This window comes from Neopelma chrysocephalum, unplaced genomic scaffold (genome assembly GCF_003984885.1).
Source record: "Neopelma chrysocephalum unplaced genomic scaffold, ASM398488v2 Primary Assembly neopelma1_96598, whole genome shotgun sequence".
Taxonomy (NCBI): domain Eukaryota; kingdom Metazoa; phylum Chordata; class Aves; order Passeriformes; family Pipridae; genus Neopelma; species Neopelma chrysocephalum.
In genome coordinates, this window is record NW_020925243.1 from 70,581 (window position 1) to 142,669 (window position 72,089).

The following is a 72,089-nucleotide window of genomic DNA, read 5'->3' on the forward strand; positions in this document are numbered from 1 at the left end:
GGCAGGATGTTCCCGCCGCATTTCTGAACTTAATCACTTCACATGCTTCCCATGGACTCTTTCTCAAAGCAGTCCAGTAAATTCTCTGCTATCAATAAATTGTTCACCAACTATACAACACCACATGCTAAACACATGTCAAGTACGTTCACCCCGCCCCCAGGGCCTGAGACATGGCTCAGGCCTGGTCAATTCACCTGTGGGAAACCCCGCCCCCAGGGCCTGAGACACGGCTCAGGTCCGGTCAATAGTTTGCAGTACTCAGGACACTGATGTCTCTCTTGGTTGCTAAGGCACTGTGGACTCTTCCTTTACTTGTCGTAGACCAGGACCTCCAGGGCTCCCCCTGCAAACGCTCTCCAGTTTCTCGCTGCTTAGTCTATACACACAGACAGGGCTGTTCTTGTCAAACTTCTTACGCTTGTTGATTGCTTAGCTTTTACATTTGTCAAAGTTTTTCTGCGGGGTTTTCTGCCCCCAGAGCCAAACTACAATTCCGGCACCGCCTCCAGGCACCACCCCTTGGCACCGCCCCCGCGGCACCCACCTGCGCTGCAGCCAGCAGGGCCGGCTCCTCGCCGGGACACGCCACCGCCCCCTTGCCTTGGGAACAGCTCGTTTCGGCTTTTTCTATCTCGGCCGCTTGTGGTACCGCCCCTCTGCGCTGCCTCCCCGCCCCGCGGCGCCCGTCTGCGCTGCGGCCAGCGGGGCCGGCTCCCCGCGCGCTGCGGTCAGCGGAGCCGCTGTGGTCTGCCAGAGCTGCCCCGCTCGCAGCCCGTGCCGCTTGCAGTTCGTGCCAGCCAGCGCCGCAGGCATTCCGGGCCACTCGCAGCCCACGCCGCATCGGCGGAAGCGGCCGCGACCGCCGCCTCTACCCCCAGCGCCAGCGGGGCCGGTTTGGCGGCGGCTCCGCCGCCTCTCCGGTCAGGAACTCCCTACACCGCTCCGGCAGGGCTATGTCCCCCCGCCTCCTGCTACGGGGCCGACCTGCCCCCGCCCGTGCTCCCAGACCGAGACTCTTTCTGTTCCGCGCAGCATCGCGCCACGTGGTCACCGCCATTTTCGGCGGCCACTCCGCTCCCGGTACTATGCAGTCTCAGCACTGCTTCGTGGCTCCTACGGCCACCGCTTCGCCCTGCTCCGCCGCTGCCCGGGGCACTTCGCCGCCCGGCGCCGCTCGCCCCCTCGGCACCGGCCCCTGATCAATTAAGCTGCGGGAATCCCCGCCCCACAGGAGCTGTGTATTTCCGTCTGGCGCCGCCGGCCCCCCGGCTGGTGCTGCTGCCGGATCCCCGTCCAGCGCCACCTTTCTCTTTAGTGTACCGGCGGGCCCTTAGCCGGCACTTTACGCGTTCGTACACACCGCCAGACTCCCGGCTGGCCTCGCCTCCGCTACGCACGTGCCACCGGCCTCTAAAGTTCCCACGAGCGCCGTGCCAACCGCTGCCGCTGCGCCGCCCAGCTCCCCCCTGGCCCGCCCGAGATAAGCCCGTCTCCAGCCACGGGGCCGACTCGGTTCCGCCTTCTCTCCCGCGCGGCTCCCGGCCCCGGGCCGGCCCCGCGCCGTTGCTCAGCGCCACTCGCTCCTGGCCCCTGGGCCGACCCCGCCACGCCGCTCCGGTATACCCATGGCGCGCCGCCCCCGCTCGCCGCTCGAGCGTGCCGCCGCTCCGCTCTGCTCCGCCGCTGCCCGGAGCACTTCGTCGCCCGGCGCCGCTCGCTCACGGGCCCCGGCCGCTCCGCCGGTTCCCGCCCCGCTGCGCTCGCAGCAGCCGCCTGGCTCTACTGCACGCCGCTTGGCTCCGGCCCCGGGCCGACCCCGCCGTGCCGCTCCGGGGGTCCGAGTACTCCCCGGTCCTCCGCTCTCCCGCGCTCGCCGACGCTTTCATTTACATTCATACACATATACACACACACACATTTCACCCAGCCCGCCCGGTAGAATTTAAAGATTGTTAGTTCCTTACCGGGTTCTGTGCACAGAGTTTTAAGGGCTCCAGAGTTTTAATTTGTATACCGGCCGGGATTCCTTTCGCTTCCTTTTGTTCTACAGCCGATCATCCCGGGTCTTTGCTGCGACAGACTCTGGCGAGGGTACAAAGCCTCCTGGGCCGCCAAAATCAGGGCGGAGCACGCTTTCCAGGGGGTCTTGGAACCCCCAGCTGTGGTCGGCGGGAAGTTATCCCGGACGAGCCCCCAAATTATGAGAAAAATCTCATTGAATTTAGAAAGATGGCAAAAGTTTGCAAAACAAAAGGAATAAAACGAAAAGGAAAAATTACAACACGTGTTGGGTGTCCTAGGCACGCAGGATTCCCAGGAACACGCCCTTCAATTCAAAAGTCCCGCTTTTTAAACATTCTTAAGGTTCAACCCCGTTTACGTCATAGAAGAGGCGTTCCCCTCCTTCTGGTTGGCTGTGTCGTGCTGGGAGGTGGAGTGTCCAGCAGCATGGCAGCTTCCAGGACCAGCCACGTGGTATAAGGGGTTTCCTTACCAATATTCATTTACAGTTCCCTATTCCCGTTCGCATGTTTCCCTGACACCGGTTCCAGGTTGAATCCGGCGTCTTACAACTCTGCGATACGCCTTATAGGTTAGTAAAGAAAAACTCTTATGTTAGTGAGTTGTTAAATTCATTTGCTTGTAATAAAACCGATTCTTTATTTCTCACAGTAATAACTAGCTGCAAGGGCTCGCTAAGTAAAGTTACAATACTGATTGTTGGACCAATGGGAAAAAGAGCTTTGCAGTCATTCGTAAAACTCATGGAGTATACAACTTGAGATATTAAACTGACTCACGAGTTTCTATATGGCAGAATGTCCCTTTCCACTGCTAGGTTGAGATTTATTATGCAAGTTAAATGCTCTAATAACTTTTTTGGAAAACTCTGTACAGTTACACATGCTGTCATGGGTTTACTTGTTCTAAAAAAACCAAGCAGGGAATTTTTCTTTCCCGTGTCTCACTGTAAAAGAAAGATGTTGAATGGGGGAGGGTGGTTTGCCTTGGGTGATTGATCCACACAAAAGAACTAACTAGCAGGACTGCATTTTTTTCTTCTCTCCTCAGAAACAGGGGCACTTGACTTTTGCCTTAACTCAGGCAAGGTGTGTGTTGGAAAAGCTCCAAGGTGTGAGAAATATCTCTAATTAAAATTTCAGAGATGGCCGAATAAAGTGAAACAAATAACTTTATTAACAGCGCGCTGAGTGCACCGGACTTGTGACCAGATCCGAGCACACCCCGAATGGGAGGGACGAGCCCTTTTAAGACCCTTTGATTTACATAACCACTCCCTCACTCCTCCCATGCCAAGCCTCGCTCTTTTCTTCCTTATAAGGTGATACAGTCTTCTTCTTGCAGTCCATTGGTTGTTTTAATCAACCTATCAAGTTGTTTCCCTGCCCCCGGCCGCATGGTCCCTTGGCAGTGAGCCCAGACTGGTCTTACTGCCTTAAATACTTTCCGGCCCTGTAAGTAACAGTAAGTAACTCTAAGCAACCCTGTAAGCAGAACAGTAAGCAGCCCACCAGTCCTTGACCACAAAGTGGCTCCCCAACTCCCCAAATAAAATGGCCTCCAGGTATCTTGGCACAAGGCAACCATGGAAACCCCTGCTTGTAATAAAACCATCTTATTCATTTCCTACAGAGGTTGTTTTGTTCTCAGCCTAGTTATCTGGCTGTTTTCTGGCCCAAGCTTGCCTGCACCCTGTTCTGCCCCCAGCCCAGATCTGCTCGGATTTCATCAGAGAGGCTTGACCCATCTGCAGAGGAACTTTTTGGGGAGGAGGTCGCCCTTTCCCTCCTCTGCTCCCGTGTTTGGCAGTGGTTTGTGCCCATCAACGAAGGGGAGGAAATCCCGGCCACAGCCAGCCGCAGACAGCGTGAGTTTTCGTGGGAAGAACCCCTTTTTCCCCTTTTCCCCTTCCCCTTCTCAGTGTGTGGAGGGAAAATCTCCATTGTCTGCTTCTCCTGCACACCAGGGCCTCACGCAGCCACTGTCAGAGCCCAACAGCGCCCCCTGCTGACCGTTGTTAGAATTGCACCAAAAAGCAGAAAAGTACTGAACTGTTTCCTTTTGAAGGGGATTTTTGGGTACAGGATTATTGTTTGGTCGTTTTTGTGTTCTTTTGTTGTTCTACCAATACACATATATCCTTTAATGAAGGGCTGTTATTTTTTTTCTTTCTCCATACTTCCTCAATTGGAACCTCTTAATTTTGGATTTACAATTGCTTAGAGAGAGGAGTTTGGTCTACCTCATAACTCATCCTCCTTAGCAAAACACTTCAGTCTCATTAAATTGGGACACATGCACACAAGAAAGAGCATGGAAGGCTCAAATCTGTTTAGTAATGAACCAGACCTGAGAAGAACTTGAGAATGATATCCTGGATGCAGTACTGAATGCTGCTTAGTGAGTGTCAATCTGAATTAGATACCAATAAAGAAGCCTTATTCTCAGGAGTATATGCTGGTACAGGATTTAAGAGCAATAAACCAAATATTTATTTGACTGGTTTGTATTTAAAAGCATTTTATAAAATGAGAGGTTGAAGTGAAAGGGGGCAGTGAAAAGGCTATGTGTTCTGGAGGGTGTGAATAGACTGAAAACAGCCTTTGGCAAATCTAATGGTTTTGGAAGAACTAGAAAATCCTTGATCTGGACTGTGCTGTATGAGAAGAACAATGTTTTAGATATTGTGAGAAATGTTTCTGGCATTTTTCCCTGCTTTTTTCTCCTCTTCCCCCTTTTTTTTTTAAAGGAGAAGTTTTATTGTGTGGGGAATCTTGGCTGGACCGAGACCCTGAGATGGAACGAGAAGATGACTAAAAATGGAGGCCTTAACCCTGACAACATATTGATGCACCCTAGGAGAGGAGAAAAGCAGCAGGAGAAAGCTGTCCTGTGAGAAACAAGAACACAGTCTCATGGGAACAGGGACTTGTTTTGGACAGAGTAACTGAGAAAAATATAAACATCAAAGAAAAATAAAGAACAGATGTGCAAAGGTGTTTTGAGAAAGTAGAATTAAGAAAGTCTACCAATCAGCCATGAGAATTGTGGTTTGTGTATTTGAACTAACCTAACTGTGTGAAAAACGTGTGCCTAAGAACTGTATAAAAGGAGCTGCGAAGGTGCAGCTTGAGGCTTCTTTTTTTCTCTAATAAATTTTCTACCACCCATACCGTGTCGCGTCCGTCTCAACAGCGACATTATTGTTCATGAATGCTGCATCAAAAGTCCCTGTCCTGAGTTGCTAAATGATTCTTAACAGCTGTTTGTACCTGACTTGAGGATAAGCAGAGCCAGACTCTCTGTGTTCAAGTGGGAAAACAGGAAGGAAAGTGCAGTTATGGTGGATGGTACTTCCACAGGGATTAAATAAAATCAACTCTACTCTGGTAGCGTATTTGCAAAGAATTGGAACAATGGTGAGGTAACAATAACAATGTAACTCCGTGGTAATATGTGGATGAAAGAAGATCGATTGGCAGAAATACTGACATGTTAAAAAAAAAATTTTCAGAAAGTTGGTGGATAACTTTGTGTTGGGAGGAATGGGTTAAAAGTGGAAGACTGGTGAGGAGGATTGTAAATACCTCAAGTGACCTTACAGCTGGGAATAATCTTTCATAACCCAGTATGAACAGCAGCCAGTGATTCTCCAGCATAGACTGAGTATAATGGTGCCTCCGTCTCTGCTTGTGTACGTCTGCCTTGGTGTTGCTTCAGGGATCTCCCAGTTAAGATAATAGAAATAAATTCACTCTATGTTTTAGATGTGAGTTTGCAGCTGTCCTAACTGCCTGCCTGTGCCACCTTACACACTGTGAAACAAGTTCTCACAACCACTAAAATGATGGAAGAAGAAACTGACATGGGAGCAGATGTTATGATAAGTAGTATCAAAAGACATGCTATAGGACCAAAGATGCAGTTCCATGTGGATATATGTGAAGTAAGATACACGCAGTTACCCCCAAAAATGCCAAGGCAGTGGAAAGAATCCAAGAAAAATTTTTTCGAAGCTGATGCCTAAAGGAAAATTCAGGGAGAAAAAAAACTCCTAGGCAAATTAGTTTTGGAGGTGAGATAAGGAGAGGGTTTTAATTAGTGCCTCTGAGGCATAAGATTACAAGGCGCGTGCACCCCCGTGTCTCAGATGTTACAATTTATAATATTGCTTGTCCAATCCCAGGTTTTGTCCACCCACTGGCTTTTGCCCTGGACCACCCTCGATCACGCCCCCTGGGAATTTGGACTAGGGGCTTTTCGAGACCCTCTTTTCATCAATCTTCATCTTCTTCGGAGTACAGGGGGCACACGTTCACCCAGTTCTTGACTGTACTTTTGCGGTTTAGGCCAAGGTACAAACATTCTCCAAAAAGAACAGGCCTATCTTAAAGAGAGACTAAACATTTCTACTGGAATTCAGGGGATAGAATTGATATGGGGAGCATGGAATGGGGTAATAGGGTTGAAAATCTATGTTGCTTCTGTGCTAAGGGTAAGGGAATAAGGGTTGCTGCTTCTAAATCTACTTCTGCTACATAACTACTTATAAAGCTTATAAAAGTTAGAAAATTCAAAAAACTAGATGGACCTTAAGGCATCAAAGGTGAGAATGCTAAAAATTTACAAAGGAAACTGCACCAGGCTGCAAAAAGGCACAGCCTGGGAAAAAGAACCAAGCCTCCTGTTCATTCTCGGCCTTTACCATCACTCTCATGGGTTTTGTCCTTACTGTATAGGTATCTTAACCAGTGGACACTAGCCCCCCCCCCTTCCTTTGGATGCATCTATCCACAACTTCACCCAGGAGACACTGTTTAGGTCTGGATGAGCTGCTAGAGGATAAGTGGAAAGGACCATATACATTTCTGTTGACTACATATATAACTGTAAAAGTAGAAGGGACAGATTCCTGGATTCACTACACCAGAGGGAAGGAAGCTCTGCATGAACGGTAGACATCTCAACAAACAGGAGACCTTAAGATAAGAATTTCTTAGAACCAGGCAATTGCGTATGGGGAACTTGAATGCCCCCAGAAAATTTTTAGTATTGATATCAGAGATTATCCATCTGAGGATAATTTTGTTCTTTTACTGTATAGAAGTGCTGATTTTTTTCAGGAATAACATAAGAGGTTGAAAGGACTCTGAGAGTATAGCTCAATTAAGGTTGCATACAATTTTGTAACTATCTTGATATTGGGAAACAGTTGTATATGATTATCTGGGAATTCAATTTCAAAATGACAAACTAAAAGTTTAGATTTACGTTGTCACTCTTACCCTTAATGATGTTGTTTCTCTTAGCTTATAGCCTGAAAAATTCAGGACGACCATGTTTTCAAGCCCTTGTTAAATATACTGGAAGTATGAGGATACATTCCAGTAAAACAGATTTAAACCTAGTCACTCTGGTTATACATGGAGCTGAAGTATATTCAGAAAAGTAATGGAGCTGGGATGAGGATGATACTGGATGATTAATGGATCTACCTATAAGGAGGGATCCCAGATTTCTGTACATGACACATCAAACCCAGCAATGAGAGGCATCAAAGTTTGCACCTCTGAAAAATGGGATTGTTGGTGCAATTTTACCCTGGTTAAACCTGATTTTGTGGTATGCCTTTGGGCCCACCATAATGTGGGACTGTTGTTTAAATTCAAATTAGATATTATTGAAACCAAAACAACCACGTCCGCCCCAATCAAAGATGATGAGAAAATTCTATCTCCACAAATTTTGGAAATTGGACCATATGTGATCAAAAATATATGTCAGCAGCAAATTTTGTGTAATCCATCTTGGTCTCTCAAATGGCTGGAATTGGTAATGCAGATAAATATTTCTAGATGTAAACCAACCTGTTCACAATTTCCAATACCACCTATGCAGGATGGTTAGCTTGGTTATACAGGCAAACCCTCACTTTTCCAAAATTAATAAGGAGATGTGACTGGAATCATAGGGACAGGATTGGGAGTTTTAAATTGTATAGATGTTGAAGTACTTATAAATAAACTGTGCACAGCCTCAAGTGATCTAACCAAATTGGAACATCCTCTGTGGTCTTCTTTACCTGAATTAGCAATTAGTCAATGGCTCTTATATTGCCTCAGTGGAAAAAAATCAATGAAAAAGATCACAAATTGATCATAAAGGCACTCAGCTTAGCCCAAGGTAATGTTTCTTTGGCTCTTAGCTGTATCTGAGCCCAATTGATGATGCTATCAACAGTGGCAGCAACTATAAGAGAAGGTGAAGGTACCTTACCCACTGAAATTTGAAAAGTAATTTGGGATAATGCCACTGAATTTGAAAAAGAATTCCAATCTTGGTGGTATTTATTCAATTTTACCTATAACCCCATCAACAATGCAGTCACAGCATTTGTTCTAACTATATACCCATCATAAAATCATAGAATATGCAGAGTTGGAAGGGACCCATTAGGATAATTGAGTCCAACTCCTGACCCTGCGCAGGACCATCCCCAAGAATACCACCATGTGCCTGAGAGCATTGTCCAAACGCTTCTTGAAGTCTGTCAGAGGCTTGGTGCTGTGACCACTTCCCTGGGGAGCATGTTCCTGTGCCCAATCACCCTCTGGGTGAAAAACCTTTTCCTGATATCTAACCTAAACCTCCCCTGACTCAGCTTCATCCGATTTCTTTGAGTCTTGTCACGAAAATGAAGAGATCACTACTTCCCCTCCGCTTCCTCTCATGAGGATGTTGAAGACTGCATTGAGGTCTCCCCTCAGTCTCCTCTTCTCCAGGCTGAACAGACCAAGTGACCTCAGCCACTCCTCATAGGGCTTCCCCTCCAGACCCCTCACTATCCTTGTGTCCCTCCTTTAGACACTCTCCGACAGCTTAATGTCTTTTTTATATTGTGGTGCCCAAAACTGCACACAGTACTCAAGGTAAAGCTGCACCAGTGCAGAGTAGAGGGGGACAATCACCTCCTTTGATCAGCTGATGCACCCTAGAACATGGTTGGCCCTCCTGGCTGCCAGGGCACACTGTTGACTCATATTCAACTTACCATCAACCAAGACCCCCAGGTCCCTTTCCACAGCACTGCTCTCCAGCTTCTCGTTCCCTAGTCTATACACACAACCAGGGTTGCCCTGTCCCAGGTGCAGAATCTGGTGCTTGCCCTTGTTAAGCTTCATATGATTGGTGATCGCCCATCTGTCTTATTTGTCAAGGTCTCTCTGCAGGGCCTCTCTGCCTTTGAGGGAGTCGACAGCTCCTCCCAATTTAGTGTTGTCGGCAAATTTACTTAGTATTCCTTCGAGTCCTGCGTCCAAGTCATTTATGAAGATGTTGAAGAGCACGGGGCTTAAGATGGAGCCCTGCGGAACACCAACTAGTTACCAGACACCAGCCTGATATTACCCCATTCACTATTATCCTTTGTGCCCTACCTGTGAACCAGTTGTTCAGCCATTGCGCAACACAGTTATTCAGCTGTATGCTAGACATTTTGTCCAGAATGATACTGTGAGAGACAGTATGGAAAGCTTTACTGAAATCCAAAAAGATTACATCAACTGACTTCCCTTGATCAACTAGGTGGGTTACCTTGTGATAAAAGGAAATCAGGTTTGATAAGCAGAACTTTCTCTGTGCTGGCTGTGAGCGATGACTGCTTTGTCCTCCAGGTGTTTTTCAATACTTCTCAGAATAATCTTTTCCATGATCTCACCGGGCACTAAAGTGAGACTGACAGGTCTGTAGTTTCTGGGACAACTTTCACCAGCTTCCAGTCAGCTGGGACCTCTCCGGATTTCCAAGACCACTCAAAAATTATCGAGAGAGGCTTTGTGATGGCATTCTGAGATTAGCTCGGTTGGTTAGAGCATAACCCTACTAACACCAAGGTTGTGGGTTTGATCCCCATATGGGCCCTTCACTTGAGAGTTGGACTCGATGATCCTTGTGGGTCCCTTCAAACTCAGAATATTCTGTGACATTCTGTGAAATCAGTTATGTCCTTGAGCATTCTCAGATGAATCCCATCAGGCCCCATAGATTTGTAGGGATCCAGCTGCAGCAGCACATCCTGCACAAATTCAGGGTCAACTGGGAGTTGTCATGGTCCTCCAGCTCAGGGCTCTGAGACCTCCTTGGTCTGTCATCCTATATAAGATATAACTATATATGATGCTTCGGTGTATGCTGTATAGCCAATCATTGCACTAGGACTGAATCATAATGGAACTGTACTCTACCCCCTAGAGCATAGAGCATGGACCTAAAAGAATGGAAATAAATGGCAAACCATTGACATTAGCACATGCATTATATGAGAACAACATAGATTCCTTTGTGAAAGGAACAACATCAGAGCTCAGGACATTTGTCTGAATACTGAACAGTGTTTGTCACTTTGAAATCCATCCTGATGAAACTCCTGCAACTGTACTTGTATATATTGGGAAAGGATGTGCTTGTATGAGAACCCTTTGTAATTTTATATTTGTAGATAAGCTCACTATAGATAGAAGTAATCACTCTAATGTTTTTTGCAATTTCACAAAAATCAACGGATATGGTTTTAATTATTCAGCTCCTGTCATGTCTTATCAGCTACTGCAGTCTAATTATATGTTGTTATATGTTGATTCAAGATCTGCTGCCCACCCCTATTGGGATGAATCTCACCTTAGTAAGAAAATTGTTACAGCACAGTGATCTACAATGGCTACTGAAACAAGCTCAGGAGAATGGACAAAAAAATGCTTACTGTCCATCATGATGTGGAAGAAATACAGTGCGTGTTGGAATGAGCGAAGAAAGATGGGGAACATCGATGGTGGGTGGGACACTTTTTGGATGGTCACCGACTGCTACAGGGATTTTCAAGATGCTTCACCCTGTTGTTATTCTCTTAATACTAACCCTATTTGTCTGAATTGAAGCACTTCATATTCTCATTTTGAAAATCATTAAGTAATTGACTTACCTATCTTCCCCACAATTCATTTTAGAAAAAAATGTGATGGTTGTAAAAAGTGAGGCGTATGAGTCTTGTCATAGAGACAAGCCTCATTGCCTCAAAGGGGGGAAATGATGTACAGCTCCCAAAAAGATAAATTATGTTTAACGTCTCACTAACTGCAGCAGCTATAGAAAAAAATAATAGAAGAAAGAAACTTGAAATAATATATCAACTGAAACCAGACATAACAGAATGCTGAGCCAGCAAACCGAGGACACTTGGCAAAACAACTAAGATAATGCCAGATTAAGAGGAACAAAACAAGGCCAACTCATCAAACTAGATAAAGGGTAATTCCACCAGTGGGAAATCATGACCACTGACTCATGGTCCACCAACCAGAGAAACCCACCAACTCAAAAAAAGAAGACTGAGCATGCATACTAATTAGCATAAGAAGTGAGAGAATAATTTAACCAATAGAAGATAGGATACTAATTAAAAAGACAACTATGTAATTTCTAGGCAATGAATGCTAATGCCTTTGTTTGCTAAAATGTATAAATAGTAAAAAGTTTTGATAGTCGTCATGCTGGCTTTGTGGATTTGCCACCTAGCACAACTTTCTGTGCAGAATGGTAAATAAATAAATACCTCCACTCTGTGTGGATCGGCCTTTTGCACCCTGGCTGAAAGAACCTGTTTCAGGACACATCCTGGCTTTTCTCTCTCATAGTTTTTTGTACATTTCTTCACTGGCGGAGCATGGGAAACTGAAAAGTTCTTGACTTAGGGTAAGCACTACTTAGCAACAACCAAAACATCAGTGTGTTATCATTATTCTCATACTAATTCCAAACCACAGCACTGTAGCAGTTACTAGGAAAAAAATTAACTCTATCCCAGTAAAAACCAGGACACTCTCTCCCACAGAGTTTTTCTGAACTTTGGATCAGAATTGGATGATGCCAATTCCTGGATGCATGCTAAATGAGAAGTTTCAGAAGGAAATAGGTATTTTCTATTTCTCTCTGATATTAGGATGGCTGAGCTACTGCAGGATCAACAGCACAGAGGCATCTGCCAAGGAAGTCCTTTTAGAATTGCTTTCTGGATATGCCTGTCCTAGAAAACACTTTGCAAATCTGGACATTAAGAAATATTCTTTAAAATCTCCGTAAACCTAAAGGGACGGGGAAGTGGGACTAGTATATCTCCTCCCTGTGGCCCTCTTGTCTCTTCTTAGGGTTATTGCAGCCCCATCCCATCTGTCTTGCAAAGATTTTGTGTCAAGCCAGCACAGGGTATAAGAAAAATTGGATTACAGAGGACCACGTTCCTTTTGGTATAATAGAGAAGACAAGAGTGTTGCAGTGTTGCTCCTGGCTAAGCGAGTCTTGTCATAAATAGATTTTTGATCTTCAGGAAGGCCCATGGAAAATCTCCCAAAACATTTTGCACTGGTTTTTAAAACTCAGCAGGGAAAACAATTAACCCCACTCGAATGTCCTCCCCCTCCCCTGCCCCTTTTTTGGCAGCAGGAGAAACACTAGGGGAGACCAGAAGCAGGAGGGTAAAAATGGTAGAGGATATCTGCAGTGACCATTTTCCTCCCCCCAGCCAGACAAAACAACAGGGAACGGGGCAAAGCAAAAAAACCTGGAAAACTATTTCATCCAAAAGGAGTTACATTGCTGAGCTACTCACTCTACGTCATCTGGTAAAGCTCAGGTCCCAGTTGTAGCGGCCACGTTGGTGCAGTGGCTCTCTTTTCTCTGTGGCGTGGCAGTAGCAAAGGGGGGTGGGATGTGGCACAGCAGCTGGCAGTCTCTCTCTCCCCCTGCTGCAGTAACTAGTGGCGGTAGCAGCAGCAGTGGTAAAAAGTGGCAGCAGCAGCAGCAGTGGTGTTGCCAGCAAAGGGTCTGTCCCGGCAGTGATGGGCAGGCTCCCATTGCACTCCTTTTTTTTCCTTGGCTCGGCTGGACTGAGCTGGGAGTCACCCCCACTTCTCTGTTCCCCCACATCAACTTCCTGCACAGGAGCTGTCTTTTCTGCTGCGGCTCGAAAAGTGATGGGTAAAATTGAAATAAAGACAAGACAAAATAAAATAAAAAAATTTTTTAAATTTAGCTATGTTAGTAAATTTAGTTATGTTAGTGTGACTCTGCAAATTGTAACTGCTTGAAAGAAGATTGCTGCCCAAATTGTAGGCAATTAAGATAAAACTAGCTTATGTAAACAAAAGAAAGTAGTGTAGCAGGGTGAATTTATGCTGATACTTCTGGTCTGTGTTTGGCCCCAGCCACCTGTAGTAGTTTATATTCTCCCTGCCAAGTTCACTGACAAAACAGTGAATTCGTCCTTGGAGGGAGAACGTCTCTATAAACTATTTTAATTGGTGTTCTACTATTGGTTCATTGTCTGCCAAGGGCATTTGAAGGAGAAATCGAAGAGGAGGGGAGGAAGGCTCGACCCCTGACTCAATTAAGAAAGACCCCCAAAGCATGCTGCGCGTGCGTTAGGGGATTTCCGAAGTTGTCACACATGCGCAGAAGAGATGCACTTACATAACCAAGGGGGTGGGACAGAGGGCCTCTGGCTGGGCGGTGATGACCACTCCTGCCTAGGCTGAGGTCACTCAGTTAATTGTATAAAAGCAGATAGCTCTTTCTTGGAGGGGAACAAGCTTCACACCAAGGACAACGTTGCCTTTTGGCAGGGACGCCTGCCAGTTTGTGAACTTACTGACTCTCCAAGGATGCAGCTTCTGCTATGGGTAATTATAGGCATTCTAGGTCGGTAAGATAACTTTATGGGCAACAACTGGGTAACTGGGGAGGTCATGCTGGGGGCTTATTTCTCTCCTCCTTCCTCCCTTTTGTGTTTGTTTGTTTTGTTGGCCACCTCTTGGTAATAAATATCAGTTTTGTTGAGCTTGCAACGGTGTCATGGTTTTAGATTCAGTATGTTCCGAACCCTCCCTAATACAAGCGGGAAAGACTTTTAGCACGTAGCATTGCAAGGGAGACAGAAGAGAGGTGGGGGGAACCTAAGCTGTTTGAAATGATAAAACTTTATGTAACTACTCTATAATAGTAAGAATAGGAGGTAGGTAACCAAATGTCTATTTAGATAAGGCAGACTTTGTAAAGAGTGTGTATGATAGATAATTTTGAAACTCACTTCTTCCAAATGTATAAAAAGCCGTTGTGTTTCTTTTCTCAGCGGAATGCACGGGGGGGCGAAACCCCTTGCATCTCCCCGGCCATAATAAAAGTGTACTTTACATACTGTTTAAGGATTTCTTTGAATCAATTTGGTGAGCCAGTCAGGAGTTACTCCACTTGTCTGTGAAGACCCTCGGGAACCGGGGACCCTGTGTGCGCCCTGGGACATTACTCTGGTGAGGCTCCCTGGGCTCCGCTGGATCATCACGGGAGTGGACGAAGATCCAGTGCAAAGGTATACAAATTCTAAAGCACTCTTTTACTTTTCCCTACGGTTTTGGGAAGGAAACCGTAAGTCGTATGCTGGTTTTCTAGGGCTCTGGCTTGCTAGCAGCTAACAAGAGCAACATCCTTCTAATTGAGGGTTAGAGTCCCTCTAGAAGGTTGGCTTTGATTGTGAGTTAGAGTCTCACCAAATTCCTTGGGCTAAGAGGATTTGGAAGAAAGGGACAGATGTTTTTGGGTTTACCTTTGTGGCTGGATTTTGGACTTGGACTCAGAATTGCGATCATTATAAGTCTGGTAATATATTATCTTTGAGTTTGTTTTAAACCATCTGTGGGGATCCCTTGTGTGTGTTGATTATATTGTTTGCTTTTGTTTGTTAGTATTGTCTTTTATGTCATAAAATTACTGTTGTGTGTTAAGTAAGCAAATATCGGGAATTATATTTGTTTTATGTTTGTTACTGTTTTACTTCCAACCACGGCAAAAGGACTACCTTCATGTGTTTATGTGATCCCTTAAGCCCCCTAATGTTTTTTATTTTTCTAATTTTGTAAGCCTTATAAGTTTTATAGGTAATAGAAGTAGATTTTAGAAACAAACCCCTTTCTCCCTCCTCCCCGTAGTACCCCTTAGTTTATACGTTCCTTAATCCTCTCACCCCATTCCATACCCCCATATCAACCCTATTCCCATATCCAGTAGAAAATGTTTAGTCTCTTAGTCAAGGCAAGCCTGTCTTGTTTGGAGAACGCTTGTATCTTGGCCTAAACCGCAGGACAGAGTCAAAGAACTGGGTGACCCTGCTCTCTGTACCCCGAAGATGATGAAGAATGATGAAGAGGGGGTCCCAAAAAGCCCCCCGACCCAATTCCAAGAGGCAGGCCAGGGGGTGGACCAGGCCAAAAGTTATAGGGTGGACACACTTAGGATTGGCCAGATATTGTTATAAATGTAACATCTCGGGCACAGCCCGGCTCGCGCCGTGTAACATCTCTTGCCTTGGCAAAATTAAACCCTTTCTTATCTCACCCCAGCTTACGGCTCCTAGATTTTTTTCGTAGCACCAGCTGAGCAGGCATCAATGGGAGATAGTGGTTTCATGGTTTACAGAACTAATTGGGCAGGAAACTGACTCTAACACTCATTGTTTGCAGGAATTAGGCCCGGAAGTTTGCTGGCCGCTTGCAGCTGCCACAAACTCCAGGGCTGACAGCCTCTCTGCTAACAGCAAATGAAAGCGCTAACCCTTATCTTTGCTCAATTTGTAAGAATTGTTCACCTCGTATATTCGTAATCTGCGTTAAATGTTGGCAATTTTGGCATGTTAACCTGAAATTAGGGACAGGATTGGCATTGGGGGATTTAGAAATACAAGACAAGAGCATGTGTATTTGTGGAACAGTCTTACAAGGTTGGAGAGCATGTTGGCAAAAAGTTATAAATTGCGAGAATGGAACTTTAGCATTATAGTGGTTGAATATAGATACTGTTCTTATACAGTGTCAGAGGGAATAACGAGATCTGTAGGTAAAACAAGAGAAAAGAAATAAAGGTGGTTCTCCTTTTGTTAATATCCAGATTGTGGGATTGCTAACCTGTGTCAGTGGATGTGGTTTGTGGGGAGTGTGGATATTTTGGGGCAGTAGGAGCACCCTAGAAAGGAGCTTTTATTTTGTTCCCAATGTCAGACTGAGGATTCCTGCGGGACAGCAGAACGGGAGGTGCTGGAGCAGCCGACAGGGCTGGTTCAGAGCCTTCTTGCTTTGGGGCTGGTGCTGTGTGGTGTGTGTGGTGTGTGCTGAAGGTGTGTGACTGAAACATACAAATAATCACAAAGCAAGTGGGAGCTTGAATTTGCGTCTCTGTTATCTTGCAAAGGGCACGACCAGACACAAGCAAAGCAAAAGCTAGGAATGGGAAACCAGCAGTATCGGATGAACCGAGATGCTGTGATCCCCATCCATAAGATGATCCAAAAGTTAGAGAGCCAAGGGGTGGTCAGCAGAACCCATTCACCCTTCAACAGCCCCATCTGGCCTGTACATAAGTCCGATGGAGAATGGAGACTGACTATGGACTATCGTGGCTTAAATGAAGTCACGCCGCCGTTGAGTGCCATTGTGTCAGATATGTTGGAGCTCCAGTACGAGCTGGAGTCCAAGACAGCAAAGTGGTACGCCACTATCGACATTGCCAACGCGTTTTTCTCCATTCCCTTAGTGGCAGAGTGCAGGCCACAGTTTGCTTTCACCTGGAGGGGCGTTCAATACACCTGGAATTGACTGCCCCAGGGGTGGAAGCACAGTCCAACCATTTGCCATGGACTGATTCAAGCCACACTAGAGAAGGGTAAGGCTCCAGAACATATCCAGTACATCAATGACATCATTGTATGGGGAGACACAGCAGAAGTTTTCGAGAAAGGACAGAAGATCATCCAGATTCTCCTCAAGGCCGGTTTTGCCATCAAGAAGAGTAAGGTCAAGGGACCTGCCCGAGAGATCCAGTTCCTAGGAGTGAAATGGCAAGATGGAAGGCGTCAGATACCAACAGACGTAATCAACAAGATTGTAGCAATGGCTCCACCAACAAACAAGAAAGAGACCCAAGCTTTTCTGGGAGCTATAGGCTTCTGGAGCATCCACATCCCAGAGTACAGCCAGATTGTGAGCCCTCTTTACTTTGTGACCTGTAAAAATAACAACTTCCAATGGGGTCCTGAACAACAACAAGCTTTCAGGCAGATCAAGCAAGAGATTGCACATGCCGTGGCTCTTGGACCAGTCAGGACGGGACCAGATGTAAAGAATGCACTCTACTCTGCAGCTGGAGATAAAGGTCCTTCCTGGAGCCTCTGGCAAAAGGTGCCTGGCAAGAAGCGAGGGCAACCACTTGGTTTCTGGAGCCGAAGCTACAGAGGTTCTGAGGCCAATTACACCCCTGTGGAGAAGGAAATCTTAGTGGCGTATGAAGGCATAGGAGCAGCTTCAGAGGTAATTGGTATCGAAGCACAGCTCTTCCTGGCACCCCGATTACCAGTGCTGAGATGGATGTTCAAAGGAAAGGTGCCCTCTACGCATCATGCCACCGATGCTATGTGGAGCAAGTGTATTGCTTTGATTATGCAACATGTCTGAATCGGGAACTCCAACTGCCCTGGAATTTTGGAAATTATAACTAATTGGCCTGAAGGTGGGAACTTCAGTCTGGCAGATGAAGAAGAAGAAAAGCCAGTGAGTCGAGCTGAAGAAGCTCTGCCATATGATAAGCTGCCAGATGAAGAAAGACGCTATGCCCTTTTCACCGATGGTTCCTGCCGTATTATAGGGAGGAGCCGGAAGTGGAAAGCAGATGTTTGGAGTCCCACCTGATGAGTGGCGGAAGCCACTGAAGGTAAAGGTGAATCAAGTCAGTTTGCGGAACTCAAAGCTGTACAATTGGCCCTAGATATCGCAGAGAGAGAAGGATGGCCAAGGCTCTACCTATACACCAATTTGTGAATGATAGCCAATGCCCTTTGGGGATGGCTAGACCAGTAGAAAAAAATGAATTGGAAGCATAGAGGAAAACCCATCTGGGCTGCTGATCTGTGGAAAGACATCGCTGCCAGAGTGAAGAAACTGAATGCGAGAGTCCACCATGTAGATGCCCATGTACCCAAGAGTCAAGCTAATGAAGAACATGCTAATAACAGACAAGCAGACCAAGCTGCACAGGTCAAGGTGTCACAAGTAGACCTAGACTGGCAGCAGAAGGGAGAAGTGTTCCTAGCTCGATGGGCCCATGATGCTTCAGGACATCAGGGCCAAGACGCCACCTATAGATGGGCACAAGACCAAGGGGTGGATTTAGCCATGGATACTATTTCTCAAGTTATCCATGACTGTGAAACCTGTGTTGCTATTAAACAGGCAAAAAGGTTGAAGCCCCTGTGGTATGGTGGATGCTGGGACAAATATAAATATGGGGAGGCCTGGCAGGTTGATTACATCACATTGCCACAGACCCACCAAGGTAAACGCTATGTGCTTACCATGGTGGAAGCAACCACGGGATGGTTAGAGACATATTTGGTACCATATGCAATGGCTCGAAATACCATTCTGGGTCTCAAGAAGCAGGTCCTGTGGAGACATGGCACTCCAGAATGCATTGAGTCAGACAATGGAACTCATTTCAAGAATGGTATTCAATGGGTATATCACATTCCATATCATGCACCTGCTGCTGGGAAAGTTGAAAGGTGTAATGGACTGTTAAAGACAACTCTGAAGGCACTATGTGGGCGAACTTTTAAAAACTGGGATAAACACTTAGCCAAGGCCACCTGGCTAGTCAACACTAGAGGCTCTGTCAATCGATCTGGTCCTGCCCAGGTAGAATCCCTCCACACTGTAGATGGAGACAAAGTTCCAGTGATCCATCTGAGAGGTATGTTAGGTGAGGCTGTTTGGATTACTCATCTCTCAGGCCAAGACAAACCCATTTGTGGGATTGTTTTCTTTCAAGGGCCTGGAAATACCTGGTGGATAATGAGGAAGGATGGAGAGATCCAGTATGTGCCTCAAAGAAACTTAACCTTGGGGAAAAACTAATTATGTGCTTTGAGTTGTGTTTTGCAGGAAACCAGACACCAGATGAAAAAGACTTGAACAAAATTGATACCAATATCCAATGACGTCCGATGATGAGACAGCCCAGACCAGTGAACCAGTCCTAAATCCAGAACTGTGACTGTAACCAAGGAGGCAAAGGATCTGAACTGAACTGATGTTGATACTGATCTCCAACAACAGACGACAACCTCGAAAATAAACAAAGAATACATATATATGTATAGATATGCGCGAGGTATAGGTGTTATGTAAAGAAATTATATGGAATAAGGGGTGGAGAATGTAGTGGGTTGGCTTTTGGATTTTTTAGACCTTCCTTAGCAACGGGGGTCAGAAATCTAAGGAAGTATTCCATATCATCCTTTAGCGGAGATAAGGGAGCTCGCTCTCTTCTCTCTTCCGGTGGCTGAAGGCGACAGGTCTCTCCTCAGATGGTCTTTGCTTGTATAGGTCAGGGCCTGCCTGCTCAGACCTGCCGTTATCTCTGGTTCCCTTTGGCAGGCGTGGGGAGTTGGTTGGTGCTTGCACAGTTCTGCTGTCTCGTTCAGGGAAATATTTAATCCATTTTTTTTGGTATTTATTCGCTAGCTCTCTGTTGAAGGGGTATATTTAGAAGGTATTTGTTTTTAATTTTTTTATCCCTGTTTCCCCCTCCCTTTTCCCTTTTTTCTCCCTCGGGAGCTCCCTATCATGTGTACAATATATTCAAATTGTATATATATTTCCAAATATATATAAATATATATTTTTGATATAATTCTGTTGGTTTCGATTTCTCTCAGTTTGTATAGGTTTTTTTCCCTTTGCCTAAAGGGGGAGGGAGGCAAAAGGCTTTTGCTGAGTTTTGCAGACTTGGCGGGAAGCCAGCTCTAACTTGCTCAAACAGTCAGAATGTTTGCGACAAAATATGATTACATGTTTATGCCTGGTTCTCCACATACAGGTGAGAAAATTAATATATGGTCTAAGACATAAAACAATGGAAACAGTCTTTATAGAGTGTGTTCTTTGAGACATGTAGTCTATAATGGGGACGTTGTTTTCAATAGAAGAGAGGGAAATGATCAGGACCTCGGGAATCCGTATCTGGGACTGAGAACACTCTCAAGGAGTGAATGGACAGAATGGAGTACAGAAAATGCTGGTAGCCCGCCCTGACTGGAACCAAAATATGGACAAAGGAAGGCAAAACATGATTGATTATCGTAATTGCATTATTAAACAAATTCAGGAGGCAGTTCCTCGGGGACAAAACATGGCCAAGGCTTTTGATTAAAGGGAAAATAAAGATGAGTCATCATCTGAGTGGTTAGAAAGATTAAAGAAAAACATACAACAGTATTCAGGGGTACAGCTAGGCAGTCCAGCAGGACAAGAATTACTGAAAGTTTGTTTTGTAACTCACTCCTGACCAGATACTAGAAGGAAATTAGAAAAGATAGAGGACTGGAATGAGAAAGGATTGAATGACTTGTTGAAAGAAGCTCAAAAGGTGTATGTCTGAAGGAACGATGAAAAACAGAAAAGTAAGAATGAGATAATGGTGGCTACAGTTAAAGAAATAAATAAACAAACCTCAGGACAAGAAGAGAAGGAGGTGCCACAGAAGGAATGTAAAAATAGACCCAGTGATCATAAAGGGCAGAGGGCTCAATAACCCAAGAGACCTACCTGGCCATTAGGAAAAAAAGGAATGGAAACAGCCCCCTCAAATACACAGAATAAGAGAAAGGTTTGTTACTGCTGTGAGAAAGAAGGTCATTTCAGAAAAGAATGTCTTAAGAGACATTCTGACATCCAAGTCTTCCAGTTACAGGAGGACTTGGGATAGGGAGGTCAGGGGCTCTACCTCCTGGGGTCGGAAATAGGAGAAGAGCCCTTGATAAATTTAAAGCTAGGACCCCAGGAGGAAGATACCATCTTTCTAGTAGACTCAGGGGCTCAGAGAACTTGCGTAATTCAACCTCCCTCGGGAATCAAGATATCTAACCAAACAGTTACTGTGGTGGGGGCAAAAGGAGAAAGGTTCGAAGTGCCTGTAGCCCCATCGGTATCAATAAAAGGAAATGGGAAAACGATTGAAGCAGATCTATTGATTACATCTCAGGTTGGGGTAAATTTGTTAGGCAGGGATCTAATGGGAATCCTAGGGGTGGGAGTAGTATCCCAAGGAGAAGAGGTGGAAGTTAAACTTCTTACCTTGAGTGAAGAACTAGGCATAGATCCTCAAGCATGGGTCGAAGATGAGAACAGGGGAGAACTGAAAATTGAACCCTTTAGAGTGAAATTGTATACGGAGATTCCTATCCACATTCAGCAATACCCCATTCCCCTGGAAGGGAGAAGAGGCCTTTTGCCGGTTACAGAAAGATTAATTCGTGATGGCTTATTAGAACCCTGTATTGTCACCATACAATACCCCCATCTTGCCAGTAAGAAAAAGCGATGGGACGTACCGATTGGTCCAAGACCTACAGGAAATCAATAAAATAGTCCAAGTACGGCATACTGTTGTTCTGAACCCCTATACCATAATGAGCAGGATATCCTCTGAATGTGAATGGTTTTTGGTGGTTGACTTAAAAGATGCATTTTGGACTTGTCCACTAGATGAAAATTCTCAGGATATTTTTGCTTTTGAGTGGGAAAATCCAGAAATAGGAAGGAAATAGCAACTTGGACAGTCCTTCCACAAGAGTTTTCAGAAGCACCTAACCTGTTTGGACAGGGCCTTGAAGCTGTAATGAACAGATTTGATCCAAAGGAAGGAATTACTATCTTACAATATGTAGATAATTTACTGGTAGCCAGGAAAACACAAGTAGAAGTGGAAAAGGAAACAGTGAGATTGATAAACTTTTTAGGGAAACAAGGATTGAGAGTGTCAAAAAACAAACTTCAGTTTGTGAAAAAAGAAGTGAAGTATCTAGGGCATATCATAAAGAATGGAGGTCGTGAACTAAGTCCAGAAAGGATAAAAGGAATCTCAGACCTCCCTCTCCCAAGGACAAAAAAGGAAATAAGGCAATTTTTGGGGTTGGTGGGGTTTTGTAGGCTGTGGATTTTGGATTATAGTAATAAAACAAAGTTTCTGTATGAGAAACTAACAAACAATACAGCCCCTGAAAAGGTTTACAGGGCAGAATATTCCTCAGAAGAAATGGAGAAATTTAAAAAGCTGAAGGAAGTTCTGACCCAAGCCCCAGTGTTATCACTACCAGACCTAAAGAAACCATTTGATCTTTATGTAAATGCTTCCGAGGGGACCGCAAAAGGGGTTGTCACCCAAAATTGGGGGCGAGTCAGGAAACCGGTGGGTTTTCTGTCAAAAATGTTAGACCCAGTAATCAGGGGATGGCAAGCATGTGTACAGGCAGTGGCTGCTACGGCCATCCTCGTGGAAGAAGCAAGAAAGCTATTTGGAGTAAAAATTAAAGTTCATACTCCACATGCAGTAAGAGCAATCTTGAGTCAAAAATCTGGAAGGTGGATGACGGATTCTCGGATTCCTAAGTATTTCCATATTAATGGAAAAAGATGATTTAAGCCTGACTACCAATTTGTGTGTAGATCCATTTCAGTTTTTGTATGAGCAGGAAGAAGCCGAGCATGATAAAGTTGAACACAATTGCTTGGACATTATTGATTACCAAACAAAAATCAGGGAAGACTTGATGGATATCCCTATAGAAGGGGGAATGCATTTGTTCACAGACAGGTCGTCAAATATAGTAGAAGGGAAACGAAAAAGTGGCTATGCAGTAGTTGATGGAAAGTATCTTACTGTAGTACAATCAAGGACTCTCCCAAGTGACTGGTCTGCTCAAGCATGCGAGGTGTATGCAGTGATTAGTGCGCTATGTATAATTGGCAGTGGTATGGGAACCATATACACTGATTCCAGGTACGTCTGGGGAGTTGCACATATATTCTGGAAAATCTGGCATAAGAGGGGAACGATGACTTCTCAAGGGAAAGATTTAAGTCATCGTGAACTTCTTGACACCTTGTTGGAAGAAGTCCAAAGGCCTCGGGAAATTGCCATTGTACATGTGAAAGGGCACCAAAGGAGAAAAGATATAATTTGCCAGGGGAAGACTTGAGCTGACCAAGCTGCCCAAGAAGCGGCTCTAAGCCACAAAGTACCTGAAGCTAAGGTTATGGCTCTGATACCGGTACCAAAAAGGATACCACAGTCAGTATTTACTGAAAAAGAAGAGCAAAAGCTATTAGAAATAGGGGTAAAGAAAAATGAGGAGGGGAAGTGGTTTCTCTCAGATGGGAGACAGACACTATCAGAAGCAATTGCGTGAGAAGTGCTAAAAGAACTACATAACAGCACTCACTGGGGAACTCAAGCCCTGGTAGAAACATTTCTAAAAGTTTATGGGCACCTAGGGGTATGTACCATTGCCAAGCAGGTAACAAGTCAGTGCATGATTTGTCAAAAAGTAAACAAAAGAGTATAAAGAGCTTACTCCCTTGGAGGACGAGAGCTCGCAATTAGACCTTTTCAAAGAATTCAAGTAGATTTTACCGAGCTATCCCCAGTACAAAGATGGAAGTATTTGTTGGTGATTGTGGATCACTTGACTCATTGGGTCGAAGCATTCCCAGTTTTAAAAGCCACGGCTCAAAGTGTAGTCAAAGTACTACTTGAGCAAGTGATTCCTAGATTTGGATTACCTGAAACAATAGATTCTGATCAGGGGCCGCACTTCACCTCAAAGCTTCTAAGGTTAATATGTGAGGTCTTGCAAGTCACCTGGCAACATCATACCGCATGGCACCCCCAGAGCTCGAGGAGGGTGGAACATATGAATCAAACTCTAAAACAAACCATAACCAAGCTAGCCCTGGAAACAGGGCTGCCATGGACAAAATGTCTACCCTTGGCGCTTTTTCGGATCAGGACAGCCCCCAGAAGGGACCTGAATGTATTTCCCTATGAGATGTTATTTGGGCTGCCTTATCCCTCATAAGAACACTCAAACCCTGACCCTAGAACTAGGTGATAAATACCTCAGGGAACATGTCACAATAATAGCCAAAAGATTGGAAAACCTTAGGCAACAAGGGCTGCTTCCCCAAACTGTTAAATTAGAGATGAAAGTACACAGCATCTCTGTAGGAGACCGGGTTTTGATGAAGACCTGGAGAGAAGAACCTCTCAAACCAGAATGGGAGGGACCCTATCAAGTGGTATTAACCACTGAAACCGCAATACGGATGGACCCACAGTACCAGAGTCAAAGGGCCTGTGGCACCTCCTTCCTCTATTTCTGAGTGGAAATGTCAAAGGGAATACCCAAAACTGAAAATAACTGGAAAGTAAATTTTCTTGCAGTTGCCAAGAGATGACAGCTATTGAAACACCACTCCCAGTGAAAGAAGCCAGGATCCTAGTGCATGGGACGGGCCATACCCGTGAAGGTTGATAGTTAGAATACAAACTCAGTGGCAAGACCAAGATATAATGTGTCCTTTTTGTAATTGTTGGTTCTATGTCAAGACTAAATGCAATACTTGTGATAAAGATATTTTAGGTTCTCAAGAAACACAGGAAATAGATTTGCATTTTACATTTCATTTGCAGTGTAGACTAACTAATTGCATAACATATAGTGACTGAAGTATTACTGTTGCCAAGCTCGAAGGTACACACAGCAGCATTTTTTTGACCTGTCATGAAGTAAAAGCAACAGAGGGCAAGACCAGGTTAGCCTCTATACTTGCCACAAGAAGATCTCCCTACCCTGCTCTCAGCTGCAACCCGATAGGCATGGGGAGTGGAAGCATATCCTATACTGGACCTCTGCTTGCCTTAGCTGTGCTCCAGCTAGTAGCCATTGCTGATGACCACTGCTCAAAGTGTCACCAAAATGCATACTATGGGACAGGTGTGATAACCACCTTTATGACACATGAATACGTAAAAGAAGTTTGTTATGATGAGAAGGAGTTGGAAACCTGTACAGTAGGTAATAGACGCTATGGGGTTGTGCTGGTTTAAAGGTAAACTGGCAGGGGAAATGAAACCAACTCAAAAGAGAGATTATAAGTCAGAATAACAATTTAATAAAATAATACAATAAGTACAATTATACAGACAATTGGTTTTAACCCACAAAACCCAAATGTATAACCCAGTACCCTGGGGCGTGAACAGAGTGGTGTTCGTTGGGCCTCCTGAGTCCAAAGTAAAAGGAGAGGGGAAAACCTGTTGGTGAGAGTGCTGTTGCAGTCTGGCCAAGAGTGGTGGTTGCAGTCTGGTTGAAAAGTGGTGGTTGCAGTCCAGTCGAGAGTGGTGGTTGCAGTCTGGTTGAGAGTAGTGGTCTGCAGTCTGGTTGAGAGTGGTGGTCTGCAGTCTTCCTCTGGATCCCACGAGTGGTTAAAAAAGTCCCAAGACTCCAAGATTATATAGCCTCCAGTTCAGGTAGGAATGCCCAGTACCTCCCTCAGGGCAGGGAGTTCCACAATGGGTATGAGGACAGGAGCATCCTCCTATCTCGCAGGCCTTTTAACACATAGTTTATAGCCTGAGGAGTCAAGTTGCTCTGGGCAGATGGTGTAAATGGTCTATTGATAACAGTTTCTGGGAAATGGCATGGAAGGCTATAAAATACACAGTTTTGGGTTACACCTATACAGTGATGAACTGGTCCCAGCTGTTCTAACTAGGACAGGGGTAGCAAAGAATTTGGAGCCAGAAGGAGCACGACTAGGATTAAACTGCCCTGTGGGTGAGACATGGATTTGTTGGGATATCACCAGCAGGTGGAGGGTCCACAACCTAATAAAGGAGGACATCATTATAGACACCGAACAAGAGACACCTAAAGATCACCTACTACTGTCACAGTTGAGTGCTTTATATTCTGAATTGACACAAGAGGAGATCAGAGATTTAGAACTCCATCAGTGGGACAAAACTTGTTTGTTGATTTGGCAGAGAAAATTGCTAAAGGACTAAATGTAAATCGCTGTTGGGTTTGTGGTGGACCTTTAATGGCAGAGGAATGGCCCTGGAGGGGTTTTAGTCTAGATGCTCGAGAAATACTCAAGGGGAATTATACTTTTTCGTGTAATAAAGTAAGTCGACCAGAAGGGTGGATATTAAGCTCCGCAGTGATTGGAAGAGATTGTATATGGAGAACAGGAGTTCATTTTGTTCACCCAGTTGGGGACCAAACTCCATGCAAAAGAACTCTGAAGACTAACTTCACTCACAGTGAGTATTTTCCACAAGCCCCAACAGGTTATTGGTCAGAAAAAGGCAACTCCAATTGTGAGTGGGATATGAGCCAGAAGGTCTACAAATGTAACAAAATCAAAATGAACCCCTTTTCTGGAATAAAAGAAATATCAAAATTTTGGAACAATGTTGATAGCACTTCCAAAGACTTTTGGAAGGCACCCAATGGGCTCTTTTGGATTTGTGGAAAAAGAGCGTATACAACTTTACCAGAAAATTGTAGAGGTTGTTGTAGTTAAGGAATAATCCTCCCTGGGTTCTTCCTGTTGCCCTTAAAAGGCAGAGATGAATTAGGGGTCCCTTAACCGGGAAAAAGGGCGCTTGGAGAAGAAGTACCCTATATTGGGATTAAAGGACACTCAGTGGGAGGAGCCCAGAAATGGGGAGAGGAAGAAGGGCCTCCTGAAAAGATTATTATGGACCAGCAACATGGGCCCAGGACGGATCATGGGGTTACCGTACACCCATTTATATGCTCAAGCGAATCATACGGCTACAAGCCATGATTGAAATAGTCATAAATCAGAATTGATGGTTGAACAGCAGCGCCAAAGTAGAGCAGCCATATATCAAAACAGATTAGACTATCTTTTGGCAGAAGAAGGAGTATGTGGAAAATTTAACACCTCAGATTGCTGTTTAAAAATTGATGATAATTATGAAGCTGTAATGGAAATAGCCTCTAATATCCGGAAAATAGCCCATGTACCAGTCCAAAAATGGAAGTCCATGCTAGATGGAGGGTGGTGGACTAACTTATTTGGAGGGGCATGGTGGAAACAAGTAGGGTTTTTCCTTTTGTGTGCTATTTCTGGGTTATTGTTTCTACCCTGTTTAATCCCATGTTTTATAAGATTGATTTCTAGTGTTATTCAGGGAATGCAACTCACTGCCATGCCTATGGATCCAAAGGCTGATACAGCAGGAGGCCCGGGGATCCAAAAGATTATGGTCCTGCACCCCGCCCCTGAGCAAACTAAAGACATGGAGAAGGAGCGGAAAACACTGCTTGAATGGGAACGCACCAAGCAAACAGAAGAAATAAACGAAGCACAAGACATATTAGCAAGATGGGAACGAGCCCGAAAGATCCAGAGACAGTTTGATGTAAAAAGCTTGTAATAAAACCATGAATAAAGAGAAAAAGGGGGAATTATGAGAAATAAATAACCTGATTTTATTACAAGCAAATGAACTGAGTAGAAAGGCCAAAGGGGGGAGGGGCTTTTATTAACCAAAGAGGGGTTCCTTTTTCTTTTTTAATTAAAATAGGTGTGGCGTGGAGTTGTAAGGTGAATGGTTCTGTCTGAACCTGACACCAGGGAACTTTTGTGGCCGGGAATAGGGAAAAATACAAAAATGTATGTAACTAAACTGATGCCTGCTCAGCTGGTGCTAAGAAAAAAACTCAGGAGCAGTTAATTGAGGGTGAGATAAGGAAAGGGTTTAATTGTGCCAAGGCAATAGATGTTACAGGACGCGGGTCAGCTGTGCTTGAGATGTTACATTTTATAATATTATCTGTCCAATTCTAAGTGTGTCCACCCCATAGCCTTTGCTCTGGTCCACCCCCAGCCCACCCCTGGAATTGGGTCTGTGGGTTTTTTGAGACCCTCTCTTCATCAGTCTTCATCTTCTTCGGCGTACAGAGGGTACACAGTCACCTAGTTCTTGACTCTGTTTTATTGTTCAGGCCTAGATATGGGTGTTCTCTAAACAGTATAGGCCTTGCCTTGACAAGAGACTAAACATTTCTACTGGATTTGGGGGTAGGATTGATATGGGAGCATGGAATGGGGTAAGAGGGTTAAGGAATGTGTAAACTAAAGGGTGCTACAGGGTAGAGGGACAAGGGCTGCTGCTTTTAAAATCTACTTCTACTACTTATAAAACTTATAAAGTTTACAAAAATTAGAAAAATAAAAAACTAATAGGGGTTTAAGGCATCAAAACAAAAATCTTCTTTGCCATGCGGTAGCCTATTGTGTACAGGGGGACCCCCCCGGACCAGGTCCAGGGGGGTACATCACAATCAATCAAAAAGAAGGGTAACACCCCCTCCTTGGTCAGAGAAATAACCTTTTAAGGTAAAAACAGCATTTAATGAATATGTAACAGCTTATGTAACCGAAAGAACTACAAAAGGTGACTACTGGTCATGTGCTTCCAGACCCTAGTGGCTTGGGACGCCCAGCATGCTGCAATAAAACCTTCCATTACGCTTCCTTTGTCTCACAGGTTTTTGCCATTTTTCTAAATTCAAAAGAGGGATTTTTCCAACACTATTACAAAGAAAACGTAGGCAAGGATATCTAGACACAGGTTTTGAAGGGTGATTTACCAAAGCAGATGCTAAAAGAAGTTTTCTTCTAAATGAAATTATTATAACATATTTGGAAACTACTTTTGCACTTAATGCAATTGGACTCCATATGAACGGTTGTATTTTGTGCTTGAGGTCATGTTATAAAACCAGGTTCTTTATGCAAGTGGTAATTACAGTGACAGTATTTTCATTAGAGTTGGGACTAATGGTTTTTCTTATCGTATTTTTTTTGCAGCAACAGTGATGGCAGCAACCCTAAAGATGTTAATTGTTACCATTATTGATCATAGTGTTTTTTGCTCTGTGTTGGTTCCTGTGCAGGTTGAAATATCTTACATACTTCTGGTAACACAACATATTCCCACTAGGAAACCCCCACCTTAACACAGACTAACCAGTTGGTCTAAATGCCCTGAAGCCACACATGAAGTTATTCCTACATGTAGTTATCATTGGCAGATCACAGCTAAAATTCTTTAATTTACAGTGTAAAGTTGCAGGATCTTGGTGCGTTTGTGCTAGCTTATAGTATCCCAAAATCTCAGGTTGTCATAGGTTTTCTTTTAAAACTCCTGTTTGAATTTTTTCCCCTTTATCACTGTGAAAGAAAGATGCGGACCAGATGGGGGGGGTGTTGGCTCACTAATTTTCCCTGCCCTGAAGGGATAGCCAGCCACACAAAAGGAGTAACTGATAGCCCAAATACCAACCTAATTGCTTCAATAGGCTTGGGGGAGATAAGTTTTTCTGGCTTCTCTTAATTTTTTTCCCCTGGTTCAGGTAGTGGTGTGAGGAGAGAGTCCCCATGTTCATTTTTGGCTGGGTCCACTTGCTTCTGGTCCCATTGACTTTGGTGTTCAGCTGCTGTCTTGCTGGGGCTAGCAGCAGCCCTGGGAAGGTCCCAGCTTGCCTCCGACCACTCACGTCCTGTGCTGTCCACTGCCTGGACTTGCCTCAGACTCATTGGAAAGCCGGCGCCATCTGCGGAGGAGTTTCTAACCTCCCTTCCCCCCGAGAATCAGTGAAAGAGTCCCTGTGGTGCTCCACTCTGGGGTCCCAGACTGTCTGCCGCTGCCGAGACCCACCATTGCCATGTGTGGTTTGTCTGGAAGTCGGCACCTCCCAGAGTCCAACAGCACCCCCTGCTGATCAACAGCAAGTAACTGCAGCCTTTACTTTTCCCGGAGTCCAACAGTGGCCCTACTCAGGGAATTAGTAAGGTCCCCTGTGTAATAAACGAAAAGAATGATTCGTGCCAACATTCCAATTAAAAGAAAACAAGTAAGGTCAGTATAACCTGGAGAAGGGAGAAAAACAAATAAATCGTTAAACTTAATTGGGCCCCCATAAAGACATAAAACAGATTACCTCCCCTTTTACCTTGTACATGAGTTATAGCTGAACCAAATTTAGCCAACAGGATGTTAACACTTTCTTATCAAAGCTATGAGAATTTACGACTTTTTGTAGATAACAGATTAGTCTAAGAAAACATCTGTTGAATTCCTGAAATAACGATGTATGATGTTTATGTTTGTGTATAATGAATATCCATGAAGTAGCTGAAATAAACGTAGGGCTAATGTCTCTTTTCGGTGTGGCAGGCCTCGGAGTAGCTAACTCCTCCTGTTCACCCAGCGCTGCATTGCTTTTATCATATAATAAATTCTAATTGGAAAATTACTTGGAATGAGACTCTGTTTCTCACACCTGGGAAAATGTTTTTGTAGGTGCTGTAGTTTCAAGAGTGCAGGACTGCCAGACTGGCAGGATGCTTCTCTGGGATGCCTGGTTCTGCTGTCTGTAACCAGCACAAGATGTAGTACATAACTGATTAATTTTCTTTACAAATAAGTGAGGTAACAAGTTGCATAACACTGCACATACATATATAATGGCCAGTCTTCACGAACGAAGATTTTGGGAAAGGTCTTTTACCTTTCAAGCCTGCGCAATGGATTTTTTAGGTGAGACACAGCATGCGCTGAACTGAGCCCACCCTTTAATCCTAAGGTTCATCTGCCGGGGCCAAGCAAGCTTGGACAATGGCAGTGAGGTCCTCAGGACGTAGGTTTGTTTAGAGTGACCTTCTCATAGATGGATGGCCTCACAGGGCTAACGAGCTCCATCTGCCCGGGGGACTGGGGAATCGAACCTGGGTCGCAGCAGTGAGAGTCCTGCATGCTAACCACTAGGCCACCAGGGGTCCCACTGCACATACACACTCCTGAAGAAGTGTGCCTTTAAACATGATATCTGTGGTGGGTTGACCTTGGCTGAATGCCAGATGCCCACCAAGCCGCTCTATCATTCCCCTTCTCAGCAGGACTGAGGGGAAAAAAATACGATGAAAGAAACCTCAGAGGTTGAGATAAAGGCAGTTGACAAAAGCAACAGCAAGGGTTGCATGTGCACAAGCAAAAGGAAAAAAGCCCCAAAAGCTTTTATTCTCTACTTCTCATCAGCAAGCAATGTCAGGACACTTCCCAGGAATCAAGGTTTCAGCACAGATAGCAGTTGCTCCAGAAGGCAAACACTGTAAATAACAAATGCCCCCACTTCCTCCTCCTTTGCTTAGCTTTTATAGCTGTCATACAGTATGGAATATCCTTTTGGTCAGTTTGGCATTAGCTGTCCCCTCCCAAGATTTTGCCCTTCCCCAGCCTACTGGTCAGGAAGTGGAATGTTGGAGAGACAGTGCTGATGCTGTGCCAGCACTGCTCAGCAGTAGCCAAAATACTGGTGTGTTATCAACACCTTTCTAGCTACCAATGGAAAGCACAGCACTATGGGAGCTGCTATGGGGAAAAATTCACTCCATCTCAGCTAGACCAAATACAATACCTTAAAGGACCAAACAAACACCTTTTGAATAGCAATTACAAAGAAAAATACATGTAGGAGAATTAGAGACCCCTTTATATGTGCCTCCTAATAAGAAGCAACAAAATACTTTCCCAGGAATAATTTGTCTGACAAGAAAGCATCTTCTCTTGAGTACTAAAAGATATGTTACAAGCTCCAATGCCTCTCTCGTATTCACTTATTGCATTCTAGATTACTTGGATTTTTGGTTTTAAGTCATTGTGACACATTTTCTATGGGAATGGGATGATCTGAGTCATGTTGCTAGCTGTGAAGCTAATAGATATTTGCTGTGAATTTTGTGAAGTTTTGAAACATGCTCAACATTGGACTCAGGTATGAAAGTGGTAACAAGATATCTGTTATTGCACTCCATTAAAGAGTTCAGTAAGGCTTGTATAATTAAATGCTGAGACCTAAACATCTCTGCAGTTTCACAGCAAACAACCACTATTAAAGTCTTTTTAACCGTTATAAAAAAATAAAGAGAAAAAATCTGCGTTTAAATACAAAATTTTCAGGAAGTTTTTTTTATATGTCTTTATTTTCTTTTCCTTTAGCTGTAAATAATTTTAATATGAAAAAATGAAGCAACCATTTGACAGGTTTTATACAGTATTAAAACAGAAATAACTGGGCTTTTGGGTAAAAAGAAAAAGTTAACAGAAGTGAACTGCGTCCTTGAAAACAGAACAAGAAAATCACCCACAAAGTCAAGAGAAAATGTATATTTACCAGCAGGCTTTCTCAGATTAGCTTTACTATTTGCTGTGGCAATCAAAGATGTTTACATCTTTAGTTGTCTCCCCTGTGCCTCTGTCTGAGGCACAGGAAATTTGCGTCCACATCTTACCCCCTCCCCAAATTGCTGTCCTGTGTTTTAGCTCTAGCTCACTTTTATCATCAGTTTAGGCTAAGATGGCAGGCTAAGATACATTTCTTCAATGTAAGTAACCTCTTCAGTGTAAGTAACCTCTGGCAAAGGCACAGGATGAGCAATTCAGGGCAGTAATATCTTAAACCTTGATAACGAGAATAGCTAGTGCTTGTCTTACCGTGCCCCACTGGCAGCAACACTGCTGGAGAAAGACTAGCACAACATAGAAACCTAGCTACTAAAACATTTGTCTAATTCTTTTCAATATCAGGCTGCTTAACAGATTGCTTTTTTTTCTTTCTGGTCAACAACTCAGTGGTACTGCAGAGCACACAGTGCTTTCAGAGCAAAGCTATTATTAAACAACAGGAGAGAATCAATAAAAAGTGGGAAAGGAAAAGAAGTGAGGAATAAAAGTCTCACATTTGAAATATTATATTGTGTCCAGGGGTGGGAGCAGTGTTATGTGGAGCCTACTTTCTGGCTTGGTTTGGTCGAGATCATGGGGGTGAAGGCCATGGGGCATTGAATAGATTTCAGAATCCTAGAAGGTAATGGGATTTGAGAAAGCTTGCTTCATCCTCCTCTCCTTTTTCCCAGGTACTGTGAGAGACAGTATCGAAAACTTTACTGAAATCCAAAAAGATGACATCAACTGGCTTCCCTTGATCAACTAGGTGGGTTACCTTATCATAAAAGGAAATCAGGTTTATAAGCAGGACTTTCCTCTCATGAAGCCATGCTGGCTGTGACCAATGACTGCGTTGTTGTAGTGGGTTTCTGTGGCTGGGTTCTGGTAGCGGGGGGAGCTACAGGGGTGGTTTCTGTTAGAAGCTGCTAGAAGCTTTCACTGTCCTATGAAAAGCCAATGATAGCCAACTGCAGGAGGGATTTCCTGCTGCTGGCCAAGGCTGAGACAATGAGATGCGCTTCTGTGATAACATATTTAAGAACAGAGGAAGAGAAGGTTGTTGCACAGAAGAAATTCCAGTCCGGGAGAACAAGCAGTCACCAAGCTCGGTGCAGCCGGAGGGGGGGGGGGAAAGCAGGGGGAGCCTTTCCCCCACCCTCCCAGAAGCAGGGCAAAGACTTAGAACTGAAGCCTCTGCAGCCCATAAAGAACCATTGGAGTGCAGAAACCCTCCTGCAGCCTATGGAGGAGTCTATGCTGGAGCAGGAAGATACATGAAGGAGGCTGTGACCCCCTGTGGGAGGCCCAAAATGGAGCGAAGTGCTGCTGAAGACTTGTGACCCATGGAGAGGGAAGCCCAGGCTGGACCAGTTTTTTCCGGGTAGGACTTGAGGCCCCCATGAGAGACCCATGTCAGTACAGCTCAACCCATGAAGGACTGCACCCCTTGGGGAAGTCGTCCACAGGGCAACAGATTGAAAAAAACTGTTGCCCGAGGGGTGGATGGACTCACGCTGGAGAGGTTCATCAAGGACTGTCTCCTGTGGGAGAGACCCCACGGAAGCAGGGGAAGGACTCAGAGTTGCAGAGACCCCCCTGTAGCCCGTGGTGAAGACCATAGTAACGCAGATGTCCCCCTGTAAACTATAGAGAACCTTTGGACTGCTAAGAGCCGACTGTAAAAAGCTGCTGCCCGAGGGACAGACTCAAACAACAACAAACCCCCCTTTTCCTGTCCCCCTGCACCACTGGGGGAAGGAGGGAAGACCTGAAAAGAAGGAGGGGTGAGGGGAAGGGGAAGGTGTTTTATGACTTTTATTTCTCACTCTTTAGCTCTTATTCTGTTAGCAATAAATTTAAGTTTTATCCTCACTCTGAGTTTGTTTTGCCTGTTAACACTGCCTTCTCTCAATCCTTATCTCTACTCATGAAATTCGTTTACTGTTTTTATTTTCTTCCTCTCTCCTCTGTCCAGCTGCAGAGGGGAGGAGGGAGGGTAGTGGAGTGGTTTTAATAGGACCCTGGCATCTGGCCAGGGTCAAACCACGACAGCCAATTAGGAGTAATAGTAACACCTCTGTGATAACATATTTAAGAAAAGAAGGTTGTTGCGCAGAAAGAATTCCAGCCAGGGAAGAGTGGGGTAAGAACATGGGAACAGTAAGGTAGACACTAAGGTCAGTGCAGAAGGAGGGGGAGAAGGTGCTCTAGGCGCCAGAGCTGTGGCCCCTGCAGCCCATGGTGAAGACCATGGTGGAGCAGGCTGTCCTCCTGCAGCCCATGGAGGACCATCAGGGTGCAGAGACCCATCTGCAGCCCATGGAGGAGCCCATGCTGGAGCAGGTGGATGCATGAAGGAGGCTGTGACCCTGTGGGAGGCCCAAGATGGAGCAGGGTCCTGCTGGAGACCTGCAGCCCGTGGACAGAGGAGCCCACTCTGGAGCAGGCTTTTCCTGGGTAGGACTTGTGGCCCCTGTGGGGTACCCACACCGGTACAGCTCATCTGTGAAGGACTGCACTCCATGGAGGAGTGACCCACGGGACAGCAGTTTGGGAAGAACTGCTGCCCGAGGGATGGACTCACGTTGGAGAGGTCCATCAAGGACTGTCTCCCATGGGAGAACATGGAAGAAGGGGTGAGGGGAAGGTGTTTTTGAGACCGTTTTATTTCTCACACTTTGGTTCTTATCCTGTTAGTAATAAATTTAAGTACTATCCCCACTTTGAGTCTGTTTTGCCTGTGAAGATAATCAGTAAGTGACCTCTCCCTACATGTGGGGCACCGAACTTCGACTGAAAACCTACATTAGGCGAGTTTAGCATATCCTGAATCAGGCGAAATATCGGTAAACTCCGGTTCTCGTATTAATTTTCATAATACGGGAGATTTTCACCGAAAAAAACTAAGACGTCTGTAAATCGTTGTCTCAGCGGAATCTGAGAAACGCAGTTAGTATAGTGAGCTCAAAAATATTAGGGAAAAGTGCATAGGAACAAAGAAGAAAGAAGAGAAGAAGAAGCCGAGAGACCGGAACGGCGGGCAGCCGGAGAGAGCAGAGCAGGGTCTAACATCCACCGGAGCGGTGAGTGAGGGAAGCAGCGCCAGCATCCAACACGCGGCCGAGGCTGCTCCCTGGGAGGCGGCGAGCCCCGCGTCTCGAAACACTCGAGCGGCGGAGCACGTCGAACCCTGCCGGGAGCCCCGCTGCCCGCCGCCTCTGCCGCAGCTCAGCAGGGTGCGCAAAAGCGGTGCCGCTGCTGCTCTAACACTCCCAGCCCCACCACCAGACCCCGGGAAGCCCACACCGGCGCACCCTTCCGCCCAGCGGGAAGCGCCGCAGGGCCGCGCAGCCTGCTGCCGCCCGCGTCTCCCTGCTGCCCCTGCCGGCCCCGCGCCACGCTTAAAAGCCGTGTGGAACCCGCGGAAACCGCGCCGCGAACGCACTCCGGCACCCGGACCCCCCGCACCGCCCAGCGGATCGCAGGACCCTGGAGCCACCTTCTGCCGGTCCCTACCTGCCTGTAACGACAGCGCAGAACCTCCACGCCGAGGAAAAAACCACCAGGAGCAGCGTAGACCCTGAAGGAACCTCCGCCACTTCCCCGCCGCCTGCCGCCGGAGCCGCGCCAGAGCCCACACCGCGCCGAGGGGCCGCCCCGCCGCCGTTCGCCACCGGAGCCACCGCCCCCAAGGCGCAGGAGTCGCCGCCGAAGCTCGGAGAGCCACCCGGACACCAAAGGGAACGCCAAGAGAAATGATATAGTCAAATGTCTCAGATAAAATTTAGAAAATAATAAACGATTTATTGAAAATGGCAAATAAGCAAATCAGCTCGCTGGGCAGCCGGGAGGACCCTTGCCTTGCCATGGACCGCACCCACAACGGTCAAAAGCCCCTCCTTTATACCCTCTGCAACCAACTCCCCCTCAGTCATGTCAGTCTATTATTGGTCCCTATTTCGCGGGTTCCGTTGTGTTTGGTTCTGGTTTCGCGGGCTTCCCCATTACTGGATTCCTGGTTCGCGGGCTTCCCCACTATTGGATTCCCGGTTCGCGGGCTTTTAGTCCTGTTGCTGAGGGAAGGCAACGGCTGCTCCTGTCCTCACGACCAGCCATGTTGGGGCTTTTTCCAGAAGGGTCTATCATAACTCTGGGGCTAACACTTCACAACTTTGTTCCCTGAAAACATACTCAGAACAGACACTATAAAACAACAGGATAGCTGACAAGCCTTGTAACTACAGTGATTCAACACTCTCTGCTATTCAGCACTTAATGATTCCACAGGAATATCAGCTTAAACAACAAGCTTAACTTAAGCTTAACAACTAATTTATTTGTAAACTTTATTAACTCAGAACTTTATTAATTCAGAACTCATTTGATGAACAAATTATTCAATTTACTTATCACAGAAAGAAAGCTGCGGAAAAACAACCGATCGAGAAAAGCAACTCAGCAGCCAAACAAAGAACCTCTGACCACGTGCGTCTACAGCGCCGAGACTTAAGGTAAAAGAAAACATGGGAAACTTTTTTCCCACCGAAATCTCACAAGACACAGACGCACTAGCCATTCTGCTAAAACCATACCACATACAAGCCACGAGGGCCGAACTAACAGAGCTTGTACGTTTTATTAAAGCAGCAGTTCCTGAATTGCCGTTAGTAGAAGCTCTACACATAGAAATTTGGCATAAAATAGGAAACCTCATAAAACTGAAAGCCCGGGGGGGGGACCCCCAGGCTAACAATGCCTTTTCAGCCTGGCAAATCATAATGTCTGCACTGCACAGAGCCCACGAACGGACAATACAAGCATCCAACACCAACACACACTCCCCTTCCCACACTGCTAGCAGCAGCCCGACTTCTAGGCATAGGAACACAAACGCACGAGGTCCACCGGGGGGAGGGGAAAGAGCCATTTGTGAGTAAAATTACGGGTCGAGAGCCGAGGGCCACGGGGACACAGGTCGCCGGGAGGGAACAGAGCCTGAATTGCGAGATCCCAAGCCATGGGATAAACACACGGGGCTCTGTTACAGCGATGAGGGAGGTAACCCAGCCTATATGCCACCCCGCGCTGCAGATGACCGCCGCCCACGTGTCCCGGGGTGGGTGCCGCCATCTTGCCCACCACACGGACCGGAAACTGATCCCTCTCTTCCGGCCCCAGCGCCGCCCCACTCCAACCACCGGCACGAGGGGGGGCAGGGCCCATCCCCTGCGCCGTGTCCACCACCCACCACCACCCCCCCACAGGGAACGGGGCTTACTGGGGCCACAGGGGGAGAGGCATGGGGGGATGAGGAGGAGGGACCAGGGATGGTTCCGTCGGGAGGGAGCGAGGGGGCAAATGGGGAAGGATCGGTTGATAGGTGGGGACTGTGTCGAGAGGAAGCATTACGGGTGGGAGATTTGCAGGTAATTAATGCATGCCCAGTCATTATTCGCCCACGTCAGGCCCCTCAGTTCCAACCTCTGCCACATGAACTGGCAAAGGAACTGAGGCGACTGGTAAGGGAAACTGGCGTTTCCTCGGCTAACACTCTTGCGTTTTTAGAGACACTAAGTTCCACCTATGTTTCTATGCCACACAATTGGAAGACTCTACTAAAAATAAGTCTTACTAACACTCAGTACAACGTGTGGCTAACCGATTTTCGGGAGAATTGCTCTGCGTATGCTAATGACCCACAAGCAGGCATAACAGCACATCAACTAACCGGGGTTGGAAATTATAGTTCAACAGATGCTCAGTCTGGGTACCGTAGAGAAGTATACGAGGTGATAGCTAAGCACGCCCTAAGAGCTATGAGAAGGTTACCCACATCAGAACGAGACACCAATTTATCATTCACAAAAGTAATACAAGGCCCGACAGAACCATACTCCCAATTCTTGGGTCAGCTGCAATCTGCCTTAGACAGGCAGATTGAAAACGATGAAGCCAGAGAAATACTTAACAGGCAGCTGGCTTTCGAAAATGCGAACCCAGACTGTAAAAGAGCTTTGCAGGCCCTTCCTAAGAGGGAGAGCTGCAGCATTGCTGAGCTGGTTTGCACCTGTCAAGGGGTTGGCTCAGTGGGACATCAGACTGACTCGTTAGCAACAGCACTAAGTGCCCAGCTAAGAGTGCAGGAAGGAGCCAGACCCAGAAGTGGTTGCTACATCTGTGGTGCCCCCAACCACTTTCAAAGAGATTGTCCTAGGAGACCCTTAGCATTAGCACCCCGCAAGCACCCAAAAGGGAGGAGGGGGCCAAAAAACTGGAAGCGAGGGGCGTTGTCGCACGCCCCGGTACAACAAATAAATGCGACACAAGGGAACAGGCTAGCAATTTGTGCCCCCCCACCTCAGCCAGCACTGGGTTGGACTTATCCAACCGGGACTCAGTCTTCATGACTTCTACAGAGGTAGTGCTAATCCCAACTGGGCTTAGGGGTCCCCTTAGCCCAGGGGTACACACATTACTGATTGGAAGGTCGTCCACTACCAAAATGGGTTTATTTGTGCTGCCTGGAGTGATAGATTCTCATAGTGAGATTCAAATAATAACCTGGACCCCTTCACGCCCATGTTTCATTCCAAAGGGACAGAAAATCGCCCAACTAATCCCCTTCTACAGTGCGTCGCCTGCTGGGGAGGGGGAGCGGGGTTCAGGGGCCTTCGGTAGCACAGGACAGCCACAAGTTTACTGGGCAGCAGCCATCACAGCCACACAGCCGCTCATGACGTGCCAGGTTAATGGGCACAGATTTACAGGCCTTGTGGACTCGGGAACCGATGTTTCCATCATAAAGGACTCCGAATGACCACTTGACTGGCCCACTGTTTGCCCAGCTGCAACCATTCAGGAGGTGGGAAGCACACAAAGGCCCAGACAGAGTGCTCAAGCACTCTCTGTCTTGGGGCCAGAGGGACAATTAGCCAAGGTAGCTCCTTTTGTTGCTCCCATTCCATGTACACTATGGGGAAGGGATGTTCTTGGGCAGTTCAGCACAGTCATGCAAATTCCTCCTGCAAGCAGCCAGGTTTTTCAATAGGGGCCATTGGTCAGTTGTCCCAAGCACCGATTAAGCTGGCCTGGAAAAGCGAGCAGCCAGTCTGGGTGGACCAATGGCCTATGAAAGAGGAACGGCTTGAACATTTAAGAGAGCTTGCAAGGGAACAGCTAGAAGCAGGACATATTGTGCCCACAACCAGCCCCTGGAATACTCCCTTGTTTTGTATTCCCAAGAAAAGTGGAAAGTGGAGAATGCTGCAGGACTAAAGGGCAGTAAACGCAGTCATAGAACCATTGCATTGCATTGCATTGCATGCATTGCATTGCATTGCAGCCTGGACTGCCCTCACCCGCTATGCTCCCAGCAAATTGGCCACTAGTGGTAATTGATTTAAAGGACTGTTTCTTTACCATCTTCCTACACCCTGAGGATGCACCAAGGTTTGCTTTCTTCATCCCGGCCCTGAACAATGCACAGCCCATGCAAAGGTATCACTGGGTTGTCCTTCCTCAGGGGATGAAAAATAGCCCTACAATATGTCAAACAGTAGTGGCAACTGCTATTCATCCCATCAGAAGGTGTTTTCCCTCTGCTGTCATCTATCATTATATGGATGATATCTTAATTACCATGGCCACAGAACGTGAACTGCAAATTGTTGTTACTGCTCTAAAAAATGCTGTCCAAGATGCAGGGTTACAGGTTGCTCCAGAGAAAATCCAGCGATCGCAACCCTGGACTTACCTTGGATGGAAAATCACGCAGCAGGAAATTTCTCCACAGCCACTGCAGCTCGAGGTAAAAAACACTTTAACTTTACACGAGTTGTGTGATAGTCAATAAAGACAAAAAGAGATAATTTGCTTATCAAATTATACTTGTAATACTGTAATTGTGAACTGTGATGTTATGTTATCATGAAAAATTATATTCTACTATATTACCTCTAGATGTTAGCTATCTATGTAGGAAAGTATTCTCCCTAGCAACTGTCAAGAAGACATAAAGCAGAAGGGCTCTAACAACCAAGACACCCTTGGCCGACACAATCTGATAAGAGGAAGGAGGCGGCCAGACTTGTTAAGAAAGAAGGCGCCAGGAGAGACTGATAAGGAAGACAAGAAACAGGGAAAAGATTCCCTGGTAACAAAGACAGAACATGCGCAGAATGAACTGGTAACTAGAAACCTGGGAGGGGATTTGGGGCTATAAAAAGAAAAATTGAAACTTATTGAATTTTGCGGAATATATGGGGAAGCAAAACCCCATCCGCCCAGCGCTGTTTGCCCATCTGCCTTAAATAAACTTTTGTAAAACTTTAAAAGAGTTTTGCTCTTGTTACTGATAACAAGTTGCAAAAACTTTTGGGAACCATCAACTGGTTAAGACCTATTCTAGGCATAACCACAGAGGAGCTACACCCTTTATTTGAGCTGCTAAAGGGGGACTCAGACCTAACGTCTAACAGGTCTCTGACAGCAGAGGCAAAGCAGGCGTTAGACATTTGTGCCAAGGCAATAGAGGGCAGACAAGGCAGAAGGAGAAATCCTGAACTGCAAATCTGCCTTGCCCTTGTTCCCAGCAGGTACCAGCCATTTGCAGTTTTGTTTCAGTGGGATCAGACTGAAAAAGACCCACTGCAAATTCTAGAGTGGCTGTTTCTGCCCCACACACCACCTAAAACTGTGTGGACTACTAATGAAATGTTTGCCAAACTTGTCATTAAAGGCAGAGGATGACTACAAGAACTGGATGGGAGAGATCCTGCCATCATCTACATCCCAGCTACAAAGGACAACTTCGATTGGATGCTAGCTGAGGACACAGGATTCCAGGCTGCCTTGGCAGGCTTTGACGGTGACATTTCAATTCGTCTCCCTAAACACAGATTGTGGGCAGAAATCGGTAGTTTACCTTTAAAAGCCACAACCAGATGCAAACATGAACCAGTGAAAGGCCTCACGGTTTTCACAGATGCATCTAGAAGAACGTGAAAAGCTGCAGAGACTTGGGTAAACCCTGACACAGAACAATGGGAAGGAGAGGTACAGACCATGAACCAAAGCTCTGTGCAAGTTCTGGAACTGGCTACCATTCGTATTGCCTTGGGGAAATTTTCTGAACAACCTATTAATATTGTAGCTGATTCCTGTTATGCTGCAGGGTTAGTGTCCCGTCTCGAGAGTTCATTTCTTCAAGATGTCTCTAACCCTTACCTGTTGTTTGAAATGCGTTCTGTTTGGTTTCTTGTCAATCATAGAAAGTTTGATGTCTATATAATGCACACAAGGTCACACACTGACATGCCAGGGCCAATAGCTGACGGGAACAGAGAGGCTGACAAAGCAGCAATGTTTAACACCGTACCTAGAGTCTTAGAGCAAGCGAAACTGTCTCATTCATTTTTCCATCAGAACGCACATTCTCTGAAGAGACAATTTCAAATAACACTCAATCAGGCTCGAGACATCATCATGTCATGCCCAGACTGTCAGAAAATCACACCCATGCCATCTCAGGAAGGCGTTAACCCCAGAGGGTTAATAGCAAATGTGATTTGGCAGACAGATATCACACACATCTCTGAATTTGGCACATTAAAATATGTACATGTAACAGTAGATACCCACTCACAATACATAACTGCCACAGCACACATGGGGGAAAAGGCCAAGGATGTGATAAGACACTGGCTCAGTTGTTTTGCTACCCTTGGTACCCCAAAACAGATTAAAACCGATAATGGACCAGCTTTCATCTCAGAAAAGGTAAGAAATTTCCTGTCAGACTGGGGAATTTCACATGTCACAGGTATTCCACACTCCCGCACCGGACAGGCAATCGTGGAAAGGGCACATCGCACACTGGAAGACATGTTAGCTAAACAAAAAAAGGGGGAATCAGTCTGTAGCCCGCAAGAGCATCTGTGGAAAGCCACGTATGTTATCAATTTTTTGAATTGTGACAGCGCTGAAAGAAGCAGGTACAAAAGGCAGCACAGGCCTCAGGTTTTCACCTCTCCCAAACCACCGGTCATGGTAAGAGATCTGATTTCAGGGCAGTGGATGGGACTGCTAGACCTCGTGACCTGGGGGAGAGGTTATGCCTGTGTGGCTGCAGGAAAAGAGCTGAAATGGATTCCTTCCAGGTGTGTTAGACCCTACCTAGGTAAGCAACCACAGCAGCAAGAACCAGAGTAACGCAGAAGTTATAAAAGAGTTATGTTTAAGTTTCAGGTTTACATTTAAGGACAACCAGTGTGGCAAAAAGCAGACTATAAAATATCCGTGAATGTGTGTATGATGAATGTATGACGGCTGTCAGTGAATGCATGTGTGAATGAATAAGAGAGTTGTTTGACTGGACAAGTGTATTAAACACAAAACACCTCACAAAAATAACACTACCTCCGCCACATGGTCGCTTTAAGAGAATTTAGTTTTGCAAAGCTTAGCCTGTTTCTTAAATAAAGTTGAACTCCCCAGTTATTTAAAACCCTCAGATTAATAAAGATTATAAGTATGCACGGTTGGGCTAAGACCCCTAGGTTAATAAAGTTATTTCTCCAAGTTGCACTACCCTTTAGGAATATAAGAAAGTTTTAAAAGGTCTACAATAGATGTATAAGAGGCCAAAGCAAGCGATGTGCTGGGTCATTGCAAGCTTTGGTAGTTTACAATGTACTGTTCTGATTGTTTGCACTGTTGTTTTTGCACTGTTTTCGTGACCATAAATAATTGAGAAGGGGGTAATGTAGGAGGTGTGTCCAAAGGTACAGGGGACGTACCGGGGCAGAGAAGCCCAAGGGGACATGCGCAGGGACAGATAACCCCATTGGTTAGAAGGTCACGTGGTTTTAGGGGATAAAAGGAGGCGCCGAATTTGAAATAAACCTCTTTGATTTCCACCTCACAAAGAGTGTACAGCATTCTTTATCGTATAAAGACCAGCACCCTACATCTCCCAGCTCTTATCTCAACTCATGAATCCTTAGCTGTTTTTTTCTCTCTCCTCTGTCCAGTTGCAGAGGGAGAGTGAGAGAGTGGCTTTAGTGGGTACCTGGCATCTGGCCAGGGTCAACCCACTACAGTTGTCTTTCAGGTGTTTTTCAATACTTTCCAGAATAATCTTCTCTAGAACTTTTCCAGGCACTGAAGTGAGACTGACAGGCCTGTAGTTTCCAGGGTCCTCCTTCTTGCCCTTCTTGAAAATCGGGACAACATTCACCAACTTCCAGTCAGGTGGGACCTCTCCGGATTCCCAAGACCACTCAGAAATCATCGAGAGAGGTTTTGCGATGACATCAGCCAGGTCTTTGAGGATTCTTGAATGAATCCCATCAGGCCCCATAGATTTGTAGGGATTCAGCTGGAGTAGCAGTTCCCACACAATTTCAGGGTCAACTGGGAGTTGATCATTCTAGTAGCCATGGTCCTCCAGCTCAGGGCACTGAGACCCCCTTGGTCCATCATCCGTGTTGAAGACAGAGGCAAAGAAAGCATTAAACACCTCTGCCTTGTCTCTGTCCCTGTTTGTGAGGTGACCATCCACATCCTGTAACTGGCCGATGATATTTCTATACTGCCTACTGCCATTAATATATTTGAAAAAACTTTTTACTCTCCCCCAAATTTCTGCCCAGCTTCAACTCCACTTGAGCTTTGGTCGCACGAACTTTCTCCCTACAGCGGCAAGCAGCATCTCTGAATTCTTCCTATGTCACTTGTCCTTGCTTCCACTGGGCATACACCTTCCTTTTTTGCCTTATTTCCAAGAGAAGATTCCTGTTCAACCAAACTGGCCTTCTGCCTCACCTGCTTGATTTCCAACATTTGGGAATTGCCTGCTTCGGTGCCCTTAGGAGGTGATGTTTGAAAAGTGACCAGCACTGATGGACCCCAGCACCTGCAAAAACATTTTCCCAGGGGACATTACTGACTGATTCCCTGAGCAGCCTGAAGTCCGCTCTCCTCATGTCCAGAGATGAGGTTTTGCTGGTGCTTTTCCTCCTGTCAACAGAGATTTTAAACTCTTTGTGGTCACTGTGGCCAAGACGGCCACCAATTTCCACTTTGCTCACGAGATCCACTCTGTTGACAAGCAGCAGATCAAGGAAGGCATCTTTCCAAGTCAGCTCCCTTAGGACCTTGTGCTGGTTTAAAAGTTAACCAGCAGAGGAAATGAACTCAACTCAAAAGAGAGATTATAAGTCAGAATAACAATTTATTAAAATAATACAATAAGTACAATTATACAGACAGACAAGTGGTTTTAACCCACAAAACCCAAATGTATAACCCAGCACCCTGGGGCATGAACAAAAGTGGTGTTCCTTGGCCCCCCCCCGAGTCCAAAGTAAAGGGAGAGGGGAAAAACCTGCTGGTGGGAGAGCTGCTGCAGTCTGGTCAGAAAGTGGTGATTGCAGTCCAGTTGAGGGTGGTGGTCTCAGTCTTGTTGAGAGCGGTGAGCTGCAGTCTGGTTGAGAGCGGTGGTCTGCAGTCTTCCTCTGGATCCCACGAGTGGTGGAAAGGTTCAGAAACTCCCAGTTTATATATTCTCCAGTTCAGGCGGGAGTGCTCAGTCCCTCCCTCAAAGCGGGGAATTCCATAAAAGGGTATGAGGACAGGAACATCTTCCTACCTTGCAGGCCTCTACTGATAACAGTTTCTGGGAAATGGCATGGAAGGCTATAGAATACACAGTTTTGGGTTACACCCATCCAGTGATGAATTGGTCCCAGCCGTTCTAACTAGGACAGACCTGTTCCATGAAGGTGTCACATGGGGGAAAATCGAGGGCGTCGGAGGGGGCTGTGATTGGAAGTGGCTCCCCCCCTTTCGGAATCGCGGAAGGGGAAACCACAAAAGCCCTGCAGGTGGGGCCTCAACCCTAGTAATGGAGGAGAACCCCTTTCGTTCCCCAGTCATTGCCGAGATAGCAGCAGAGGGAGGGGGGTGGGGAAACCGCTCTTGGTAACCTGAGTAGCAACCATGTCAGTGCTCGCTGCAGCTACCCCCCTTTTTGGAACAGAAGCAGTGGTGGCTGTACCAGTTGTGACCACGCCGCTTGCAGCGGCGGAAAAGTCCAGCGTGGCGCTGCCTGCAACAGCCAAAGTGCCCACAATGGCAGTGCTGGCAGGAGCGGCTTCCACCTCCGACAGTCCAGTGGCCGCGGTAGCACCTGGAGGCCTTCTCCCTCGCATATTCGGAGAGACCAGCCACCTGAGCCTCTGACATAGGTCTGACTAGTGGGACACCTTTCACAATGCCTCCTTTTACCTCCTTGTATTATCAACAACTCTATCTCCATAGGAACTTTCTCTTATGACCTCCACTCCTTTTCCCACTCTCGGTGATGATACCACTGCCATAATAAAAATGTAGGAGGTCCCAATGGAATGTCTTCTATCGATTCAACACAACCCATGATAACAACTATTAGGCAGGAAAAAAATGGCAGAGAAAAATTTCACTGGGTCTGGGTTTTGAACCCAGGCCCTTTTGGTTACTAAACTAAGACCTTGTGCCACCACGACTTCAAGCAAGGGCAACCTCTACAGGAGAGGTCTTTAAGAGAGAGCATCCTCTTTCTCTTTCGGCCATACCATGCCAATCAAAAAAAACCCCTAGCACATCCAGGGGGTGGTGCAGCCTGTGGCTGTTGCACCTCCCTCGCCTTACAGAAGTCTTGGGAGGATGGGTCAGTTAACCTGCACCCGCCCAGGTAAAACGCCAAGTAGAGAACTCCATGAAACAGACCCTACGCTGGCTGGCCAAGCCACTTCTGGGTCCCGTTTTCGCCCACGGACTGGAGAAAAACAACCGACTTTCACAACACCAAGGGATCCTGTAATAGGGTGAGTTCGAAGGATGCCGAGACTGAAACCAAACACTGTTGAAAGCTCAACAAAAACCAATATTTATTACAAAGAAGTGACCAAGTAAATGGGAACCCGAGAGAAAGAGAAACAATGAGGGAATACAACACCCTACTCACTCAAGTGTTGCTTATGAGGTTATCTTACCAACTCCAAATGCCAAAAATCCTCTGTAGCAGCTGCGTTCTCGGAGGGTCCGCAGGCTCACACGTAGTGGGCATCCCGGCAAAAGACAACGTGGTCCTTCGTGTGAAGTGAGCGAGCCCAAAATGAGCTATCTGCTTTTTATACCATTAATTGGTGATGTCTACCTGGGCAGGTGTGGCCAGCACCGCCCAGCTAGAGGCCTTCAGTCCCTCCCTCTGTTATGCAAGTGGCATCCCTTCTGCGCATGCGTGGGTACCTTGGAATTCCCCTTGAGCATGCACATTATACCTCAGGGGTCTTTTCTAATTGAGTCTAGGGGTTTACTTCATCTTTCTCCTCTTCAGTTTCTCCTTCAAGTGCCCTTGAAAGGCGATTAGCCAATCATAAGACAGCAATTAAATATAGCTTATATAAGATGCTTCCTTCAAGGACTAAGTTCTCGTTTATCAGTGCTTGTTTTCTCATAACTTGGCAGGAAAAAGATAAACTCTCACAGGTGGCTGGGCCAAACACAGACCAAAAGTATTAATGTCTAATTAAGCCCTGATACAGATCCCCAAGAAAGTCACATCCCAGTCCTAACCAAGTACTCCCCATTTCTGGAAAAAAACACTTTACAGTTGCTAGCAAAATTAACCAAAAAGAGCAGCTCTTTAGCTTACCTCTGTGGGTGGTTCTGAGGAGCTGGGCTTCTCAGGATCGGTGTGTGGGGAATTCGCCAAAATATGCCAGCAGAAGAAGAATTTCTCACAGGATTAAATTTCCCAATCTGGAGGAGTCACAGGTCTCAGGTTTCCACCTTTTGGGCACCAAAACTGATGCCTTAAGATCAGTCGGGAGCCAAAAAATTACTCACCAGGCAATTATTAGTAGAGATAAGTTATAGAGCAGTTTTTTTAATGAAGGCCTTCAATCACAGGGAGTACTGAGACGTGTGCCTGCCATGTGTCCAGGGGTTCCACAATTTAAGGTACTGTCCATCCAATCCCAGATTTATCCGCCCCCCAGATCCTCCCCAGTTCTGCTCCTGGCACATCCCTCTGGAAATTGAGTCAGAGGTCTCTAAGACCCCCTCTTTCTCATCTTCCTCTTTGTCACAGCATATACAGTCTTTTGGAGCTCCTCCAAGGTTAAGGATTTGAAGGTTGCTTTGACTATGGTGTATCTTGTTGTAGAGGCCTGGGGTGCAATGTTCTTAAACAGAATGAAGGCCTACCTTGAGAGAAGTCTAAACAAGCTAAGGAATTTAGAAAGTTCTATATGAAATGGGGAAAAGGGTTTGGATAAGTGGAAACTACTGTGCTAAAGTGTAAGGGATTATACAGCTACATTAAAATCTACATTTACTACACAACTACTTCTAAAATCTACAAAAAATTAAAAATCAAAAAAATCCATAGGCATCACTGGGATTGCAATTGTGACCAGACTTATAGTGCTGAATTGGTTACTCTAAAATATTTGTGAAGGTCTTCCAGAGACTTGGACAGACAGATAATATACGAAGAAGGGGAAGATCTGCCCTTGGGCCCATTATATCTGCTGATAACCCATGACAACAGGGAGAGAGGAAAGCAGGCAGAGAGAGAGGCAGGCTGGCAGACAGGGACAGGCAGAGAGAGACGCATGCAGGGAGAAAGAGAGGCAGGGAGGCAGAGAAAGAGAGGCAGGCAAAGGGAAGGGGGAGAGAAAGGCTGGAAGAGAGAGGGAAAGAGGGAGAGAGAGAAAATAAAAGAGCCAGGCAGAGAGAAAGAAAGACACATAGAGGCAGGCAGAGAGGGAGAAAGAGAAGGTCAAGAAAAGATAAAGAGGGGGAAAGTGCCACAGGAGGAAAGAGGGAGAGGAGCATGTAGAGACAAAGACAGAGGGGCAAGTCTGGAGACTGAGGCAGAGAGAGGAAGGTGAAAGGGGGGGCGGTGGGACAGAGAGAGATATGCACGCAGTGGGAGACAGACAGAGTGACAGTCTGGGAGAGAGAGTTGCTGTGGTGGGTCAACCTTGGCTGGCCACCAGGTGTCCACCAAGCCACTCTATAACTCCCCCTCCATCAACAGGACAGGGGGAGAAAATAGGATGAAAAGCTCGTGGGTACAAATAAAGATGGAGATCATTTGCTAATTATAATCACAGGCCAAACAGACTCAACTTGGGGAAATTTAATTTAATTTATTCCAAATTAAACAGAGCAGGACAAGGAGAAATAAGAATAAATCTAAAAGTACCTTCTCCCCACTCCTCCCTTCTTCCCAGGCTTAGCTTCACTCCTGAGTGTTCTACACCTCCCCCCAAGTGGCACAAGGTGATGGGGAATGAGGGTTGTGGTCAGTACATAACGTTTTGTCTCTGCGGCTCCTTCCTCCTCATTCTCTTCCCCTGCTCCAGTGTGGGGTCCCTCCCACAGGATGCAGTCCTTCATGACTACCCAGGAAATTGGTGGAGTTACCACCCCTGGAGGTGTTCAAAAGACCTGTGGATGTGGCACTTGGGGGCATGTTTTAGTGGTGAACGCGGTGGTGTTAGGTTAACGGTTGGACTCAATGATCTTAGAGGTCTTTTCCAACCTTAATGATTCTATGAACTTCTCCAATGTGGGTCCTTGCCCCGGGCTGCAGTTCTTCACAAGCTGCTCCAGCATGAGTCCTTTCTATGGGGTACAGTCCTTCAGGAACACCTGCTGCAGCATGGATCCCCCACAGGGTCACACGTAGACATGGTGCTTAGGGATGTGGTTTAGTTGTGGGATTGGTAGTGTCAGGTTAGCAGTTGAATTCTACAATCTTGGAGGTCTTTTCCAACCTAAATGATTCTATGATTCTATATCTATTATTCTTTTTGCTGTACTCCCAAAGCCATTTTGCCTCTCATGTCACTAACAATTGGACTGGCTGACCCTGGGTTGTCCTGTCCAGCCACCTCTTTGTTACAAGCAGGATGGCATGCATTTGTCTAACAAGGGATTTACATTTCCACTAGATATATTATTGGCAGAGTCAAGTTATGTTTGTTCCTCTATAATTCAATGATTTCCTCTGCACTACTCGGGTCTACTACTTGGCTCCATCAGGTTTAAATCTCTGTAAGATGAGTCTCTTTCTTTGCAACTGTGTGTTTCCCTTTTCTACATGATTATTCACAAATTTGGAAAACCAGTTTGTAGAGAGCTCAGCCTTAGCCTGATACTCTCAGGTTTCCTCCTGCTTTATAGCCAACATCATTATCGATTTGATAGGTAAAAGTGATTTGTTACTTACAGGAGGTCTTGTACCGCAAAGTAAGATACGCAGGTATCCCCAGAAATGCCAAGGCAGTGGAAAGAATTCAAAAAAGTTTATTTAGAAGGCCAGAACACAAGAAACCCAACAGTGTGGTTTGCGCACCGGGCATCAGGGAGGGAAAGACGAGTTCCCACCTCTCAGGGCCCCTGCCTTCCCAAGGCCTCTGTGTATGTCTGTTAGGGCTATCTCTCTCCTCTCACATATCAGAGAAGCTGAGAACTTCTCTTGCTATGAGGGGCGGGGGGGGGGAGAAAGCACTGAAACTGCCTTTGAGAAAGAGTTACCATTTAGGCAGAAAGCCTTCCTAGCGAAAACCGACTTCCTGACTTTCCGTCACAAATTACTCCACAATTGTACCTATTCCTTCATGTGCATACTCTGGTAAGCCTCTCTTTTCATCCCCCAAACTACAAATCCCAGTCACTAGGCCAGCAGTTTGAGCCATTTGCACATCCTATTGTCCTTCTAATATTCTGTAAACATATTTCAGTCCAATTATTCCAATTAACCCAAGGATTTAGGAGCACAGGTCCTGTTTGGGTACCTGCATAAAGCTCTAGAAGGTTGGTTACAAATTTATCACTGTAGCCACATTAGCAAAGGATCAGTACCCTTCACATAAGAGTTATATATGTGTAATCTCGGGAGTACTCACAACTCAACAAGATCAACTGAAGGCTATGAAAATGTTAAGGGATGTTAGGAGCACAGCTGCCTCCTTCAGCAGCCATGGCCAGAACTCTCCTGCCCAGCTGCTGGATCCTAGCCCAGGGAATCTGGAGTCTCTGCCCAGGCTGAGGGACTCAGCTGTTGCTTTCCCGGTTGCAGGCTCAACCTGCAGTGAAGCTGAGCACATATGCGAGACACACACACATACACAGGACATATAGAGGACATTGATACAGCCAATCACATAGACTGCCACAGACAAGGTGCTGTTGCCAACACCATACACATACTAGATTCACATAAAACATAAACACAGAGAGCTGGGAGGGATATAAATTCACTAGTAAAAGTGCACGTGAACATGCTACTCTCTAGGTTCACAAGCACACACATATTCGCAGATCCCCTGAGTATCAGTACGGACACTTCTATCCTCTCGCTACCCCTGCCCAGATCCTGGACTCTCTTTTCTGCAACATTACAGAGGAAGGAGGAGCATTAATGGGTGTAGAAGGGGATTTCAGGGGAGAGGTTTGAACAAATTCACCATTCAGACAGGAACCTTGAGATTGGTTCCCTTTTGGAGGGGGAAGTTTCCATTGCCAGACATAATTATTTCAAACATACCAATAATGCATTTGCCCTGGAAACTGTTCATCCAATTCGAGCTGCAAAAAAATACAGCCTATCCTAATCAAAACTGCCCACCTCAGGCCACCATTGGCTTGCAATTCCAAGGGTGGTCAATGTGGGCCAGGTATCCTGATGTAGTTCCAGTGCTCTTTTTTTAGGTAACCCCCAGGTTCCATCTATTTTCACCCAACTGGATAGCAATTCACCTAAAGGTGACCCTTTCACTATACTGTATCTGGTCCTCATTATTATGAACTCTCATCTCCTTGCCGCAAAAAAATGATCTGTCCAAACAGTACCCCCTGCACTCAAGTTCCCCAGGTGAACTCACCTTTTGCCATCAGTGGGTCCTTGACTCACAGGGGATCATAGTGGTTGGTGGAGTCAAGTGAGTTGTCAAAAGTCCCTTCTGGGGTGCCAAAACTGTTGCAGGATTCTTTATTGCTGAACAAAGAAGGAGTTGCAGACACCCTTAAGTATAGAATTACAAAAGGAAATGCTTTACTGCAATGCACATGCAGTACCCCAGCCTAGTTCTGATGGACCCTAATTTTAAGTAACACACAGGTTATATAGAATATACAGGTGGACTATCACCCAATTACAGTCCCAAGCTTATCTACAGTGGGTCAATCCTTTGTGTGGCTGTGTGATCAGAGACAATGGGCTGGGCTGGTTTTCATCCTTCTTCTGTTACATGCTCAGAACCAGTTGCCACAGGTTTATTATCAGGCAAGGTTGTCTTAACTAGCTGACCATTTGTGCTTCAGTGTCTTCCCTCCTTGAGTTCTTGAAAAGCTCGCTGAAACTAGGGTAAGGTTCATCCTATTAAGTGACCTAAGTTTGTACTTTTCTTCCCAGTGCGCCCATTGCTCAGTGGAGCAGGGGACCCAGTGATCAATGACATAATGAAATTCAAGTTACTCGATGCTTTTTTTGCTTCAGTTTTTACTGGTAAGGTCTGCTCTAGGGTCCTGAACCAGCTAGCACAGTTTGGGGGAGTGAAACAGCAGCACAGTACGGGAAGAAAGAGTTAGGGAACACTTAAGTCAATTGGATGTATATGGGTCTAAGGGACCAGATGGGATGCATCCAAGCATGCTGAAGGAGCAGGCCGATGTCATTTGGAGGCCACTGTCTATCATCTTTGAAAGTGATGCCTTAAGGTCCATCTAGTTTTTTGATTTTTCTAACTTTTATAAGCTTTATAAGTAGTTATATAGTAGAAGTAGATTTAGAAGCAGCAGCCCTTATTCCCTTACCCTTAGCACAGAAGCAACATAGATTTTCAACCCTATTACCCCATTCCATGCTCCCCATATCAATTCTACCCCCTGAATTCCAGTAGAAATGTTTAGTCTCTCTTTAAAATAGGCCTGTTTTGTTTGGAGAATGTTTGTACCTTGGCCTAAACCGCAAAAGTACAGTCAAAAACTGGGTGAATATATGCCCCCCGTACCCCAAAGAAGATGAAGATTGATGAAGAAAGGGTCCCGAAAAGACCCTCGCCTCAATTCCCCAGGGGTGGACCGGGGGTGGATCAGGGCAAAAGCCAGTGAGTGGACAAAACCTGGGATTGGACAAGCAGTATTATAAATTGTAACATCTGTACAGAGGGACTGGCACATGCGTCTTGTAATCTTATGCCTCAGAGGCACTAATTAAAACCCTCTCCTTATCTCACCTTCAAAACTAATTTGCCTCGGAGTTTTTTTCTCCCTGAATTTTCTTTTAGGCATCAAAGGCTATGGCAATTGGGGGAGGTTCCTGATGGCTGGAACAGGGCAAACATCACTCTTCCATTTTCAAGAAGGACAAGAGGATCCAGAGAACTACAGGCTGGTCAGCCTTACCCTCTTTTCCCAGGAAGATTATGGAGCAAATCCTCTTAGAAGCCATTTCTAAAGAGATGAAAGATAAGAAGATGATTGGGAGTAGCCAACATGGCTTTAGCAAGGGCAAATCATGCCTGACCAATTTCATGGCTTTCTGTAATGAAGTGACTGGAGCTGTGGAAGAGCAGAAGGCAGTGGATGTTGCATACCTTGACTTTAGCAAGCAAGGCCTTTGATGCAGTCTCCTATAGTCTTATCTTCAAATTGTTGGGATATGGGCATGATAGCGTGGATGGAAAATTAGCCAGACTGCTGAGCTCAAAGAGTTGTGATTGGTGGTACAAAGCCCAGTTGGGGGCTAATAACTAGTGGGGTCCCTCAGGGATCAGTACTGGGACCAATACTGGCATTTAATGTCTTCATGAATGATATATATGGACGATGGGATGGAGTGCACTCTCAGCAAAGTTTGTAGATGACACCAAATTGGGGGAGTAGTCAGTATGCTGGAGATCAGGGCTACCATTCAGAGGGACCTGGACAGGCTGGAGAAATGGGATGACTGGAACCTCACGAAGCTCAACACGAGCAGACCTAAGTCCTGCATCTGGAATGAAATAACTCTATGCAACAATTCAAGGCAGAGACCAACTGTCTGGGAAGCAGCTCCACAGGAAAGGATCTGGGGGTCCTGGCAGACAAGTTGACAATGAGTCAGCAGCATGCCCTTGCAGCAAAGATGTCCAACTGCACCTTGAGCTGTATTAGCAAAAGTGCAGCCAGCAGGTCCAGGGAAGTGATCCTTTCCCCTTATTTGGCACTTGTGAGACTGCATCTGCAGTACTGTGTCCAGTTTTGGGCTCCCCAACACAAGAAGGATAGTGACGCACTGGAACAAGTCTAGCAGAGGGCCACCAAGCTGATCAGGGGCTGGAGAATATGACATCCAAGGAGAGGCTGAGAGAGATAGGCCTGTTCAGCCTAGAGAAGAGAGATAAGGACAGGGAGATTACTTGTCAATTACCATCACAAGCCAAACAGACTCAACTTGGGGAAATTAATTGAATTTACTGTCAATTAATTGCAACAGAGCAGGATAATGAGAAATAAGAACAAATCTAAAACCACCTTACCCCCACCCCTCCCTTCTTCCAAGGCTCAGCTTCACTCACAACTCTTCTACGCCTCCCTCTCCCCCACCAAGAGGCACAGGGTGATGGGGAATGGGGGCTGCAGTCAGTTCATAATGTTTTGTCTTTGTAGCCCCTTCCTCCTCATGCTTTTCCCCTGCTCCAGCATGGGGTCCCTCCCATGGGATGCAGTCCTTCATGAACTTCTCCAATGTGGGTCCTTGTCCCGGGCTGCAGTTCTTCACAAACTGCTCCAGCATGAGTCCTTTCTATGGGGTGCAGTCCTTCAGGAGCAGACTGCTCCTACATGGATCCCCCATGGGGTCACAGGTCCTGACAGAAAACCTACTCCTGCTTCTCTCCTGCTTCTCTCCACAGACTGCAGTTTCTGCCAGGAACCTGGTCCTGCATGGGTTCTCCCATGGGGTCACAGCTTCCCTATAGGGCACATCCACCTGCTCTAGCATGGGGTCCTCCATGGGCTGCAGGGTGTATATCTGCTCCACCGTGGACCTCCACAGGCTGCAGGGGGACAACCTGCATTACCATGGTCTTCACCATAGGCTTCAAGGGAATCTCTGCTTCAGTGCCTGGAGCACACCCTCCCCCTCCTTCTTGCCTGACCTTGGTGTCTTCAGGGTTGTTTCTCTCACATTTTCTCACTCCTCTCTCTCCCAGCTGCTGTTGCGCAGCACATTTTACCCTGATATGTATCCTTCCACAAGCACAGCTCACCAAGCATGAGTAATATTATGACACTCACAATGCCCTTCTGGAGCGAGGCCATTCCCGGGCAGCTCCATCATTAGCTGAGGAAAGGGGAGACAGGGTGGGGTTTACTCCTCCCCGTTGCTCTTTCTCTTGGTCACGTGTAGTTGACGCTAGTCGGGTTTCCGTGCTGCAGTTGCTAGTCACCGAGAATGTGAGGTGTTGAATGCAGTATCCAGTTTGGTTGGTGACAGTGGCAACTTTTATCTCCAAATTGTGTTTTCAGGTGGCATGGAAGATGCAACAGGTGAGTCACTGGGGAGAGGGTGCGCTGCTGCTCGCATCTCTCTCCACTGCAGTGGAACCACCTTGTGCGACCTCATAAAGATTCCCGTCTCATAAAGATTCCTGCTGGTGGTGAAGGTCACGCCGGGCTGGACCACTGCTGCTTTCTGGAGCGTGAATGTCCTAGACTGTCACGGCAGCGTGGAGGGGGGTGGGGAGCACCCGGAAGAGGCAGGGAGGTGGTGGTGTACGGTAGCCGGGCTGCATCAATTCGTCCCCGCGCTCCAGACTGGGAACAGCATCTTGGGACGCGCTACTCAGTGGGAACCGCAGGAGAGACGTTCCGCCATGCTGCGGAGTAGGCGACGACTGGACATGAGTAGGGAGAATAACAACAGCACACGGCAATCTTCTGCAAAGCCTCCCGGAATCCTAGCTGCTGATCCCTTGGTCACTTTCTCTCATCCTCGCAGGCAGTGAGCTCTGAAGTACCTGCTGCCGAGGAGCTGGTGGCAGTCTACGGAGCAGAGCTTGAAAGCCTGATCCTGCTCAGGACACAAACAGGCTCGGGTTGTTTCTCTAAATTCCTGCATTGTTCCTGATGCAGGCACTGGGAAAAGGCTAAGGCTAAACAAGAGAATGCAATGGCTGCTTTCCAAATGCAACACTGTGTTTAGGTGTCTTTACTTTTGGCAGTTCCACTTTACAGAGAATCTCTTCTCGGGCTAGAAGACAAAAAAACCCCACCAAAACCAAACCCAACAAAAAAACAGAAGAGAACCATTCAGGTTAGAAGGGACTTCTGGAGGTCTCTAGTCCAACCTCCTGCTTAAAGCAGGGTCAACACTGAATTCAGACCAGCTTGCTCAGGGTCTTCTCTGACCAGGGCTTGAAAACCTTCAAGATTGGTGACTGCACAACTTCTCAGGGCCCCTGTTCCACTGCTTGACTGTCCTCATGGTGAAAAACAGTTTCCTTATAGTCAATGTGAACCTTGCTTGTTTCAATTTGTGCCTATTGTGTCATCTTCCCACTATGCAACACTGTGAGGAGCCTGGCTCTGTCTTCTTGATAGCCTCCTCATAGGTACTGGGAGGCTGCTATTAGGTGCCCCTGCAGCCTTCCTTCCTCCAGGCTGAACCAGCACAGTTCCCTCAGCCTCTCCTCATAGTGCAAGTACTCCATTCCCCTGACATCTTGGTGGCCCTCTGCTGATTCCCTTTATCAATTACTTTCTTGTATTGGGGTGCCTGAAATTTGACACAGCATTTTAGATGTAATCTAATGAGCACCGAGTAAAGGAGGATAATCACTTCCCCCAATCTACTAGCTATGGTTCCAGTAATATATCCCAGGATACTGCTAACCACCTTTGCTGCCAGGGCACAGATCTAGCTCATATTCAGCTTGCTGTTTTCCAAGATCCTTGGGTCAGTCCTTTTCAGTCTTCAGATGGTATTGATGCCAGGGGTTCTTCTTCCTTAAGGACATTTGTCCTTGTTGAATTAAATTAAGTTCCTGTCAGCCCATTTCTCCAACCTGTCTAGTTCTCTCTGAAGGCAACCCTGCCCTTGAGTGTATTTACTTATCCTCCCAACTCCTGCAAACTTGACAAGAGGAGGAGGCATCACCTCCTCCAGGTGTTTGATAAAGATTTTAAACAGGACAGGTCCCAGGATAGACCCCTGCAGTACCCCACTTGTCACAGGCATCCTAGTAGACTACAACCCATTAGCCACCACTGAGCTCAGTCACACAACTAGTTTTTAAACCCATCTAGTTTTCTACCCATACAGACTATAATATCCCAACTTGGATACAAGAATATTGTGGGATACAGTATTGAAAGCCCTGCTGAAGTCGAGGTAAATGGTATCCAGTGCTCTCCCTTCATCCACAAATCCTGACATTTTATTACAGAGGCAATTAGGTTGGTCAGGCATGATAGCCCCTCGGTAAATGCATGCTGACAGTTCCCAATCATCACCTCCTTCATGTGCCCAAAAAACATGTTCCAAGAGGACTGACTTTATGACTTTCCAAGGAACTGAAATTCCCTGGGTCAAAATTTTGTTGAGGTGGTTTTTTTTGGTTGTTTGGTTTTTTTTTAAGATTAATACAACATTTGTCCTTCTGTAGTCATCAGGGAATTCCCCTGACCTTCATGACTTTTCAAAGCTGATTAGAGAATAGCCTCACTATGAAAGCAGACAGTTCTCTCAGCACCCTTGGATGCAGCCCATCTGGTCCCATGGATTTGTACAGATTAAGTTCTCTGAAACAACCCCTGATTCAATCCTCATCCACTGGTGGTAATTTTCCTTGAACCCTGTCTCTAAGCACAGAGGCCTGGGAGACTTTGTCGGTGAAGACTGAGACCAAGAAGGCATTGAGTACCTCAACCTCATCTATGTCCACTGTCACTAGATCACCCATCCCATTCAGCAATAGGCCCACCTCCTTGTTCAGTCTTTTACTATTAAAGTGGTAATAGAAGCTCTTGTTGCCCTTGATCTGTGATCTGCAGAGTTCCTCAAGTTGCTTAAAGAAGGCTTTGTCTGCTTCCTCACCCTGTCTGTAACAAACTCCTGCCATACTATCACACTTAGCCTCTGCTTTGATCTTGTTCAGTTCCTGTTAGTTGTAAGGATAATCTTCAGAAATTGAGACCAATGTAAGCAAAGATATAGCTGTATCTTGGAAAATAAAAACAAACTGGGTAACCAAAATAATTTCCTTTATGATATTTAACTTCTGATGAAATCATACAATCAAGAAGGCCGGACTTGATGACCTTAGAAGTCTTTTCCAACCTTAACAATTCTATGATTCTATGAAATATCATAAAACTGTCAGCTCATGGTAACTGCTAGTTGTATGGAGAGCTATGTGTGGAGAAACAGGTTAAAGAATATTACATAATATTGCTATTTATTTTCCCCCAGATGGATATGCAAAGTACCGGGGGGGGGGGAGAGAGTTCACTTCAAATTTTAGTGTCTTTTGTTAAGTAGTTCAAATAGCTTTGCTTTTTTTCTTTTATTTTTATTTCAGTTGTACCATATTTTAGTTTAAAACTAAACAACCATTTTGGCACTAGCAAGTCACTCATCCACTTCTGCTTTTATTTGGCCCAACTTTTTGCTTTAACACCAAAATAGTTATAATGATTCTTCAGTGTGTTGACTACTTGTGCAAAATACTACAGTGCAACTAATACGTCTTACTTGACAGGCCTTCACCAGTATCTGTAAGAAGTATTAAGGGTTCCTCTATTATAATGAGCTACCAAGACTGAAGAATTTCTTACTTACATGCATAACTATGTCTTGAAGTGTCAGACTTGGTGGTTAATGCAGATAGTTAGGAACCATCTGTAGTCAGGTTTTGAAAAATATTGTATTGTTCCTGTTTTAAGTTGGTTGATATTGATTAAGAATTACCAACTCAAGAGCCAGCAGGCAGTAATTAGACACTATTCTAGCGATGTTATCAAATGTGAAAAATAAACAAACCCCCATAAAACCTTCTACTCCAAAGGGCCACGGCAGACCTCGATGATCGGGATGGTATCTGCATTCAATACCGTACTGATGGAAGTCTAGTCAACCTAAGGCGACTGAAGGCCCGTACTAAGACCTTAAATCATCTTGTCCAGGAACTGTTTTATGCTGATGACACCGCCCTTGTCACCCACACAAAAGTAGCTCTGCAGCGTTTAACATTGTGCTTTGCAGACGCTGCTGAGCTCTTTGGACTGGAAGTCAGCTTGAAGAAGACAGAAGTTCTCCATCAACCAGCACCTCAGGAAGTCTTCCATCATCCCCATATCACCATTGGCGCATCAGAGCTCAAATCAGTCCAGCAGTTTAATTACCTAGGTAGCCTCATCTCCTCGGATGGTAAGATTGATGGAGAGATAGACAACAGGTTAGCAAAGGCATATAGTGCTTTTGGAAAACTCCATAAAAGAGTTTGGCAAAATAAACACTTAAAGAAAAGTATAAAGATCAGTGTTTACAGAGCCATTGTGCTGTCTACTCTTTTATATGGATCTGAATCATGGGTCATCTATCGCCACCACCTGCAACTCTTAGAATGCTTCCATCAACGCTGTCTCTGTACAATCCTAAACATCCACTGGTGAGATTATGTGACTAATACGTCTGTTCTAGAACAGGCAGCAGTTATGAGTATTGAGGCCATGTTGCTGAGAACACAGCTGCGTTGGGCAGGACATGTCTCGAGGATGAAGGACCACCGCCTCCCTAAGATCTTGCTTTATGGTGGACTTGCCACCGGCTGCCATAAGAGAGGAGCCCCAAAGAGGAGATACAAGGACTCCCTGAAACAACATCTCAGCCTTGGCCATATTGATCAACATAACTGGTCTACTCTGACCTCCAATCGGGAGGTCTGGAGACACACTATCTTGAACGCTACCACTGCTTTTGAGAAAGCACGCAGGATCACTCTTGAGGAGAAAAGGCAACGCAGAAAGAATCGTGTCTTGCGGAATATACCACCTAAGGAGTCCTTCTGCTGTGCCTTTTGCAATCGGACTTGTCTATCTCGTATTGACCTTTTTAGCCACCAGCGTGCTTGTGACAAATGTGGGTAGAGCCCTTCCCAAATCTTCGTTTGCGAAGCCTAGCCATGATGATATGCTTGGCATTAGGATGGGGATAAAAACTAAATAGATAGGACCAGTGTTTCTCATATTTGGTGGTACAGGTCTACCAGTTTGGAGTACTGTTCTGGTTTATTAATTGTTAGGATCAGATTATTAAAAGATGCCTCTGCCTGAATTAAGGTGCAAATGAGACCATATGCCAAAGTCAATAGTATGGATTTTATTTAATAGTAAATATTTGGGAGAGAGAGAGAGAGAGAAGAAGGGGGGGAGAAAGAGAGTGAGAGAGACAGAGATTAAGTAAATATATATCACCACCACATGGATTCTGACGGCGTCCCGCCAATCCTTCTTCACTCTGGTCTGTTCAGGGGTGGGGGTCCCAAAGTCGTGCTTCTGGGGTGCCACTTTTGTACAGTCCAAGCCCCGGGTATTCACGGGGGTAGATGCTGTTCCCACAACTTGGGCTGGCATAAGGACTTGCTTCCTTTGCCACAGCTTGCCATGGTGGAAGTTTTGTCCAGTGTGCTTACAGTCTGCAGGTGGGAATTTTTGTCTGGATAGGTTACCCAGATCTGTCTTACCAGGCCTGGCTTCCTGTTGTTGCCAGTCTGCGCTTTCCCACAGTCTTCACAGTGCAATTCTCTCCAGTGTGCTAATTCCAAACCTTCACCTCTGTTTAGGCCTCGGAATTATGGCCTTCCTTTTTACCATCTGTGCTTATCTGTTGTGGTGGCTTATCTCATGGGAATTTCCTTCTTTGACAGTGTTTTGAGACAGTTCATTGTGCTCTTTAAGTCCTGACACTAATTGAATAACCTGTGACCTGAAAGCCATTGGACCATTTCAGTGGTACACACTCTACAGTGCTCAGTAGTTCAATCAAGATGGGAAACATCCTGATCTCTTGTTAGGGAATTGCTGAATCTGGCAGCACCATAGAAGCAAGTCTGCCACAGCTCAATATCCTCAGATCCAATCAGTAGCAAGGCTGAGAATGTATTCCCTGTAGGTACACAAATATATAATATACATATACACATGGCCAGCAACACAGAACAACAGACAGAAACACTCAGCACACAAACAGCAACAATGGCCTCATCCTGTTCCCCTCTCTGGCTGATCAGGATGAAGGTTCATTAGTGGGAAATATATACGCATATACAATGTGGATCCATACGTATATACAATGTGGATTTAGACACTCAGTCTATCTAGTAGCTGGTCCCTGGATTCCCTGGTCTCCTCAGTTGCCCGCACCTGGGCATACAAGCCCCCAGGGCTCATAGCCCCACTCCAGTTGCCAGTACAGACCCCCTCTCACACACACCCACATACACACACACAGACACTATGATCTCGCAGTAGCTGGGCTTAGACACTTGATCTACATAGTAGCTGGCCCCTAGATCCCCTCAGTGTCCCCAGTTGCCCCCCACAGAAACACACCTACACACGTAAATGAGTTTCTTATTCCACTCCCAGACCCCACGGTCTCTTTGGCAGTTGTCTTGGACCCTCTGATCCCTCCAGTAGTCAATTCCTCCAGGTGCCTCACCCTTAGAGACACACGCATACCAGGCTCCCAAGCCATGACCTTCTCCAATGCGAGTCCTTCCCATGGGCTGCAGTTCTTCACAAACTGCTCCATCTTGGATCCCCCATGGGGTCACAGGTCCTGCCAGAAAACTTGCTCTTGGGTGGGCTCCTCTCCACAGAGCCACAGGTCATGCTAGGAGCCTACTCCTGCTTCGACTGTCCATGAACTGTAGCTTCCTTCAGGGCACATCCACCTGCTGTAGTGTCAGGTCCTCCCCAGGCTGCAGGGTGTATATCTGCTCCACCATGGACCTCCATTGGCTGCAGAGGAACAACCTGCCTCACCATGGTCTTCACCACGGGCTGCAGGGGAATCTCTGCTCCGGTGCCTGAAGCACCTCCTCCCCCTCCTTCTTCCCTGACCTTGGTGTCTGCACGGTTGTTTCTCTCTCTTATTCTCACTCCTCTCTCTCCAACTGCTGTTGCACAGCAGTTTTTTTGCCCTTCCTCAAATATGTTATCACAGAGGCCCTACCAACATCGCTGACTGGCTCAGCTTTTGCCAGCAGTAGGTCCATCTTGGAGCTGGCTGAAACTAACTAGCTCTTGTCGGGGTTGACAGAGAACCTGTCAGCAGCCTGGCACTTATCGACGAAGCAGTCGATGTTGACCAGATCAAAGTATACCCCTGAGATGGGCTGAAAGAGAGGACTGAAAATGAAGGCCCTGATCCCGACAACATACTGATGCATCCTGAAGAAGCTGTCTTGTGGGAACAGGAACATTGTCTCATGAGAACAGAGACCTGTTTTGAACGAGAGTGGTCGGGAAAAACATCAACATGAGAGAAAAATAAGAGCAGGTGCTCGGGACTGTTGTGGGAACCTTACAGGGCTGTTTTGAGAAAGAGCAAAGTTGTTGTGAGAAAGTAGAGTTCAGAAAATGCACCTATTAGCTGTAAGAATTCTGGTGTGAGAGTTTGAACTGTCCTATCCGTGTGGATTACATGTGTCCAAAAACTGTACTTAAGGGACTGTGAAGCAGCCCCGGGGTGCTGTCTTTTCCTGGGAATAAACTTTGCTGGAACCTTTTTTTGTGTCGCACGTCCGTTCCAACAGCGACATCTGGAGACGCCGACGTGATTACAGCGTTGAAGAAGACTCCGAGGGAGTTGCTGTGACTTCCCTCCTGAGAGGGGGAAAGAGCAGAGATTTTTCTCTCCAAGAAGGAGAAGGGACCTGTGGGACGAGGCACAGGGGGAACGGAGCCCGGTGAAGCTTGAGAGCGGGGATGGTTCCCGCCAAACGGTCCGGACCTGAACTTTTTTGAACCCTCATTAGGTAAGCTAACGGGGGTGCCACTGGGGACAATATTTTAACAATGGGACAGCATATAACGAAGGAGGAAAGTGTAGTTCTATCTACATGGAAATCCCTCCTTAACCGAAAGAATGTCAAGGTTACTGACTTTGCTTTGCGACGCGTGCTATTATGGTGCAGGAAGCAGGGCTTTGAGACCACATCTAGTACTGCGTTCAGTATATCTGCATGGCAAAAAGTCGGTGATAAGCTATGGGATGAAATATATAAGGGATCGAAAGACGCGAATGATCTAGCAGTCACCTGGCGTTTGCTGTTTGATACTCTGAAAGAGTGGCAGGCAGAGCAGCAGACAGGAGAAAGTGAGACTGGGTTGACTCCAGTGCGGAATGCTTCGGGTTCCAAGGAGGGGAGCTCAACTGATACTATAAAAGAATAGTCGGTGTCCTTGAAAAGTTCAGATAGAGACTCAGCTGGCAGCAATCCAGGCCATTTGCAGGCTTAACTAATAACGAAACTGAGACTAAGCCAAGTCGTAAATATCCTACACCTAACGAGCAAGTAAAAATGCCTCAGCACTGGACGTCCCCTACAGATATCGCCCCATCTCCCTATAGGACCCCTGCGCAGCAGCTAGCAGAGTTTGAAGCTCAGGACAAATGCCCGGAGCCCTCTGCTTCTCATATTGCTCAGGATGATCCACTTCATACTGCATTGCCCAGTAGTGATGAGGATGAGGAGGCCATAGTTAGTCATCCTGTCACTGATAACACGGAGAGAGCTGCTTGCCAGTCCCCTGTCACTGATCGGAAGAAGAGAGCTGCTTCTCGACCCCTTTGGAAAGCAGCAGAGCCATGGACTCTGCCCCCTGTAACTGTTACTGTGCTGCCTAGACATCCAGGCAAATTTTGGAATCAAGTAAAACAAAAGGCAGCAGAAATAGGGGACTGGAATCTGCTGGACAGGATTGGTTATCCCTCTGAGACGTGTGATGCAGTTGCATCTACAGGTCTTGAGGCTTTCCCAGTTTTCAAGGCAGTGCCAGGCTCAGGAAGACAGGATGAGCACACTCCATTTGCATGGAAAGTGGTACAAGATTTGCAGATGTGTGCCTCTAAATACGGGATAAATTCCACAGAGGTAATGAGACTGATAAGGGTGGTAAATACAGATCTATTAGCACCCTATGAATTTTCACATCTTGCACAAATTCTGTTTCAACCGATTCAGTATCAAGTATTTCTAGCAAATTGGAGAAAGCCCGCTGAGAGAGCAGCACTAGATAACATGCAGCTGCCTCAAGGAGACCCGAGAAGAGGGGCTGACGTTGATGCATTGATGGGAACGGGTCCAGTTTTTTTTTTCAAACCCTCAAATTCAAGCTCAGTGGCCCCCTGCATTGCTAGAGCAATGCCAACATATGGAAATGTCAGCACTCATACAAACAATGGAGCTGGCAGCTCCAAAGCCTAAGTACACCACCATGAAACAGGGGGTTAAGGAACCGTTCCTGCAATTTGTAGAACGCATAGCCACCTCACTGGAAAAGCAGGTAGATGATGAAGATTTCAGACAAAGGCTCTGCCTGGAGTTAGCCAAGGATAATGCTAATGAGGATTGCCAAAGAATAATCGAGGCAATGCCTGGGAATCCATCCATCCCTGAAATGGTGGCAGCATGCTCTAAGGTGGGATCGGTGGCTCATAAAATGACTGCATTAGCTGCTGTCCTTTGACCTAATCCCAAATACCATGGATGTGGAAAGCAAGGACATTTTAAGGCTGAATGCCCAGTCAAGCAAAAGGGGAACAAGCAGGAAAATAAAACAACAGAGGCAGAAGTTACTTGTAGCCGATGTGGAAAGCCAGGGCACTTTTCTAAACACAGGAGATATGCAACAGATTAAGTTTGATGTCGTGGAAGCCTGAAGAAGACGACCCTTACCACAGGGGAGGAAAAGAGGGGGCAGAAACTGCCTTCTCATGTTTTTGTTGGTTCTTGTGTTAACTGTAGTGTCTGTCAAATGTGTTTTTGTGAGCTCACAATATTATTGTTACTGTGTGTATGTGAAGAAACAAAGTTCTTTGCCAGGAGAAAAAGGAAAAAGTAAAAAGCCCTCCCTGGCCAGGGAGAGAGGCAGAGTGTATTTCGCCTGATAACGACGGTCTGTTGCTTAGCCCCGGTTGGTTAACCGCAGACCAACGGGCATCTTCTTCCAATGCGGTCGCACAAAGAGCAAAAGACAAAGGCACACACCTGCCTTCAAAGGTGTACCTAAACTAACTCTAGCATGTTGGAACATCAGAACCATGCTCGATTCTGTGAATAGCGGACGTCCTGAGCGACGTTCTGCCCTAATTGCCCATGAACTGGCTCGTCTCAACATCGACATTGCTGCTCTCAGTGAAGTTCGCCTTCACGAGGAAGGCAGCCTCAGAGAACATGGTGCCGGTTACACACTCTTTTGGTCAGGTAAGCCCAGAACCGAAAAACACCTCTCAGGTGTCGGTTTCATGATCAAAAACTCTATTGTCCCTAAACTCGAAAATCTGCCGACAGGTCACTCTGACCGCATTATCTCCCTACGCCTTCCACTAAACAACAAGCATCACGTTGTCCTCTTTAGTATATATGCCCCAACTCTCCAAGCTGACCCTGCTGAAAAAGATAAATTCTACACTGACCTGCGCTGCCTTACCCAAAAGGTGCCCGCAGATGATAAGATCATTATCCTTGGTGATTTCAACGCCAGAGTAGGTAAGAATTTTGAAGCCTGGAAAGGAGTATTAGGCAAGCATGGTATTGGAAACTGCAATGATAATGGTCGACTTCTGCTAGAATTCTGTGCAGAGCAACAGTTTACCATAACTAATACTATCTTTCAGCAGAAAAATAGTCTGAAGACAACCTGGATGCACCCCAGGTCTAAGCATTGGCACCTCATTGATTATGTCTTGGTGCGTTGGAGAGATGTCCGCGATGTCCTCCACACCCGCGTGATGCCCAGCGCAGAATGCCAAACAGACCATCGGCTTGTGCGCTGTAAACTCAACTTCATTCTCAAATTCAAACCCAAAAGGGGCAGTATCCCAAGGAGAAGACTTCAAGTTAATGATCTCCAATCAGCCACAGTAAGAGAAAGATTCCAGACAAATCTTCAAACCAGGCTCGAAAACCATCCCACAAATCCTGCAGATTCCTCTCCTGAAACAATTTGGCATCATATTAAAAGCTGCATCCTGCAATCCTCTGAAGAATCCTTAGGGTTCTCCCTCAAGAAGAACAAGGACTGGTTTGATGAAAACAATCAAGAAATCCAGGAATTGTTGAGGAAGAAGAGAACTGCCCACCAAGCACACCTTGCACTGCCATCCTGTCACACAAGAAAAATAGCCTTTCGTCTTGCAAGCAGCAAGCTTCAGCAGAAACTCCGTGACATCCAGAACAAGTGGTGGACCGATCTAGCTGCAAAAACTCAACTATGTGCAGATACAGGGGATCACAAAGGTTTCTATGAGGCCCTGAAAACAGCATATGGGCCTACGTACCAAGTCCAAAGCCCACTACTCAGTGCAGATGGTCAAACGCTTCTGACAGATAAAACCTCCATTCTGAATCGATGGTCTGAACACTTTCAGACTCTTTTCAGCACCAACCGTGTAGTACAAGACTCAGCAATTCAGTCCATCACACAACAACCGGTGAAATTCGAATTGGATACTGCCCCCACTTTAGGAGAAACCCTCAAGGCCATACAGCAGGTGAAAATTGGCAAGGCAGCTGGGGTTGATGGAATTCCACCCGAAGTCTGGAAACATGGGGGCCTTGCACTCCATGCTAAATTTCATGAGCTTGTGGTGCGCTGTTGGGAACTAGGCGAACTACCTTCAGACCTTCGTGATGCAGTCATCATCACCTTGTATAAGAAGAAAGGTACTAAATCTGACTGCTCAAATTACCGTGGTATTACTCTGCTCTCCATTGCTGGCAAAATCTTGGCAAGAATACTCCTGAACAGACTAATACCCGCTATAGCAGAAGAAATTCTACCTGAAAGTCAGTGTGGCTTCAGAGCCAACAGGAGCACCACAGACATGATATTTGTTCTCAGACAACTGCAAGAGAAGTGTAGGGAACAGAACAAAGGTCTCTATGTAACCTTTGTCGACCTCACCAAGGCTTTCGATACTGTGAGCAGAAAAGGTCTTTGGCAGATTTTGGAACGTTTAGGTTGTCCCCCCAAGTTCCTTAAAATGATCATCTCACTTCATGAGGATCAGCATGGCCAAGTCAGATATGGCAACACACTTTCTGAGCCCTTTCTAATAAAGAATGGTGTGAAACAAGGCTGCGTTCTCGCTCCTACCCTATTCACAATCTTTTTCAGCATGATGCTCCAAAGGGCCACGGCAGACCTCGATGATCAGGACGGTATCTACATTCGATATCGTACTGATGGAAGCCTATTCAACCTAAGGCGACTGAAGGCCCACACTAAGACCCTAAACCATCTTGTCCGGGAGCTGCTTTACGCTGATGACGCTGCCCTTGTTGCCCACACAGAAGCAGCTCTGCAGCGTTTAACATCCTGCTTTGCAGATGCTGCTGAGCTCTTTGGGCTGGAAGTCAGCTTAAAGAAGACTGAAGTTCTCCATCAACCTGCACCTCAGGAAGTCCTCCATCACCCCCACATCACCATCGGCCAATCAGAACTCAAATCAGTCCAACAGTTTAATTACTTAGGCAGCCTCATCTCCTCAGATGGTAAGATCGACGGGGAGATAGATAATAGGTTAGCGAAGGCATATAGTGCCTTTGGAAAACTCCATAAAAGAGTATGGCATAATAAACACTTGAAGAAAAGTACCAAGATCAGTGTTTACAGAGCCATAGTGCTGTCTACTCTTTTATATGGTTCCGAATCATGGGTCATCTACCGCCACCACCTGCGTCTCCTAGAACGCTTCCATCAACGCTGCCTCCGTACAATCCTGAACATCCGCTGGTCAGATTATGTGACCAATACATCTGTTCTTGAACAGGCAGCAATCACAAGTATTGAGGCCATGTTACTGAGAACACAGCTGCGATGGGCAGGGCACGTCTCCAGGATGAAGGACCACTGCCTCCCTAAGATCCTGCTTTATGGTGAACTTGCCTCCGGCTGCCGCAAGAGAGGAGCTCCGAAGAAAAGATACAAGGACTCCCTGAAGCAACAACTCAGCCTCGGGCATATTGATCACCATAACTGGTCTACTCTGGCCTCCAATCGGGAGGCCTGGAGACAGACCATTTATAACGCTGCTGATGCTTTTGAGAAGGCACGCAGGATCACTCTTGAGGAGAAAAGACAACGCAGAAAGAATCGAGCCTTGCAGAATATACCATCTAAGGAGTCTTTCTGCTGTGTCTTTTGCAACCGGACGTGTCTATCTCGTATTGGCCTTTTTAGCCACCAACGCGCTTGCATGAAAAATGGGTAGAGCCCTTCCCAAATCTTTGTTCGCGAAGCCTAGCCATGTTGCTTAGCAACTAAGCAGGAGTGAAGCTCTCCTACTTTGTAAAATTGCAACTTTGTAACCTTCTGATTGGAGAGAGAAATTGTTTTACAATTTCATAACATAGTCTTACTAACTGTTTTTTGAAGTCGTTCATTAAAATAACCAAAATTGTTTTAAAATACATATATAAATGTAACGGAGAAATAGAGTTTTTAAAGTAACTACTGAAAACTGCCTGTGATAAGAAAATTCCAAGGCATGTGGGGGGAGTGATTCTCCAACAGAGCTGCCTACCACAGCTGCTCTACCTTCCCTCTTCCCCTCCCCGCTCAAACAACTCTGTAAACATTTTTTCGTTGCTTCTGTATTTTACAGATAGGTTTTTTGAGATTGTTGAAGAAGCTTTAAGGTAGACTTATTGGGTGGAATACCTAGCTCAAAAATATCTTATTTGACAGGGGCAGTTTTTGCCAGAGAAAAAAGGAAAAATAAATTAACTGTTTCTAACTGGAAGTTTCCACCTTTGTGAAAAGAGAGATAAAATCTAAAGATATAATACAGGAAATTGCCTAACAACAGTCAGCATTTCAAGTTTAAACTGCATCTATCCTAGTCTCTGTGCTAAGCAGCAGAGGTTTTGTCCCTGTTATCAGGTGACAAACTTAAACCAGAACTGTTGCTGCTTTGCCAGGTGTGCATCCTGGATCCCCTGGTATACTCTTATGAGCAAAACCCTAGTTTAAAGCAACCTGAGTGAGTTTTACTGTGACTTTATGTAAATGGCTAAAGTTGAAAGCTACTTTACGAGTGTTAACTTCTTACATACATTGATGTAAGTTAAACTGTTACACCTATTTTGTTTAAATAAGATGTTTAAAGTTTTCACGCATATCCCAGAAAAATATATAAATATCAGAAAAAATTCAGAATTGGCTGTTTATAAATCCTAGCTGATCATATAGTTTCAGAAGCTGGGTGAGACTACTTCAATTTTAAAAAAAGACGTGACTGTTCTCCAGTTTCATTTTTTACATTCAGAGAGACAGGAATCTGCCCTATGAATTTGTGAATCCTGTTCAAATCCCAAACCATGTGTGGCTTGATAATAGAAAAGTAAAAGATGCAAAACTATATTTAATCCAATTATGCAACTAAAATCCTTATCAAAATTAGTAATCCCATCCTCTGAAAGATTTCCATATGCTGGGATTTTGAACAGCCAATTGTTTCTTCCTAATGAAAGCTGTTACTAGCTTTTATCGAAGTTACAGTGATTCAGTGTGTTTTACTTTACGATAGGAGAGAATTGTTCAACAGTACAACATGATAAAATGCTGCTCAAAACGATAAAAACAAGTAAAAGAAAATACAGAAGTTAGAGACCTAAAAAGATGAGTTAAAACTAAATGTAATTGTTCTAACCAATGTTATTTGAGAAGCAGGATTGAAGAATGCTCCAGGAAAAATTCAAAGAACCAAGCCATGGAACCTATCTCCAATAGAGAGAATTACACTGCAAAGAATCATCACTAGGCCTTCAGCTTCAAAGAAAAACTGCAAAATTACCCACGATACCCACTTAAAACTGACTGAAGTATTAATAACAAATTTGTGAGTTTTTTATTAAAGGTGAAGAACAACTAAAAGAAACAGATGAACAAGGGCTGAGAGTTAACTACATCCCAGACATCGGAGACAACTTGGACTGACTTCTCACAGAAGACACTGAATTTCAAGCTGTATTAGCAGACTGTAATAGTGACTTATCTATTCATTTTTCTAGGTACCGGCTATAAACAAAAATCATGTGTTGCTGCCAATCACACATTACTCATGTAGCTCAGACATTGGTTTAACTTCTCCACGATTTGGGAAGTTTTGAAAAAACTGTAAGGACGAGTAATGTTGTAATTTGCTAATTTTCCACAGCTAAAACAATTCTTGCAGGTTGAAGTGCATGTCACACTGCAGACATCCAGCATAAATCTCTAAAAGTTACATTATACTCAGTGTGAGGGGGCATGAACCTCTTTAACAGAATTATTTGCAATGTACTGCATGAATTCTAATAACTGTTTTATTTTCCTTTAGTGACTACTGCTGTGAAGCTTCTTTTAATATACCTAATGTAAACATTCAGAAATTCTTTTTCAGTGTTAACACTGTTGAGTAGATGATCCCATGATAACGTATTGTACAGGTTAATTAATCCATATTTGATACAATATTCCTTCAGTTCAATCAAGATGCGAATTATGAGTAACTAAATTCAAGAAGTGAAGTACCATTTGTATTACTTTACAGCTCTTACAGCATGTTGCTAAAAGATGAACAAAAATATAGAATTAGATGATGTGCTACTAGAATGACATAACCCTGAATTTTACACATGAATAGAAAGTTTATGCTTAAATTACTGATGTTTAAAAACTCCTGAGATTTTTATTATTCAAACAGTTCTTTAACTCGTTGCAGTTAAATTCAAAGGTTTAAATTGTTGATTTTTTTTTCCCTTTTGCCCTCCTATATGTCTGCTTACTAAAAGAATGATTAAGAGTAATTCAGAAAATTTCGTCCTAATCCAGGTTACTGCAGTCCGGTGTCTTCCTGCAGCAAACTCATTGAGGAAGTCTATTCAGCCAAATGATAAGATTTTTTTTTGCATAACTAGATTAGCCGTATGGCCTGAGTATCGGAACTACGTTGTGTCCACAGTGAACTGACTTAAACACCTATGCAAATAAGCCCACAGGACAAGTGGAACTAAAAATAAGATCAAGTAGCATATGTAACGCATGATGTGTGATTTCTCTTGATGTTCCTTAATCATCTCCTTTAAGATGCTCTGTATGTAATACTGTCTTCTTAACTTTGACTTAACTGGAAGTTAGTACCCAAAATGAAATAGCATCAATAACAAATAATGGTTATAACAGAGGACCTTGAGTTGCGAAACAACTTGGGTGCATTTCAGTTGGAAATTGAAGGTGTACGGGCATTACTTTCTTATATTCTTTTAACTCGCATGACATTGTTTTTATTGTGCTGCGTAGAAAAATCAAATTACTGCAGGATCAAATGAACATTTTAAAATATAAAAAGGGGGGAAAGAGACTATGAAGGCACATAAACAGATGCTAAATCAGAATAGATCTCATTTAAATTTTTTAGGCCTTATATACAGTTGTTAGACGTGACTACCAAAAATGACAAACTGAGAAGTACACAGCCAATAACTACTTAAAATGTAAACTGTGTCAATTAAAATGTAAAAGTATAATAGGAATTCCAGCTATGCATGAGTGAAGAGTGACTGAGGTGGTCACCAATGAATGACTGAAGAGAGATTGTATGAGAGAAAGAGACTGTGTAGATATACATATGTTACAATATATGTGTGCGCGAACATAACAATGCTTTTGTATTGGAGTGTTGAGACTTTGGGGGAATGTATTACATGGATCTTTCGGACTATAATGAATCCTTGTTTTGAATGGTGGACGAGCTCTCTGGATTCTTTCTTGGTGAAATGTTGTTGTCTATCCTTATTGTAGAATGCTGTGTTTCTTTGTAGCTTTGGATCAGAGGTTGCCAATGCTGCTGCCTTGTTTGATCGGCCTGTTGCAAAGGGCCCTGCAACAGACTGTCAAAGCCATCTTTGCAGCATAAAATAAAAAAAGAGGGGGAATTGTCGGGGTTGACAGAGAACCTGTCAGCAGCCTGGCACTTATCGACGAAGCAGTCGATGTTGACCAGATCAAAGTATACCCCTGAGATGGGCTGAAAGAGAGGACTGAAAATGAAGGCCCTGATCCCGACAACATACTGATGCATCCTGAAGAAGCTGTCTCGTGGAAACAGGAACATTGTCTCATGAGAACAGAGACCTGTTTTGAATGAGAGTGGTCGGGAAAAACATCAACATGAGAGAAAAATAAGAGCAGGTGCTCGGGACTGTTGTGGGAACCTTACTGGGTTGTTTTGAGAAAGAGCAAAGTTGTTGTGAGAAAGTAGAGTTTAGAAAATGCACCTATTAGCTGTAAGAATTCTGGTGTGAGAGTTTGAACTGTCCTATCCGTGTGGATTTCGTGTGTCCAAAAACTGTACTTAAGGGACTGTGAAGCAGCCCCGGGGTGCTGTCTTTTCCTGGGAATAAACTTTGCTGGAACCTTTTTTTGTGTCGCATGTCCGTTCCAACAGTGACAAGCTCTGTCTCGTGTCTCCTCTGAAAAAACCCCCCTGC

At 45.5% G+C, this 72,089-nt stretch overlaps 1 long non-coding RNA gene across 1 annotated transcript; it reads left to right on the forward strand.

The window, feature by feature from the left end:
* The first annotated feature begins 25,100 nt into the window (after positions 1–25,100).
* Positions 25,101–44,425, forward strand: LOC113981500. Its single transcript, XR_003538440.1, has 3 exons — positions 25,101–25,110; positions 31,008–31,010; positions 44,314–44,425. It is a non-coding gene; the product is annotated as an uncharacterized LOC113981500 (long non-coding RNA).
* Positions 44,426–72,089: the final 27,664 nt, after the last annotated feature.